General features: G+C 38.3%; 2 protein-coding genes across 2 annotated transcripts in view; both read right to left on the bottom strand.

Moving 5' to 3' along the window:
- The window catches only part of LOC140140449 (histamine H2 receptor-like), a 960-nt gene extending 740 nt beyond the window's left edge, over positions 1–220 (bottom strand). Inside the window, exon 1 of the mRNA XM_072162208.1 lies at positions 1–220. This exon is cut by the window's left edge and continues 740 nt beyond it. Within this exon, the coding sequence (XP_072018309.1) occupies positions 1–220 (220 nt within the window).
- Positions 221–21,462: 21,242 nt separating this feature from the next.
- Positions 21,463–61,244, bottom strand: LOC140141054 (probable U3 small nucleolar RNA-associated protein 11). The gene is made up of 8 exons (XM_072162832.1): positions 61,117–61,244; positions 45,148–45,209; positions 44,104–44,206; positions 42,381–42,494; positions 41,020–41,116; positions 37,847–37,992; positions 36,129–36,239; positions 21,463–26,647 (listed from the first exon to the last, which is right to left on the bottom strand). Exons 1-8 carry the CDS (start codon positions 61,174–61,176, stop codon positions 26,564–26,566), a joined length of 777 nt encoding a protein of 258 aa, XP_072018933.1. The 5' UTR covers positions 61,177–61,244; the 3' UTR covers positions 21,463–26,563.
- Positions 61,245–72,089: the final 10,845 nt, after the last annotated feature.

Below are 72,089 nucleotides of genomic sequence, written 5' to 3'. Positions count from 1 at the left end.
CAAATATAGGGAAGTAATAACCAAGACTACATAGATCTGTTACCGTCATTGATGTTAAGAAAACTCTCGTAATGGGGTTCATATCTCGCATACGATGAAGAATTATGAGGGTTAAAGTATTAAGAATGAGGCTTAAGACGATAATTGTTCCAAGAAAGGTTGCTTTGAAGATGATGATACTTGAAGGAATGTCGTAAAGTTCTGTTATGTTTGTAGACATGTTGTGGTGAATAGAATAGTAACAGTATAATTTAATGAGAGTATAACCTGTTTCATACAAAGGTTTCTTGGTCAAACTGTCGCTTATCTCGCACCAGGAATGTTATTATTGATATCAATAACGATCCGGGCCGAAAGTCTTTTCCAGAGCATACAACTCTTAACTTTGCCGGTGTATCACCTGTCACGACGCGACAACTTTTACCAAAAGACGTAATCCAGTCCATCAAATAACAGGACAAGGGAAAGTGCAACTTTCAGCAGGTTCCGAATCAGTTTAAAGGTGTGATCACGTCTGACAGTTGTCGTTTGTTCGTACCAAAACTAGTGTCGTTGAGACACAGTGTTTGATCTGCTGCCGTAGTCCTCATGGTTTATGTGTCCCATCAGACATCCTATTACTGCGAGTATGAAAGCGTGATCGATGGGCATGATTCGCCTTCCACAATATATTAATCGAGGGCTCAGTGCAACAAAGGCTCAACTGCACTAGCTCCTCTGGGTAATACTATTCATCAGAACAATTACATTTATACACAACATTACACAGGGTAGCTATTGGAGATATGGCTTTGTTGCACTGAGGATCGTTGTAGCACCAATGAAACGACTTTTAATAAGTGTGACGTGTTTCGATGCATCTTTTGTGAAACTACTGAAGTATCCACACGATACTAATAATACTAATAATTCCTAATACTTTTGAGAAGCAGTATTTCTTGGCCACAAAGTAATAGTGGTAATCATTATATTATTATAAACAAATCACAAAAGGTAACTTCTTCCTTTATTGGGGATAATAAGTTAAAATCCATCCATATCCATCAAATTTTCAAACTGCAAAAACAAAAAGAAGCCCAGACTAGAAAACCTGTCACTTAGAACACAATCACAATACAGCATTAACACCATTAATCGTAAATTTAGCAGACTTCCACACATAAAGGTAATGATAAACACGATCCAACGACTGGAGTATGATTCTACAAATATGCATGCCCAATATGAAGCAATATATTTCACTTTAACGCGATTGGAAGAGGTAATGAAAACGGAATTATCTGAATATAACCATTTTTGTCACCAAACCATCATCTTTAGGTCTCCATGGAACTTAAGGGTTTGAAGTCAGTTCCAATCAAAGTTTAAATACAATCTGTGCCGATCATGGTAACACCTTGCCCGGGGATTATGATTTGAACATGGTATTAGACGTACGAATAACCACCAGATTTGACGAATAGTAACTAGATTAGACGAATAGTCACTAGATTAGACAAATAATTACCAGATTGGAAATAATATTGGCGTGATAACTTTGTACCTATATCTTTCTTCATTCATTCATTCATTCATTCATTCATTTATTTTTTTCACTCATCAAATAGCAAATATACATAGGATACATACAAAATCATAATACAAGTGAGAGTGAAGGAATCACAGGAAAGGCCAAGAAGAGGCCTGAAAGTCTGTGATCCCTTGATTGGTTAATTCATCATTAGACATGGCAGCAGATTGTCATTTCAATGAAGAAGCAACAGTAAACTGTCATATCTTGATATGAATTAACCTAAATACATGAAAAATAACAGTAAACAATAGTAAATAAGAAAATGCACAACAATAAGTAATATAAAATATAAATATCCAATGTGGTCACATAAATCAGATACAATAGGAATTAACAGTAACTTTGCATGAGATGTTTTTTAAATACATGGCGGAATTGATTAATCGATGATGAACTTTTAATACTGTTATCAACATTATTCCATAACTTAGTAGCTGCATATTTAATAGATTTGTCACAGAAAGCTCTTTTGATAAATGGAAGCCTCAGACGATCTTTATATCTGGTATTCAAGTCATGGATCTTAGACTGTTTTACAAATAAATCATCAAAAACACTCGGTAAAAGTCCATTATCATGTTTGTACATAAATAAACCAAGTTCAAATGTATACATATCCCTGACACTTAAAGTATTATACCTAATCAGTAAGGGATTTGTGCTACTTCTATAATCACTTGCACTTATAATACGAAGTGCCCTCTTTTGAATTTTAAAAAGATCATTTATGTATGATGAACATGCACATCCCCAAGCTAAGATACCATAATTGATATACGGTAATATCAAAGAGCAATACAATGTATATAACGCCTCATGTGGGAGGAAGTTTTTAATTTATTAATGATACCGACATTTCTTGAACATGTTTTTACAATATTATCAATATGTTCTTTCCAAGTGATATTCTGGTCAATTTGTAGACCTAGAAACTTAGTGCTTGGCACTTTTTCAAGCGGTGTTCTTGAGTGCCTGTCAGAGTCAAGAAACAATTGCAAATTGTACTCAGGTTTTGTGTTCTTCTTGGTACCGAGTAACATATAATTCGTTTTTTTAGCATTGACAGATAATTTATTTACCGGGAACCATCTATTCACATTAATAAGCTCTTTGTTGCAGACCTCCTCAATAACATTAAACTGATTGTGAGAGTAAAATAAATTGGTGTCATCAGCAAATGAAATCACACCAAGTGACTCAGTAATTAAGTGAATATCGTTAACATATATAATGAAAAGTAGTGGACCCAGTATTGAACCTTGAGGCACACCGCAAGTAAGATTTTGCTGTTGAGATGGAACACCATTATAATAAACATATTCACGAATGGACTCTCATTGTATCCAATGCTTCTACATTGGACAATTCAATCCCTGATCAGTGGTAAATACAATCTTTGTCAATCACGGTAAAACCTACCCTGGGCATGGGCATCATAGTTAGGCTATTAGATCAGTGACCAACCGACAGACTGAGAACAATATTATATACTATAATTGTGCATTTTCATATCGAGCGACATTTTCACAGAATATGGTATCTTCAAATGCATCCAATGCTTCTATGTCGGACTCTATCATCCCCGATAGCTTACTCATCATGAAAGCATGCACTCTGACCATACTTTTGGCGGTAGATCTTATCTTGAACTCCTTCAATCTTATTGTTCTATATAAAATGCGAGATATTAACCCTGTCACGAGGGTTTTCTTAACATCTATGACCAGCATCGACTTGCTCGGAATCATATATTGGCTACCTATAATTGCGTCTACAATACATACAAAACAAATGGCCTTTTGGAGAGTTAAGCTGTTCCGTTTTCGCTCACTTAGGATCAATAGTTGGTACATTGTTTGCTCTTAATCTTGCCGCGGTCAACGTAGAGAGATATGTCGCTATTACCCGACCCTACCAATACTCTTCTTGGGTGACGGTATTTAGAGCCCGCTGTTTCGTTATACTCCTCTGGTCTTTTGCGGTCATTATGCAAGTTGGCACAACTGTTCAACCAGCCAGTGTCATTTACTATTCAGCGTATATGCACACTTGCATAGTTGGTGTGGAAGATGGTATTGATTTTGGAGGAACCATGCAATTGATCTTGTTAGCTAAATTGCCAACCCTGATATCTATTATTTTGTTTTGCCGTCTACACAAAATAGGTAAAACCCATGCTGCACAGATAGTGGCTCAAGAACGGGTAGTCCACAAGAAGAATGGCAGAGAATTAGAAAGAATAACCTCTGTGACTTTTAACTAATTACTATTTGCATGATCATCTGTACAGTGCCCTAACTGATCATTTATATTTATGAGAACTTAAGGGGGTACTACACCCCTGCCAAATTTTGTGCCTATTTTTTCTTTTTTTTCAAAAAATATAGCGCATTGGGGACAAGTAAGATATGTATATTATAGGGGCAAGGACTACAACTACTGCTCTGGAAATTTTATTTCAGCACAGACAACAGTTGTGGAGTTACAGTCAAAAATGAGGAAAACCAGTATTTGATCAATAAATCAATAACTACTTGCTTTGAGTTGCTGAATTTTCAGTACAGTAGTTGTAGTCTTTGCCCTATAATATACATATCTTACTTGTCACCAATGTGCTATAATTTTTGAGAAAAATGCAAAAATAGGCACAAAATTGGCCAGGGTGTAGTACCCCTTAACAGGAAAGGACCTGAACGCTTGGTTCATTTGTTTTGCGCAAATGATGACAGTTTCTAATGTGAGTATGAATGTTGTTGTGTATTATTGGAGAACTGCTGCTTTCAGGAAAACAGTGAAAGAGTTACTTCTGACAGTCATCATGAAACAACGAGGGTCGATGTGAAGAGATCATTTAGCTATCATAACGACCATTTCACTACTCTTCGGTCTCTTGAGTGTCGGTATTCAGAGCCCGCTGTTTTTTTTATACTTTCTTGGTCCTTTGGTTATTCTTGGAAGTTGTCAGGGGTGTTCGACCAGCCAATATCATTTACCGGGGTCGCTTACTATTCACAATATATGCACAATTGTAACGATATCAGAGGAACCATACATAATGATGTTGCAAGCTGTGACTGCAACCCTGATATCTATTATTTTGTTTTGCCGTCTACACAAACTAGCGCGAATCCATGCTTCACAAATAGCTCAAGAACGGGTAGTCGGGCTAGTCCACAAGAAGAATTGCAGACAATTAGAGAGAAGAACTTCTGTAACTTTCTTTTTCTTTTTCTTTTCTCATACTTACTTTTTAGCTTTATTTGCACGGTCATCTATACAGTGCCTTCAACTGCTCATTTACATCTAGTAGAACTTATCACGGAAGGACTTGAACGTTTGGTTTATTTGTTTTGCGCAAATAACTGCAAATGATGTCAGTTTCTAATGCGAGTATGAATGCTGTCGTGTATTATTGGAGACAGCTGCGCTGCATTCAGGTAAACAGCGAAAGATTTACTTCTGAAAAATCTTAAACTTTGCGCGGAGTGTCTGCACAGTAGGATCATCATCATAAAACAACGATGGACGATGTGAAGTCTTTGCTGATTTAGAATGTAGCGGGAAGTAATATCGATAATAAAGTCCTGTGCGGGAATTAACTATATATAATTCTCTGCTCTCTTGTTAGATACTAAAGCCATATCTATTACATCATTTTATGCTAATTGTTTATTGTAAGTGTTGTAACTTAAGATTAAGCAAACTTAATATTGAGTCATGTTTTTGTCAGTTAGTGTGATCTATAATACAGGCGAAGGCAATAGGTTATTTAGCAACCTCTTCCAGGTTTTGCAAGTTTAACCGCGGGTTTTTCCAGTTGGTAAACACAGTTTTCGCCGGCAAAGATAGCAATTCATCTAAAAAACATTGAGTCATAAAATAATTTCCTGAGTGTGATCAGGCCAGATTTTTCAATTATAGAAACATATTAAAAAAATTAATGGCATGGGATTTCATTGCTCAAAAATGCAATGCACTGAAATGTATCATATCAAATTCAAATCGCTTTCATTCTAAGGACTTGATGAGAAAAAATATGTTAAATGATTGATTCATTTAAAGTTGTGTGTTACTGTTTATGTGTTTTATGGCATTTTTGCCAGTTTAAACAGACAAAAACTGGCAAAACACATGTTTGCCAGTTGCAAAAACAGAACCCTGACCTCGTCCGATAACATTTATTTGAGGTAAGCGAGATTATAGTTTCCATTCCAAACAAGATCAACCTCCGACCGTTTAACCAGAAGAAAGTGGCGAAGTTCTTCGCTTTACTTCGCTGGCAAAAAATAGTAGTAACCCAATTAAATCTCGTTATCACATATCCACACTTTCTTCATTAGTTTGGAAGATGGCATTTCTGCAAGGAGAGCCATACAAATGATCTTGCTAGATTTGACTCCAACATTTTACTTTGTTTTAGCGTCTACACAAAATAGCTGGAATTCATCTTCACAAATATTGATTCTGAATGAGCTGTACATAATACATACATTGTAGGTCAAATAATTTGGTTGACCTTTGATTTTCACTAAATTTGTGTCCTGGTTTGTTTTTTAATCGTCTTTTGTTTGATTTTTTTTTTAAATGCCCACTTCGATCCAGTGGTGTAGTCAGGGGACTGTGAAACATTTTGCCCCATCCTCTCCATGTGGAATGCTGTCCGTCGAAATATAGGCCTTGTTGACCATTTTGGACGATTTTCGTCAAATGTTTTCCCACCCCTCGTAAAAGTAAAATACATAAAATTATGGACATGAACAGGTTACTTTCAGGCCGGACAGGTTGCGGAGCAGCCAGTCAGGTGGCATAGGAAGCGCGACACGTGACGTACGAGGCTGGCGAAGATACAGGGCTGACAGCCCCATTCAAAATACACGGTTAGCAATTACATATGGAAAATTAACATACTTGCAGTGGGGTACTTTGTAGAACCCCGGCGGTTTTAGAGTAAGATAATTTTGCTTTGACACCACATAACAAATTTAGAATTGTTTGTGAAGATTTCATGATTATGTGTTAATCCAATGACGACCTCAAAATTGGCGATATCGCTTCCATCACCGCCTGCAGCCAGTCGTGCGGACTACACTGGCGTATACACGGTGGAATCACCACAACCGGTACTAGTTCGTCTGTGCTGATACGTACGTTTTGCTAATGTCTGTTTTGTTTCACCTATGTTAATGTACAGTCCAGGCAATCGGTATCCTTACATATTGTATGGCAATATTCCTCTGTTTGTCCTGGGTGGCTTGTCTTTTGGGTGAACCAGCTTCTGTCTCAAAATGTTGGTAGGTTTAAATGAGACGGGGATCAGATGTTGGCCGAAAATTCTCCGAAGTTTTTCAGACAGATAATAAATGACACCTAAGGGATGGTAACGTTCTTCCGTTTGACCGGTATAACGTCGCGTCGCGTGTCGCGAGTGTAGTTTGGAAGTTCGTTTATTTCCAGGAAGAGCTTTGTGGAATGTCCATTTGCGATGTCCGCACACACCCAAAGCCGATTTGAGTGTTTGTGTTCCTCTTCTTTCACGATCTCGTCCAAAGATATGGTACCCGCTCTATGGAGCAGTGTTCGGATAACTCCCACCTAGTGTACCAAGGGTGGTGTGCGTCAAACAATAAGTATTGTTCCGTATGTGTGCTCTTTTTGTCCACTGACATTCCTACTGGAAGTTTGACTCAAAATCAACGATCTAAGGCAACAAAATCTTATCACAGGTTAATGACCAATTGCCGCTAGATCGACAGACGGTCTGAATATGTACATAAGATACAAAAACGTAGGTGCAGTTGAATAGTTTTACGAGTTCATTTTAATATTAAATTATACCTGGATGATTGAGAACCTTCAAAAACGTATACTTTAATTTGATTCATTGACTTCATGTCCACAAAGAGCTATAACGCTTTCTTCCAGTGAATCAAATCTGCCAGCATAACGTCAGAGATGACAGTTTTGCTGAAAGGTACTAAGTAATACTATAGTAACACAAAGACAATCAATTTAGACATTTTCTGTTACACTACGTTCGCACTATTCGCTTCATTTGTGCTAGAATAATATCTCTTGCTGCCTTTCTAAAAGCAGCCGTTCTCCAATAATAGATGATGACATTAATAATTGTGTTCAAGGCTGACATCACCACAGCAATGCTCACAAACCACACGTTTAGTTCTTCTGCTGTTATGTTCTCATAGATATTCACAATGATCTTTGGAGTCATACACACAATAAGAGATACCGTCATTAGAAAGAAAGTTACGGACGTCTTCCTTTCCAATTCCCCACAGCTCCTACCTTGTACCGCATTACGCTGACAACTTCTTACTTGTGCCTCTATTTGTCTGGCGTGATACCTAGCTACAGCATATAATCGAATGAAGAAGTAAACAGATAAACATAGGGGAATAATAGTTAATAGAACTATAAAAATTATTCCAAAGATTTCTGACCCAACCGATCCCACGGTGCAATCATTCAAACGAGGAGAATACGATATGTTGTAAGGCAGAAAAGACCTCGCAATTGCTGAAAAGGCTGCAACGCTCCACAGAATTAACACAGTAGCTCGTGCACGCGATACGGTGAGGCGAGTAGTGTATTGAAATGGGCGGGTCACTGCAATGAAACGCTCAAAGTTAACCAAAGGTAGGTGCAGGTAATACACTGACCCAAGACAGATGCAAATATAGGGAAGTAATAACCAAGACTGCATAGATCTGTTACCGTCATTGATGTTAAGAAAACTCTCGTAATGCGGTTCATATCTCGCATACGATGAAGGATTACGAGGGTTAAAGCATTAAGAATGAAGCTTAAGACGATGATTGTTCCAAGAGAGGTTGCTTTGAAGATGATGACACTTGGAGGAATGTCGTATGCTTCTGTTCTGTTTGTAGACATGTTGCGATGAATAGAATAATTACAGTATAATTTATTGAGAGTAAAACGTACTGTTTCATGCAAACAAAGGTTTCTTGGTCAAACTGCCGCTTATCTTACATCAGGAATATTATTGTTGATCTCAATAACGATCCGGGCGGATATTCTTTCCAGAGCATACAACTCTTAACTTTGTCGGCGTGTCACCTGACTACGGTCACGATGCGACGACTTTTACCAAAAGACGTATGTACAAGGCCATCAAATGATTGGACAAGGGAACGTGTCACTTTCAGCAGGTTCCGAAGGTGAGCAAATGATAATCCCAACTCTGAGAATCAGTTTAAAGTGTTGTCTGTCGTTCGTCCCAAAAGTAGGCCCGTTGTGAGACACAATGTTGGACCTGTTGTCGTAGTCTTGATGGTCTATGTGTGCATAAGACATCCAATCACTGCGAGTATGAAAGCGTGATCGCCGGGTATGATTCTCCTTCCACATTATATTAATCGAGAGTTCAGAGCAACAAAGGCTCAACTTCATTATCGCTCCCCTGAGTAATACTATTCATAAGCACAATTGCATTTATACACAACATTACCGAGGGCAGCTATGAAGATATGGCTTTGTTGCACTGAGTATCGTTATAGCACCAATCAAACGACATTTAAAGTGACATGTTTTGATACATCTTTTGTGAAACTACTGAAGTATCCACACGAACATCAGTTTTTTCTAATACTCTATTGCTTTATTTTTCTGCGACATTGAAATGGTGTTTGTATCGTAGTGGTTAATAATTTTGTACCGTTTCGTAATAAAGCAATATTTTGAGAAGCAGTATTTCTCGATTACAAATTAATACTGATAACATTTATAAACAGATTGAATAAATTTCTTTTGCACAAAACCAGAATTTTACTCACGATTGACGGTTTCGTCTAACATCATAGTGGTCGAAAGTCATCATCAGAATGATGATGGTAGATCCTCACCACTTCCGGTTTGCCGGATCCCGACTGTAGATGGGGTATCAGTCAGGATAAGATCGTATACGTGACTTCAGTAGTGGACCCCCTCGTCCCTATTCATGACGCTGGATCCCCTTTTCCTGATCCAGATGGATTCTCTGATGTGTTTAGACTTTGAATGACACTCCTTACAAAGGATGTTCGCATTATCTCGTTTCTGGACACTCGTTTTTCGTCCAAGGCACACCGACATCGCCTGGCTAATAATTACTTTGTCAGCAGAGATACTTAAATGAATACCCGGGATCGATACACGTGAATTTGCTATGCACGAGTTTGATATGAGAAGAAAATCTTTGGATACCGGTGTAGAAAATGATGAATATCTCCCGTAAATGATTTCGTATAAAGAAACCAGATGTGGTCCCTTGCACATGAATATATATTTTGAACAGATAATGATAGTCGTTAGTTTGCGCTTTGAGACAGCAGCTTGCGTCTTGAGTCAAAAACTGACAATAATTCCGCAATAATTCTGATTTATATGTGCCGAATTATATAGCGCAGTGTATCGGCCAATCGTGAAGGTAGTCTAAAAGAATATGACCTATGGCTACCATGCTCGACTTGAAACAGCGAGGTCAGTCACCGAGGTAATCGGGGCTATTGTCAGTAGCCTTAGTCAGATGTCCTTCGGCCTATTATACAGGTCGATACAAATGGCCATGCGTGGCTGTGGATTCAATCTACCATGGCGATTTCTGCCATGAAGATATCGGGGCGATGACACTGTGCAAGGGTACTTGCTTTTTGTGATGTATTTAGCAACTAATAGTCAAGGAAAACCCGTCACGTAGAACACTATCACAACACAGCATTAACGCCATTAATTGTAAATTAAGCCAAGACTCCCATACACTATATTAGGTATTAATAATGTCACGATGGTTGCTGGCTACAGAAAGACCGTAGGATAAAGCTATGATTAACACGATACGAGGACTACACTCTTAAATATATTTTACTGATCTTGAGTAAAAAGGTCACAACTCAACAAAATGAGTAAAAATTACTCAAATTTAGGAAATAATACCCAACATTGAGCTAAAATATTGATAAATAGTACCCAATACTGAGCGTATTGTTTATCAATATGAGCTCAATGTTGGGTATTATTTACTCAATTTGAGTAATTTTTTTCTCAATTTGTTGAGTTGTGACCTTTTTACGCAAGTTGAGTAAAATATTTTCAAGAGAAGAGAGTACTATATAATACAATTACCATTAATGTTGCATACCCAATAAGCAATATATTTAATTTTCAACGCAACCCGAAGAGGTAATTAAAAACCGAATTAACTGAATTCAACCATTTTGGACATTAAACCATAATATTTATGTCTCAAACAAACAAAGGTTTCGAATGTGCCCTGAGTAATTTAACTTGATTATTTACCTTTGTTTATAATTCAAAGTTATTTCATGAGATCGATGACATTTATGGGTATCCTCTCATGTATAAAGTTGATCAAAACAAATTGAGAACATTGACATCAGAACTTTCAAATCAACAACAAGAAGGCTGCTGGATTAAGTAATAGTTATTCCACGAGTGGCCTTCAGGCGAATAAGTTACTTGTACCAGGGCAGAGTGATACATGGCAAAAAGGAGCACTCTACAAGGACAAAACTCTAGCCAAGTAATCTAGGCCTATGTATTCAAACATAATGTCCTAAAAGTATACACCCACATGGAACCCTTGTTGTGAGGTTACATAATGTTGTCTTTTGAACCCTTATTGAGGTTACTTGGAAATTTTAATTGAAAAAAGATCACTCTCTGGGCACACCTGTTATGAGGATGGTACAAGTAGTCTCCCATGTCACATGTTATGTCTGGAGTAGGACCACTCTTTGGGTGGGTCTGTTTATTTTTAAAGTTTATACTAGAGGGTGGGACAAGTGATCTCCCATGTGACTTGTTATTCTGGAGTGGAACATGGGAATGGTACATGGGTTTTGACTCCACTCTAGAGAGTGGTACTAGGAAGTAAAACCACAGAGGTATGGTACAAGTATCTTTATTTAACACAGTGTAATTGATTGATTCTGACTGATCATATGTATTTATGTTCTCTCACAAGATTATTGATAGATTATACTTATCTTTTGATTTAAAGATTCAGATATTGTTAACTTAATCAAACAGTGTATTATTGTTGTGCATCCGTGTGAATTTGTGTAAAAGGTGACTTTGGCCTTCAGTCATTACGGATCGTAACACAACCAACAGATTGAAAACAATATTGATACTATAACCTCTATTTGTGTGGAGCTTTCTCCACAGATGGAATCTTCTAATGTATCCTTCTACATTGGACACTAAACTCTCTGATCAACTTTTTACAGTGGTAAATACAATTAAAAAGCGACGTCGTTTTTTCCTCGGTGATTTTTATTGATTGATTGAATTGACGCTCTGAAAACGGAAATAAACCCTGTGCATACGCGAGAATCGCTTTTTTGCAAAAGCGACCGAGTATAAATTCAGCTTTAGATGGTTTTTTTTTGGGTGAACCAGTTTTTGTCTCAAACTGTTGGCAGCTTTAAATGCGACGGGGATCTGATGTTGACCGAAAATCCTCCGAAGTTTTCCAGACAGATCTGACACGTAGGGTATAGCAAAGTTCTTACATTTGACCGGTGTGTCGTCGTTCGCGTGTTGCAAAGCACGTTTGTGTTCCGGATGAGCATCCTGGAATGTCCATGTACGATGTCCGCATAGAAACCTAGTAAGAGTGATACATAGACAATCAATTTAAACATTTTCTGTTGCAATAATTCTTACAATAATGCAGTTGTGCCAAAATAATGTCTCTTGCTGCCTTTCTAAAAGCAGCCGTTCTCCAATAATAGATAATGACATTGATAATTGAGTTCAATGCTGCCATCACCACAGCAATGCTCACAAACCACACGTTTAGTTCTTCTGCTGTTATGTTCTCATAGATATTCACAATGATCTTTGGAGTCATACACACAATAAGAGATACCGTCATTAGAAAGAAAGTTACGGACGTCTTTCTTTCCAATTCCCTACGGCTTCCACCTTGTACAGCATTACGATGACAACTTCTTACTTGTGCCTCTATTTGTCTCGTGTGATACCTAGCTACAGCATATAATCGAATGAAGAAGTAAACAGATAAACATAGAGGAATAATAGTTAAAACAACAATATAAATTGTTCCAAAGATATCTGACCCAACTGATCCCACAAGGCAACAGTGAAAATGAGGAAAATACGTTATCTTGTAAGGTAGAAAAGACCTCGCAATTGCTGAAAAGGCTGCAACGCTCCACAAAATTATCACAGTAACGCGTACACGCGTTACGGTGATGCGAGTGGTGTATTGAAATGGGCGGGTCACTGCAATGAAACGCTCAAAGTTAACCAAAGGTAGGTGCAGGTAATACACTGACCCAAGACAGATGGTCAAAAATGCAACAACAGTGCAGTACTGGTCACTATATGGCCACCTGTTGACAACCGCTGATGCAAATATTGGGGCGTAGTAATTAATGCTAATTAGATCTGTTACCGTCATTGATGTTAAGACAATTCTCGTAATAGGGTTCATATCTCGCATACGATGAAGAATTATGAGGGTCAAAGAATTAAAAATGAGGCTTAAGACGATAATTATTCCAAGAGAGGTTGCTTTGAAGATGATGACACTTGGCGGAATGTCGTATGCTTCTGTTCTGTTTGTAGACATGTTGTGATGAATAGAATAATTATAGTATAATTTAATGAGAGTAAAAGCTGTTTCATACAAAGGTTTCTTGGTCAACCTGTCGTTTATCTCACATCAGGAATATTAATATTGATCTCAATAACGATCCGGGCGGAAATTCTTTCCAGAGCATCCGACTCTTAACTTTGTCAGCGTGTCACCTGACTGGGCAAGGAAAGTGTCACTTTCAGCAGGTTCTGATGGTGAGAAAATCCGAGCATTGAGAATCAGATTAAAGATGTGACCACGTCTCACAGTTGTCTTTCGTTCGTTCCAAAACTAGCGCCGTTCGGACACAATGTTTGATCTGCTGTGGTAGCCGCCATCAGACATTCGATCACTGCGAGTATGAAAATATGATCACCGGGCATGATTTGCCGTCCACAATATATAAACGAGGGTTCAATGCAACAAAGACGAGACTTCATTACAGCTCCCCTGGGTAATACTATTCATGAGCACAATTACATTTATACACAACATTACACAGGGCAGCTATTGAAGATAGGCTATGATGTACTAAGCAATCGTTATAGCACCAATCAAAAGACTTTAAATAAATGTGACGTGTCTCGACGTATCTTTTGTGGAACACTGAAGTATCTGCACGAACCTCACTTTCTTTCCAATATTCTAATGTTTTATTTGAAATGATGGAAAAGTCGCAAGATGGGAGTTTTGAGACGTTCCAATTGTTATGTTGATGTTCTTTGCTTGACGACACCTGTACTACCACTTGGATGACCGTTGCACATCGTCATCATCCCTATATCTTCGTGTCAAAAATTGCCGTGATAGTACGCCGAATCGTCTCGTTTTTCAACAGCTACGCGTGGCGATTTTGTTCCAGATAGGCCGAGCGACTCAGGCTAAGCATACCATTGAATTGAATTGAATACATTTTGAGTTTGTACTTTACCACTGACCGATAGGATTCCTTTTCTTGCGTTCGGTGAAATACCAATCGCCCGTCGCTCACCAACGGAGTATGGAGCTGTATGGAATTTTTTTTTATAATAATTAATATAGGGTGTTGACACTGTGCGTTGTAAATGGGGATATAATTGAATACAGAGTACAACATATAATGTCCCCATTCATAAATGACAATACATGTACCACTGACTATACAGGCTTCTTCAAAGAACATTAACCCAACAATGGGAAGGTCTCGAAACCACCAACTTGCGACTTTGTGCTCATTTTGTGGAAACAGGTCACATTTGTCTGCGACAATGAAAGGATGTTTGTACGGTGGAGATATTTTGTACGGAATCGTAGAATAGTAATAGGGCAATTTTGAGAAGCAGTATTTCTCGGCCACAAATTAATACTGGTTAATCATGACATTATTATAAACACATCACAAAAGGCAACTGCCTCCTTTATTGGGGATAATAACTGAGAATCCATCCATCGAATTTTCAAACTGAAAAAAAGAAGTACAGTAGTAATATGTTCTGCATAATTAGGCTTCTTTTTGCTATTTCCGTTTCCCATTTTGTTCCCCTATGTTTGAGTAATTTTTCAAAAGAAAAAAAAAAGAAAGAAAGAAAAAGAGGGATAGTTTCACATAAGCTATTTTTATGAAAAAAAAAAAGGTAGTTGCTTTTTGTGATGTTTAGCAACTAAAGGTTAATATCAAAGGAAAATGTGTCACTTAGAACACAATCACAACACAGCATTAACGCCATTAATCGTAACTTTAGCAAACACTCCCATACACTGTAGAAGTTATTAATAATGTCACGATCGAGGTTTGATGGCTAAAAGTAATGATTAACACGATATAACGACAATGACTATTAATCTTGCCCAAGAGCAAAATATATATTTCGTTTTTAACGCGATCGGAAGAGGTGATGAAAACTGAATTATCTGCATATTTTCAATGATTTTGGTCACCAAACCATCACATTTAAGTCTCCAGCAACGTACGGTTTCGAAGCCAGTTCCGATCAATTTTTACAGTGGTAAATACAATCTGTGTCGACCATGGTAACACCTATCTCATGCGTCATGGTTTGAACAGGACCAACCGGCAGACCGAGAACAATATTGAATACGATCACTGTGTCTTTAGCTTTGTCATCTCGAGCTACATTTTCACAGAATATGGAATCGCGTAATGCATCCAATGCTTCCTCACTGGACTCCACCATCCCCAACAGCTTACTCATCATGAAAGCCTGCACTCTCACCATCCTGCTGGTGGTAGATCTTATCTTTAATTCATTCAATCTTATTGTCCTATATAAAATGCGAGATATTAACCCTGTCACGAGGGTTTTCTTAACATCTATGACCAGCATCGACTTGCTCGGAGTCATATATTGGCTACCCATAATTGCGTCTACAATACAAAACAGATGGCCTTTTGAGAGTTGAGCTGTTCCGTTTTCGCTCACTTAGGATCAATAGTAGGTACTTTGTTTCTACTTAATCTTGCCGCGGTCAACGTAGAGAGATATGTCGCTATTACGCGACCCTACCAATACTCTTCTTGGGTGACGGTATTTAGAGCCCGCTGTTTCGTTATACTTCTGTGGTCCTGTGCGGTTATTATGCAAGTTGGCAGAATGGTTCTACCGGCCTGTGTCACATACTATTCAGCGTATATGCACACTTGCATAGTTGGTGTGGAAGATGGAATCGATATTGGAGGAACCATGCAAATGATCTTGTTAGCTACATTGCCAACCATGATATCTCTTATTTTGTTTTGCCGTCTACACAAAATTGCTCGAACCCATGCTTCACAGATAGTGGCTCAGGAACGGGTAGTCCATAAGAAGAATTGCAGAGAGTTAGAGAGAAGAACTTCTGTGACTTTCTTAATACTTACTATTTGCATGATCATATGTACAGTGCCTCAACTGATCATTTACATCTATGAAAACCTAGCAGGAGAGGACCTGAACGCTTGGTTCATTTGTTTTGCGCAAATGATGACAGTTTCTAATGCGAGTATGAATGTTATTGTGTATTATTGGAGAACTGCTGCTTTCAGGAAGACAGTGAAAGAGTTACTTCTGAAAAATGTTAAACTTTGCGCGGAGTGTCCGAGCAGTAGGTTCATCATGAAACAACGAGGCTCGATGTGAAGACTTTACTGATTTGAAATGTACGGGAAGCAATTTCTCGATAACATAGTTCTGTACGGGAGTTAACCCATTCTCCTGTTACATTTAGGCCATATTTCGTCGTTGTTGCTGATCGTTTATTTTAAGTATTGTAAATTATGATTAAACATACGTAAGCATAATATTGAACCAAGTTGTCTTTTGGTGCGATATACGGGCTATAGGTTATTTATCAACCTCGTCAGATAACACGATATTTAGGATTGATTTGAGGTAAACGAGATTATAGTTTCCATACCAAACAAGATGTCCGCTGACCGTATAACCAGAAGAAAGTGACGATTACCAAACCAGGACCTAAGATTCTAAGCCCATCCTTCATGGTAGGACCAAGTATCCTTCATGGTAGGAGCAAGGAGTGCTTAGCCAATTACAGCCAGGATTTACTTCAGCCAAGCCCAAGCAGCCAATCACACGCTTCAGCGTAGTGCTTGGCGCTACCATGAAGGATGTGCCTTCACGCTTGGACCAAGCAGTCTTCACGCTTGGACCAACCATCCTTCAAGCTTGAAGCAAGTATATTTGAAGATATGTCGTATTTGGCTAGCATGGCCAAATACGACAAAACCCTCTTCACGCTTGGACCAAGCAATCCTACATGGTTGGACCAACCATCCTTCATCCTACCATGAACCAGGCGGCGGATGACATGATCGAGCCGGCAACTCTTGAAACCGCCCGGCCGTATGGCATTTTCCATATACTCGGTTAGTTTTGTGGGGTTCATTATCGAACCCCAACGGTTTTAGCTTATATTTATATTATTTATCAACATAGGCCTATTTGTTTGTGATATTTCAAGCGTTTTAAAATTTCAAAATAATCCCATTCAATTACACGGTTGACGATGAAAATTTACTGAATTTAGGGAATGCATGTCATACACCACCTGCCATGAACCTCCATTTGCATCTGTCTTGTGCGGATTGGGACGCAGTGTATGTGGTCATTCCCGTCCAGGATTTGATGTTTGATTCCCATGATGTACGTGGACGTCCTCTGCCTCGGTTACCTTGTGTTTTTCATTGCAACCGGGTTCTAACGAGATTTCCTGCACTGCCTCTTGCTACATGACCAAAGTACTGTAGCTTGTGTTTTCTCACCGTTGTCAGGAATCTTTCTTTTGGATCAATCTGGGCTAGGACCCATTCATTGGTGTGTTTGTCTTTAGCGTCCCAAATTAATTGAAAATCTCGTTATCACATAATGCACATTTGTATCATCGGTTTGGAAGATGGCATTGATATTGGAGGAACCATGCAAATGATTTTGTTAGCAACGACGCCAACCCTGATATCTAGATTTTGTTTTGCAGCCTACATAAAATAGCTCGAACCCATGCTTCACAAATAGTGGCTCCAGAACGGGTATTCCACAAGAAGAATGGCAGAGAGAAGAACTTTCTTAATACTCACTATTTGCATGATCATCTGTACAGTGCCTCAACTGATCATTTATATTTTGAGAACTTTTAAGTGAAAAAATGAACCAATCATTCAGGTCCTTCACTGTTAAAACAGTGAAGGACCTGAATGATTGGTTCATTTTTTTTTTAAAACTTAACAGTGAAGGACCTGAATGATTGGTTCATTTTTTTTTAAAACTTAACAGTGAAGGACCTGAATGATTGGTTCATTTTTTTAAACTTAACAGTGAAGGACCTGAATGATTGGTTCATTTTTTGTGCGCAAATGATGACAGTTTCTAATGCGAGTATGAATTTCATTGTGTATTATTTGAGAACTGTTTTCAGGAAAACAGTGAAAGATTCACTTTTGAAAAAGGTTAAACTTTGGGGTGGAGTGTCCGATAACTCCGATCAGTAGGATCGTTATGAAACAGATGTTCGATGTGGAGAGATATTACCTGCCCATTCCAATATTCCTCTTGAGTGACGGTATTTGGAGCTCTATGTGACATAATACTCATGTCATGCATGGGGTCCTAGAAGGATATTCTTTAACTTGACAGAGGTTTCATCGTAGCTTGCTATTCAACATAATTATGAATAGTTACATATTAAGGGCTGGGGTATGAACGTTTGGACAGTATTTATTTTGGGACATTAGAGCACATCAGACACATCGAATTGCATTCTGAATACGAAGAATGTCATTCTGATATCAAATAATTTTGATTTTTGAAATTCGCAATTTAATACACATTTTATGGCAAATCATTAAAAATTGATATTTTTGATATTTAACAGTACTTGAAGTAAACTTTATAAATCTGATGATTTATACTTAAAGTGTATGTAGGTGGGATGAAAAGCCGACGATCAATTGAAAAATTTGACCTTTCAGTATTGAAGATATGGATTTTTTTCCCAAAACACCAAAAAAAAAAAATTAGGTCTTTTTGGGAAAAAAATCCATATCTTCAATATGAAAGGTCAAAATTTTCAATTGACCGTCGGCTTTTCCTCCCTGCTACATACACTTTAAGAATATATCATTAGATTTATATAATTTACTTCGAGGACTGTTATATATCAAAATTTGAAAAATATCAAATTTTTATAATTTGTCATAAAATTTGTATTATATTGTGATTTTAAAAAATGAAAATTATTTGATATCAGAAAGACATTCTTCGTATTCAGACTGCAATTCGATACGTCTGAGGTGCTCTCATGTCCCACAAAAAATACTGTCGAAACGCAATAAACGCTCATTTTGGATCCCTTAAGTGGTTTGGAAGATGGAATTGATGTTAGAGGCAGTGGCGTAACTTTGGGTCAGGGTGCCCGGGGGCGAAAGTAGTTCGGGTGCCCCTAACCAAGGGTGTGCATGGTGCAAAGCTAATCACTTTTGGATTACATTTATTTCATCTTTCAATGCAAGCTAATGCAGTTCATGTTAATAAAACAAAATGTTTTCATATTCTCCAATGTCTTTACTTTTGAAGACTCGTCACTAGCTGCAGTGACGTAGCTAGTGATTGTGGCGCCCAGGGGCAAGAATACAAAATACCCCTCTTCCTAAAACAATTGCGTGCGGGCGTGCGAAAATGTGCATAAATACCACTAATTTTGTATTAAATCAAGTTGAATTTAGGTCTTTAAAATGCCAATTTATGTTTCAATGCAGCATGAAGCGCGTGAAAAATTTTCTGTTGAAGGGGCACCCAAATGAAGAGTAATTCTATGCATGGTGGGTAAAGGTTTCCACTTCTTTCCTATAACAAAGTATTATCGTGTCAAAGGCTATCCAGGCTTGGGTGCCCCTTAGCCGGGTGCCCGGGGGCGCGACCCCCCAGAGCCCATAGGAGTTACGCCACTGGTTAGAGGAACCATACGGGTAGCTGTGACACGAACCCGAATATATGTTATTTTGGTTTGCCGTAAATAAAATAGCGCGAGTTCATGCTTCACAAACGTTGTGTATGATTAATATAAATAACTGCTGCTTTTAGAAAAAAAACAGTGAAAGAGATACTCCTGAAAATGTTTTAAGCTTGCGGAGTGCCGATCGGTGTCAATCATCGTTATGAAAGAATGCGAATCAATTACGGGAGCGTAGTCTCCTACTATAGGACACTAAAATGTATTACAGTGGGTGTATAAACTCCTCAAAAAAAAGTTGGAAAGTTTTTTTTAAGCATCTATATCTGAGATTATTTGTGACATGTTCATATTGTGTTGCATATCAATGGACAGACAGTTTATTCCCCTTTACAAAGACGCCACATTTGAAACAATTCCCTTTTGCACGACGTCTTGTGAATGTAGTGGGGTCTCAAACAGAATGTGCCAAATTGTCCATTACTCAAAGAACACTAGTCACTAACCTCAATAGCGGGTGGAAAAACGATACCCAGACACGTTGCTGTAGGATGGCATTCAATTCTTTCAACCAGGATTCATCGCAGATCATTCAGTGTCGTTGCTTTGGCTACCCTGGCACGCACAGTGACGACCAAGCTGGTCCCACAAGTGTCCAATCGGGTTGAGGTTTGGGCTGATGGCAGGCCAATCCAATCTCTCTACTCCTATACTCCTGGCTCTGTGGGGGCGAGCGTCGTCATCTTGGATGATTGCATTTGGTCCCAGATTGCGAAGAATAAGGCTCGCTAACCCTAACCCTTACACTAAACCCTGACCCTTATTCTCTATTCGGACTAGAGAATCTTCGAATTAGCAAACTTAATTTAGTTTTCAGACTAGCTATCCTTCTAACTAGAGAACCTTCGGACTAGCGACCCTTCGGACTAGAGAGAAGTCACAGGAATACCAGCATTAAACGTGTGGGGCTCACATGAAAATCGGACCATTTTGATATTAGGTAAAAGCAAAAACACAAAAAATAGGAAAAAGACCCATAACAACAATCACATTAGATATCCAATCTCCTATGAGATCAGAGATAAACCTTTCTTTTTTTGCCAAATGAAAGATATTTCCATATCACTGGACCTGGCAGGTTTTCTAGTTAAGGAATTCTAAATTTGAAAACATATTTCAAACTCGACTCAATAAGCTCCATAATCAATGGCAAGCACCAGTTGTTGTGGTTCTAAAGGGATATTCCAGTTGAAATCCATACACCCCCTATGGAAGACACAGGCTTAATCTCCCACACAGGTGGTTTACATTTCAAATAATGTCACCCAAGTGTTAATGGATATCAACTGGAACAGCCCATTAGAACCACAACAACTGGTGCTTGCCGTTGATTGTGGAGCTTATTTTGACAAATTGAGTCGAGTTTGAAAATATTTTCAAATTTAAAATTCTTTAGCTAGAAAATCTGCCAGGTCCAGTGACATGGAAATCATTCATTTGGCAAAAAAAGAAAAAGAAAGAAAGATAGTTTTTAAGCTAAACTAGGGTGGTGAAATTGAAAAGAATTAAGTCATTTGTTTGGCTCAAAATTAACAGGAGACATATGTGATAGTGAAAACTAACATTTTGTGGAAGTAAGAATCTATTCTTTATGGAAATCACACATTGCTTTAATTGAAAGCAAATAATAGTTCATTTTCTTCTTGTTTGAATGATTAATGAACTCTAGGGTGGGGAGGGGGAAGGGGAAGCAATTTACTCATTAATGATATTACCAAATAAATCAACATTGCAATTTTTTTATAGGTTTATCATGCTCTTTATTATGATATTCTTTGCCTGTTTGCAAATTACAACTATATATATGCATAATTGAAAATATTAAAAATGTTAGTAAGGATCAAACTATTGGCTGTGGAAAATGATCTTTTCTTATCACCTGGCCTGTTTACACTCATATAGGATGATTGAAATTGCCCGCTTCTATGGAAATAAGGGGTAGTATAAGGGCTTGATGTTTCTGTTCTTTGATCCCAATTTCTCAGCTGCTGCTTAAATGATTATTATGGGAAGGGCTTTGTTCTTTTTTTCATTGTTGCAACACAATGGGCTATTCCAGTTGATATCCATACACACCCCTATGGAAGACATGACCTAATAATCTTTCACACATGGAGTGTGAATTTCAAATGGCATTACCTGAATGGGTGACTCCATTTGAAATTTACACCCCATGTAAATAATGTGTGGGAGATTAAGGTCATGTCTTCCATTTTTGCCATACCGTTTAAAGGAGTATTTCATATGATTCTAGCATCCTCAGTAGATATCCAAGAAAAAAGGTTATTCCCAAAATTTCAGTTGATTCTGATTTTACGTTTGTGAGTTATGCATGATTATGTGTATTATACTGCTCCATAGACAAATACAAATTTCACGATATCTTCGCTAAGCGAATTAATTTGCAAGAAATTTTTTGTACATAAACATTATGTAGCCAGAGGTTTCCAGTGATATAAAAATTTCAACTTTTTTGAGAAAAGTGGGGGGATGATGCTGTGGATCACGAATGCCCTTTTAAACTACCTCAACCTCTTTTCTTCAAATAGCACAGACTCCATCCCCGGAATCCACCACCACTACTATTCGTACGCTGGATACATCACATTGGGGACATGTGCAATCCGGACACAAAATGTCCAACTAAATACTGGCCCTAGTATACTTCATGTTTCACCGTTTTTCACCAATGTTTAAATAGTGACGAACAATGCTGGAACAAAATTGAATCCCTTTCAACAATAAACACCAGCTAAAGATTGTATGTCTAATTCACAGAATTATTTCATGAGGGATACATGTCTATTATAGTCATTGCCACTCAACTTTACACAAAGATTGGTGGTTTCTCTATTGATATCAGCAATAAAATTACAGAATTAGTTAAATGTGTAAAATGTATGTGTGCTTCCGTTCGCATAGTACTGGAAAAGTGTGGATTCACACCGATTAACTACGTTTGGCTCCTGTACAAAGGTATAGGAAAAGTTGTTGAAATAATAATGAACAAGCTTGTTGACACTTCTTTCTAATAACACAGTGTCCACAAGCAATAGACTTGCTACCAAGATGTCAGATCTGCTATTAAAAGCTACTAACATAATTTTTTAAAATAAGCATGTGCCTATTGACGAGTTGCTTGGACGAACTAATTTTTAGGTTAGTTCGTCAAACTTTTTCATTTTTTTCTTTTAATTAACAAATATCGGCAACACAGATATTTGTAAATGAAAAGAATAAAGTGAAAAAGTTTAACAAACTAACCTAAAAATTAGTTCTTGTCCAAGCAACTCGTTGTAAGCACATATCGTCGGCTGTATCACATAGTGACGTATTTGCACGACTTTGTCATTGCAAGGTAAAATTACTATTTTGTCCTTTTCACATAGTGACGTATTTGCACAACTGTTTCACATGTAGTGACATATTTGAACGACATAGTTTTTTTCAATATTGATTTTTTTGCAGAATAAGTTATGCTCTGATAGTGACAAATGAATTTCATTGCAAATATGATATTATTTGCATTGCTTTTAACCAGGTTTTAATCAACAATATGTTTCAATCAAGACTATGCAGCAAATGAATATCCATAACCTTCAAATTTGCTTTTCTCGAAATGCATATTTTGCAAATACGTCAGTGTGTGATACGGCCGACGATATGCTTATTAACGAATTTTTACGGTATTGAATCATCAATTCCCCAAATAGTGTAAGTAACAAGTAAGGGCGCGTTCTCACTATGCCTGTTTGATACCAGGACATGGACTCGATCCTACATCGAGTCCACTTCCAAGCATAGTGAGAACGCGAAATAAGTGGTCTCGATCCTACATCCAGGATGTAGCATCGAGACCACCTCATTGAGGTAGTCTCGTACCTAGGACGTGGTATCAAACAGCATAGTGAGAACGTGTTTACAAGTGGACTCGATCCACTTATACCGGAAATCACAGTATGCACAACCTTGATGGCCGTCGTTATACTATAGGCCTATAATACATGTCTGCATTATATAATTTTCCATAATAAAATTTAAACATATGCATTTTCAACTTAAAAATTCATAGCTGGTATTATAGAACAAATTTATACAGGCTTTATTTCATTGTAATTTACAACATTTATTTTTTATGCGGAAAAGTCGAGGGGATTCGTTCGAGATGCTTGCATGCCGTAGTTTGATGAGCATCATGCTTCTCGTGCAGTGTGAAAACAATGGTATCGCGTCAAGATACAGATTTTATCCAGTTTCAGAATTAAACAAAACGACATTGGGCTTTACAGGATAGTACAAAAAGATATTCAGGTGTAATATTCGTTTTTGAGGTGTACATTTTGCTAGACTGAGTTTATCAAAAATAGTATTTTTGATGGTGATTTAGAGGTTGTGTTGCGTGTGAAATAAACAGAAATAACAACCCGATGTATTTCTCTTGTTTTACGCGTATAGGCCTAATATAAAGTAACAGTTTTTAGAGCTGTTTATTTCAGATCTTTCCAAATACATATATCACAAAATAACATATCCATAGATTGAAGAAATATATCAGGGGTCCTGGAAATAAAACATGATCTTTCAAAATTGATAGTCTATAGTAAAGTTTGATTTGTGCTGTGAGTTCGGCTCAAAACATGCATTGCAACAGAATTTGTGACGTCATGGTCATGCATTGAAGTGCTTGTTATTGTAACATCCGGGTAAGTGGAGTCGATCCTACATCAGCATTTTGGTGTTAGTGAGAACGCGAAATCAATGTGGACTGAGTCCACTTGTATGTGGATTCGGACCTAGGTACGACACCCCATGTCTGTAGTGAGAACACGCCCTAAGAAGTGTGTGTCATTTTAGAACTCATCATGTGATCACTTATAGCACCGGCTGCTTGTTTAATGGTTGATAGGGTAAAATGTACTAATGTTAACATTGTGTCAGTTAATTGAATTTTCTCAACATGGCAACCATGCTCGACTCATGACAACCACAAGTTAACTCATACCCGGGAAAGTCATAATTCATAACAACCTTTGACTAATGGGCTAATAATGTGAAAGTAAATATGGGTGTCTTGTCCAGATTGCATTTTTCTGTATTCAGTGGTTGCGAGTGTGCTAGTTCAAAGTCCACACGATCAACAACATGATACAAATATTAAATGAGTGTAATGGTACTTGACATACATTATAATGAGGGTGTACTGCAACAAAGGCTTATCTGCAATAGCTGCCAGGTGTCCTATGTGTACAATTTAGAATGCAGAAATTGTCAAATTGTCTATAGGGCAGCTATTGCCAATAGGGCTTTGTTGCACTAAACCCTCGATTTTTGACAAGAGTGATATACACTACCAGATTTCCTACTGGGGCTGCCTGCACAGGTACACTGTTGCAAAGGTACTTGGCTGGTACTGTGCAGTACCAGGGGAGTACAGTACCACTGTTGGTATGACAGTGTAGGTATTCTCTGTGTAGAGAGTGCCGAGTAGACTGCTCTGCATTCCCTTTTTAAACAATTCATACAATTGTATCAAAGTTTCCATGCATAAAACACAATACATCCCCAGTGATTGCCCTGCCCAGAGAAAAAAGGGACTGCTCTAATTAATTGGAAAATGACCTTGTGACCCACCATATCTTAACACATAGACTCAACCTCTTTCATCTCCAATCCATTAACCCAACCCACTACCCATGTGGTAGCTCTATATCTGGGTCAGGTAACATAAGCCACAGGGTCTGTGCATAAACAACCAAGGCTGTATTTTAATGAGGTGGCATCATACCTAGTATTAGAGTGCATAGTTCATATTCTAAATATAGTAGACCATTTTTCTCATGGATAGCTAGCTGTTGGATCAGAACAGGATTGGTGGATTTTCCATGGTCAGAGGGATGATAAATTAAAATGGTCTACTATGTAGACTAAGTGGCGCTATAGTTTCAAGCCCCCTTGTTGAAGCAAACAATTCTGATCTATCTTATTAATTCCCAGCTTTAAGAAAATGTTATATAGTTTGATCAGCTTGTAATCGGCGGGATTTGTTAGGCTTTTACCACTGCGACGAAAAGTAGGCCCTTGTTAAGAGTGTTTAAGCTGACTTGCCCGGTCTATATTTTATGTGTTACAGAAAGTAGATAAAGTATAGGACTTAATAAATAATTTGTGATGCTTCTGGCGAGATATCACAAAACAATTCTTGAAATAAAATATATTGATATTAATCTATGATGTTATAAGCCGATTATGAGCTGATCAAACTAAATATGTATTTGAATACATTCAGAAGTCTCATTATAGGCATAAAGTTCTGAATCTGAAGGAATCCCAGAATTGTTACCTTTCCCTAGCAGATTGCCATTTGTATACAGCTGCTGATTTCTTCAGTGTGACGATGGTACATGTACAATTCCTGACTTTTTCGTGTGACAATACTGAACTCAATGAATGACAACTGTACTAGTTATTGCTGGTAAATCGATGATGTTGAAACTGGTCACCAAGACGATATCAAAAAGTCCCATTATAGGCACAACGTTCTGTAGGGACTCTTTTGTGTGTAATAGTGACTTCCATGAATGGCAAATGTACTATTGCTTGTAAACTAATGATGTTTAAACTGATCATTATGATGATATTCAGAAGTCCCACTATAGGCACAAAGTCCTGGAGGAATCCCACTGTTGGTGTTACCTTTTCCTAGCAGGTTGCCATTTGTATATAGCTGCCGACTTGGGTATGTGTCAATAGTGACTTCAATGAATGGCAAATGTACAACTGCTTATAAATCGATGCTGCTGAAACTGGTCACATTCAAAAGTCTCAAAATAGGAATCCCACAGTTTGTGTTACCTTTTCCTTGCAGGTTGCCATTTGTACACAGCTGCTGACTCTTTAGTTTCTCCTTTCACCAACACTTTCTTGCCTTTATCCTGCAGAAAAGAGAGAAAAAATTTGAGAAGATATTTTTGTTAAAATGGAGCTTTTGCAAAAAATTCACATCTGAACACATTTTATTGATGGTCTATTTATAAAATAAATATATTGTAATCATTGAATGAATTATATTAGTCAACAGGCCGGCAATTAAGGGTATACGATGTATTGTTGGTTGAAGCAGCAAAATAATACTCAGTTCACAGCATCTTGCGAATGGTAGTGAGCTTTAGCAAAAATTGCATTGCTCAATTCATAGCGAGCATGTAGAAGAATTCAAATATCACAGATATACTTTTCTAGGTCCTGTGGTTCTTGAGTTATGTTGTAAAGTGGGCTGAAACAACAACACTTTTGTAAAATGTACGTAACTCATTAACAACAATAAGTTCTTAGCAAGTTTTCAAAGTATGCCATTTGTAGAATGAACTTTTGCAAAACACCAAAATGTTATTTTTCAATAATATATTGATTCAGATAATGAAAATCAATTTATTTTTTGGCTGCTTCGACCAACAATACTTTGTATACACTTAATGTACAACATGTTATTGTACAACAATATATTATTCAACAGGCCGGCAATTGATGTAGAACATTTGATTATCAGGTGGGCTTTGAAAGTACTTACTGCTGGCAGCTTCTAATGTAAGGAGCTCTACATTTGGCTTTTAATATGTTTGACACCCAGTAAACACTGGCAGATCCAGAGAATAAATTATCCTGCAAAAATCTGCAAAATTCAAGCATAGTCAGCCTATTCTGGGTTTGGGAAGACTAGAGACTGTTTGCCCTCGGGCATGCATCAGTTTCCCAGGGGTCAATATTGGGCCCACTTTTATTCTCTGTCTTCATTGATAACCTGGGTGATGAGTGTGAAAACCAGCTATACCTCTACGCAAATGATTCCACCTTGTTTTGCGAGATTACATCTCGAGACCCTGAAGCCGTTACTGTTAGCCTAAATAGAGTCCTGGAAAAATTGAGGATCTGGGCAGACAGATGGAAGGTGATCTTTGAGGCATAAAATTTTAGGCAATGACAATATCAAGAAATAGGAATCCAACCAAGCTAGATCTTCTGTTTGGTATCACCAAACTGGCTGAGGAGGAGCTGGAGATCCTGGGAGTCACAGTTGACAGAGGAAGCGATTACAGAGCTGAACATCACATCTCTCCATCAAAGATGTCAAGTTGCTGCAACAACAGTTCTCTACAAAATGCACACCAGCTTGTGCCCACTAGATCTGAAGGCACTGCTACCAAAGCCATTTGTAGTCAGAAGAGCTACCCACTCCAGCTTGTCCATGCCTTGCCATGCTCTCACAGTACCAGTTTCTAGAACAATATCTACTGACAGGACCTTCATCCACACTGCAGTTCACATTTGGAATAGCCTACCAGATGGAGTAGTCGGGAGACGTAACTGACAATGGCGCACCATACTTTTCTAATAAAGAAAAAAAAAGTCAGCCCAACCTGTGTTTATGATCTTGTGATTGCTAAGAAAGTAACATGATAATGTAATTAGCTGGCGCATGTCACACCCAAGTACTCAAGAAAACAAGACAGTCCGAGACATCTTGTCACAGAAATTATAGTCAAAAAACGATTCGAAGTCACCTAGGTTTACTTTTTTTGAATTAGTAATATTGTTATAATCTCAAGACATTACAGAGACGGTTTTCGTTTGTATATTAATTCGAAATGTGAGAGATTTGCCCAAAACATTGTGATATTAAAAGATTGATATTTTGTATTTAGTAGGCATACCACGAGGTAAATAAAAAAGTGCCGTTGGGTCATGTGTGCCCTGTATGTGAAGGGGCAAGTTCCCCCTAGGTCGGACTTAACCCAGACTGTCGGGCAGACTTACCCCAACGTATATTATCACCCAGGTTACATAAGAATAAAATTAAATAAATAATAAAAAACCATGACAAACAGTGGCGGTGCCAGGAATTTTTCGGGGATGGGGGGGGTTAGTGAATTTCAGGGGCCAAATCAACAAATTTTGTGCAAAATAGCTGCAAAAAGTGGAAATTGTCATAATTTGTGGTTTTTACTGGGGTCAACACGGGGAAGGGCGGAAAGAGTTCCCCCCTCCCCCCGTGGCACCGCCACTGATGACAAAACAAGTTAATTGACCAGGCCTATGGTATTTTACACACCAACACTAACATTGATTATTATTGAACAATGCTTGAGCAATTCACAGTTTAGTCTCTAATTCAAAACAGCAAAATTGCAGTTATCTGTTGAACTTTGTCGCAGTGGGCGTCATACAGGCCTGCCATGCATTATTAGACCTACTTTTAATAGATGAAGAGCTATCTGTAGCTGCCTCTCTTTTCCAAGATGCGAGAGTATGTAAGGAAAACAGTTCAGGGTAAGATTGCTCCAGAGAAGGTGAAGGAGGCTATCGACCATTATCTGTCCACTGATGACGGCACATGAAAGACAGCGGCAGAATTTGAAATCCCAAGAACAACATTAAGAGCAAACATACATAAAGTTAACAAACTACCTCAACACAAAATGTCAGCTAGCAACATCAGAGTTGGGTATGCCCCACGGACTGTTTTTACACCAGACCAGGAACTGAAACTAGCAGATTATGTCAAAAAAACCCAGCTAATATTTATTTAGGACTAAGACCAAAAGCTTGCCTCTCGGTGCGCTATTAAGTTCAAAATTGCAACTCCTCCTATTTGGGCTAAAAATGAATGTGCAGATCCTAATTGGTTTGCAGTGTTTTTGAAAAGACACAAATCTTTGTCAATCAGAAGACCTGAAGCAACTAGCATCGGCAGGGCAACAGCCTTCAACAAAACAAATGTAACCGAATTCTTTTCACAACTAAACATTGTACTTGACAAGTACTAATTTGAAGCACTGAATATATGGAACGCAGACGAAACTGGCGTGACAACAGTGAAGAAGCCACAAAAAGTTGTGGCAACCTGCGGGGAAAAAAACAGGTCGGATCTCTGACTTCCGGGAAAAGCAGTGTACTTGTTACATTATGTGCAGCTGGCTCTGCAATTGGTCAAACGATTCTCTTAACGGTGAACGTAACTTTGCCAAAGCAAATGGCATTATTATGCTGTCCTTACCACCCCATTTCTCCCACAAATTGTAGCCACTAGATCTGTCTGTATTTGGGCCATTAAAGGAAAGGGCATCCAGACTACAGAGTAATTGGATGAGAAACAATCAAGGTAAATCAATGACGATTTACGATATCCCTGCTGTAATGTCAGGATTCTGGACAGATGTTGTAACACCTAGAAACATTATTAGTGGGTTCGCGAAGGCAGGCATCATGCCATTCAACCTAGATATCTTTGGAGATTTTGACTTTGCCCTATCTTCTGTCACTGATAAACCACACCCTAGCCAGGTACCTGCATCTACCCCACCTGCAACAATTATGAAAGAAAGGCTAGTGTTACACAGATGCTGCAACGCCTTGAGTGGGACTCCCTAGCTACCAGATGTCTGCTCAACCAGAGTACAATGTTCTTTAAAATACATCATGGGCTGGTAAATATTCCTTTCCCCTTGAGGGTACTACCATCTGTTCGTCAGGGTAGGGCATCCAACATCTTTAGCTATCAGGCCATACAACCTGGGGTCAACACCTACAGTTATTCCTTCTTTGTACTCGTTTGTACTATACCAGTTTGGAACAGATTGCCATCTCCAGTCGTATCTTCACTGACACTGACAGTTAGCCATCTCCAGGCCCTGGCGCTGCCACTTCTCCGGGATATGGCAACCACACCAATCCTTGTAGTCTTCGGGGTGTTTTTACTCGCACTTTGTTGATGTTTTTGAGCACCAACTTTGGCACGTACGCACAGCACAGCTCTCCTAGGAAAAGCCTAGCTCAACAGGAGTTCATCTCTCAAGACTCAAGACATCAAGTAGTGAAGCTCCTTTGGCTGAGGTCAATGAATCCAGTTTTGTGGTCAACAGATCAAATAGTGAAACTCCTTTGGCTGAGGTCAACAGGGCAAGTTCTGCAACAATCAACAGATCAAGTAGTGAAGGCCCTTTGGCTGAGGTCAATGTGTCTAGTTCTGCAATCCCTGCATCTATTCCATCTGCAGCAGTCAAAAGACCAAGCACTGGACATGCTCCCTCAGTGAATGAATCACACACTGATATGTGCGAGGTGATGGACATTATTTACTGCATGCTGCAAGTCAGGCACTAGCAGGGTTGCCAAAAGATTTCAGCCCGAATCGCGGGTCAAATAATCGAAAAGTCATCCAATTTTTCTCTTTACCATTGGTTTCTATGGGGCAGGAAACTATCGGAAGTCGCAGGAGCCAATGTTGAAAAGTCGCCCAAATTTTTTCTTAACCATTGATTTCTATGACAGGAAATTGTCAAAAGTCGCAGGGAAAATCTTCAAAAGTCGCCCAATTGGGCTACCAAATCGCGGGTTTGGCAACCCTGTGCACTAGACTGTACCAAGATGTCATGATGTCAGAAAATGCACTGTCAGATGCCATAGTAAGTGAAGCTGTCTTCAATAAGGATTATTATGGAGATTTTGTACTTGACACCCGGGAGAGTTATGTAAATATATTTTTAATCAAGAGTACAACTCAGATACCTGCCATATCGTCAGCCTGCTACGCTATGAGGATCTTAACATAATAAGTAATTGGCTGAAAAGCAACAAACTTAGTCTTAACACTGATAAATCTGAATTCATGCTCATAGGATCTAGGCAGCGTTTGCAATCTGTTAAAGATGATATTCACGATGTTTCTGTAACTATAAATGGTGCTAATATTAAACAAGTTAATGAATGTAAACATTTAGGTGTCATCATTGATGACACATTGACATGGAATCAGCAAATTGATCAAGTTCGTAAGAAATCTCTCAAAGGTATGTTTATGTTGAAGAAATGTAAATCTAATTTTATTTCTACAGATATTTTGAATATGGTTTATAATGCAATTGTACTTCCTCACCTTGAATATTGTAATGTTGTTTGGGGAAATTGTGGTATGTCTATAGCAAAGAGATTACAAATTATCCAAAACAGAGCTGCTCGCATTATTTGTGGAGCTCCATGGGATACCTCCAGTGCTATTGTCCTAGATCAGCTCAATTGGAAGCCACTTTCTCACAGACATCAGTATAATACCTCAATTTGGATTTATAAAATTTTGAATAACTTAGCACCTCCTTACCTTTCAACTGTTTCCTCATTTTCTAATAATAAATACAATTTTCGCAAAGTAAAAATAATGTTTTCATCCCACAGCCTAAAACTGATTTCAAAAAACGTAGCTTATCATATAGAGGTGCAATCTTATGGAATAGTCTTGATGATAGGGTCACAGATTCACCTAATTTATTTACTTTCAAAAATATGCTGAAAGATGTTTCATTTTAATTCTTTTCAGTTTTTGTTTATAAGTTTATAAATTCTTTCATTTTCCCCTTGTATGTTATAAGTTTTATGATGTTTTGTATCTCTTAACAATTCATTTGATATTTTTATGAAGTATTGCTTGTAAACAGTTTTACAAGGTAACCTAATATAAGTTTATATGATCTTTTGTATCTCTTAACAATTCTTTTGATATTTTGTATAACATATCTCTTGTAAACATGTTTTGTTAAATATTTGTTAGTACTGTAATTTGTATCCACGGCCCCAAGGAAGAACAACCTAGGGTTGAAGTGGGCCCACCGTGGCTAAATAAAGTTGAATCTAAAGTTGAATCTAATTGCCTAAGTCATTTTTACATGTTTCTCATTTGCAATTATGATTTTCTGAGTAATAAACCCATGATTAATCAAATTTCCAGCCGCATTCTTCATTAACTTGTGGAATACGTCAAAAGAGATGTATTCCACAGGTGAATGAAAAATGCGGCTGGAAATTTGATTAATTATGGGTTTATTACTCAGAAGATCAAAATCGCAAATGAGAAACATGTAAAAATGACTTAGGCAATAAGCGTAGCAGGCTGACGATATGCTGATTCCTGTAATGTGTAATGCTTTGCAAATCACCATGAACATTTAAAAGAAACCACAACATAGTGACTGACATTACAATATAACGTATCACCCTCCTGGGTGCCCTGGTGTTACAATATCTGTGGTTCGCACAGGTGAAAATGTATGTTGGATCACACTACGATGTCCTTATTCCAGATGTCCCTGTTCCAAATGTCCCCATTCCAGAACTCCCTCCAGATGTCCCTATGACACACACCCCTGTCCTTGTTGATGTTGACTTTTTACCATAAAGTGTTTGCCCCTTCTCTTCCGCACCTCTACGAAGGCAAGGATCAAAAGGAAGAAAAAAAAAACCGAAATCTCAAAAGAAAAATTGCACCACAAAGACACTGTTTAAAAACATTAAGGGCAATAAACAGAATGAGTAAAAAGTAACAGAAGCAAAAATACCAGTCCTCTTCAGAGTATGACGGTGACATTTGCCTGGTACGTTTGGAATCATGGCCAAACAGCATGTCAGGGGAGCAGTGGGTCCAGTGTGTTTGATGCAAGTTGTGGTCACATGAGGCGTGTACAGCCATTGATTCATCTTCATTTTATGTATGTCACAATTGTGATTCAGATGCTCACTTACTCTAAATCCGTCGACTCTTGCTGTCGGGCATTAATGATGGCTCACCATAACCTCCTGTCCTGCATGCTAATCTCAATTTCAACAGAGGTTGAAATCCAAACCGAGGATGGCAGCTTACTGGAAGAAGTGAAAGACTTCAAGTACTTGGGGTTGTGGGTCAGGAGTACTGAGCATCAAAGTAAGAAAGGCAATGGCATGGAAAACTTGTAACAAGCTCAATAATATTTGGAAATCTTCCTTACCAAGACACCTCAAAATGCAACTGTTCCAAGCCACTGTTGAAAGCATCCTGCTGTATGGTTGTGAAACCTGGACCATCACCAAGAAAACTGGCAAAGCAATGGATGGATGCTATATACTAGAATGCTACGATCAGCACTAAATGTGAGCTGGAAGACGCATATGACCAATGAGAAATTGTATGGGGATATTCCACCTGTAACTTCGAAAATCACCACAAGACGGCTACAGTTTGCAGGACACTGTAAGAGAGCCAAAGGGAAGATTACATCTGATCTGGTTATTTAGAAACCCACACAAGGAAAAGGAACCAAAGGATGTCCCAAGAAGACCTTTGTGGACCTGCTTCAAGTAGGCACAGGATATACGGTGGCAGAAATTGAAATTCAGATGCACACTGAATGAAACCAGTTGTCCAAAACAATTATGCCAGAATTTGATTATCACACCAACAAGAGGTCTCAGCTCCAAAAACAGTAACAAACGCTTAAAAAATGAGTGCATTGTAATCTGACCAAGAGTTGTTGCTCATTCAACTCCTTACAAGAGTGGAAATTTACAAATTTTGGAACATTTCCCATCTTTTGTGTCGTGGTTGTTGCTCTTTTCAGAGTGACTCTCAACTTTTTGAGAGTGGATGTTTCATAAGGGGTACTACACCCTGCCCAATTTGTGCCTATTTTTGCATTTTTCTCAAAAATTATAGCGCATTGGGGACAAGTAAGATATGTACATTATAGGGGCAAGGACTACAACTACTGCGCTGGAAATTTTATTTCAGCACAGACAACAGTTGTGGAGTTACAGTCAAATATGAGGGAAAACCAATATTTGATCAATAAATCAATAACTACTTGCTTTGAGTTGCTAAATTTTCAGCACTGTAGTTGTAGTCTTTGCCCTATAATATACATATCTTACCTGTCACCAATGTGCTATAATTTTTGAGAAAAATGCAAAAATAGGCACAAAATTGGCCAGGGGTGTAGTACCCCCTTAAACAGGAAACCCCGCTTGGCCAGTTCGCCACAGAAGAACTGAATATACACCTGTTACCTTGATGACAGACAGAACAGAGTTTACATGCATAAATTTTAACCTTGACTAATTCCCCAAGGAACTTGAACCAAAAGCGGAGCTTCCACTTTAATCAAATAGAGTATGTAAGTGTGTTTTGCCTTTTGCAAAGTTTTAATAGACTTTTGTTTCATTGGTTATATAATGTGTTAAGCAATGTTCAACTTCTTCTTGAAACAGGGCCAACTTGCCCCACGAGATGCCGTTACTGAAAACCCAATGTTCTTACAAATGTGCTAGTATTTAGCTACAGCAAACGGCAAAGTGAGATTGAAAAAATAGAGCGAACACTCTCTGGTCTCCCCTATTGTGCTATTCCAGTTGAAATTCATACACCCCTTATGGATGATATGACATAAAATTAGAAGTGAACTACTGTGATCATGCTATTCCAGTTGAAATCCATACACCCCCTATGGAAGACATGACCTTCATCTTCCACACAGGGAGTGTGAGTTTCAAGTTGGATTACTTGCATGGGTGACTCCATTTAAAATCCTCCCCATGTGGGAGATTAAGGTTTTGTCTTCCATATAGGGGGTGTATGGATTTCAACTGGCATAACCCATTATCTTGTGACAGATGTCAATTACTATGGCTCACTACTTGTTTTGTCTGGTATCACTGGTACTTGTATTATAATGAAAGACAGAGATAAAAAGACATCATCAAACTCAAAGGGTTTGTTTACAGTGTCGTGATAATGACTAGCTGAACGTGGCGGTATAACCGGGCGCCTTATTGTTAATTTTGCACCTTCAAACATACAAACCATCTCAAAAGTTAGGTCTTTATAGTAGGAAACTTACTTTCCTGAAGGCACCATGTCAACAATGCCTAGAAAAGTTGCTTTTTGCCTTGTAAAAGTATTTTTCTGCTATTCCTTTTCTCTGATCGGCACCAGATAAATAGGCCTCCCTTTTTTTTCGCAATTAACCAATCAAGGATCGTAGGGATTTGATTGACAGTGACGTCAGATGTGATAAAGTCTATTTATCTCTGTCTTTCATTATAAAGTGAATAGATTGAGAGTCTCGACTCTGCCATGTTTGCATGTCCTGGCTACGCCACTATTAACCACTTTGATTAATCTAGGTATCCTTAATCTACATTTTTATCCATTTTACCTCTGTATGATACCCATCAGATACAGCATTCTACAGTGAGTATTCCAAATGAATGAACACAGCCTGCCATTTTAGACGCAGGTAATTACATTCATTTAGTAACCTCCCTGTGGGCGGGCTGTCATGGTTGAGTGGCGAGAATGCATTCATTCGTCAGGCTATTCCAATTGAAATCCATACACCCCCCTATGAAAGACATGCCCTTTATCGCCCACACAGAAGGTGTATAGATTTCAAATGGAATCACCCAATCAGTTAACGCTATTTGAAATTCAAACTCCCTGTGTGGAAGATTAAGGTCATGTCTTCCATAGGGGGTGTATATATTTCAACTGGAATATCCACAGGGGAGGGGGTGTATGTAACACCTGGAATAGCCCAATTCTCACTCCTTGTTACTTACATGTTGGTTGCGTTTGCCCTGCATTTTCTGTGCTATAATGTTGAGTTCTCTTTCTCTGTCGATACGCTGTGTTAACTCCTTGTACTTCTTCCTTCTTAGTTTGGAAAGTTCCTAAAGTAAAAACGGAATCAAATCAGTATCAAACAGTAGCATTCAACAGCCTAAAGGTGGGTGTTTAGATTTTTTCCTATTCTGTTTTCTATCTTACAATAAGGCCTAACATTAAAAAAATAATATGTGACCTGCTACGACGAAATTAGCATAAAGTCGCAAGTTGGTAGTCTTGATACGCCCCGAGCTACTGCGTTGGTGTTCTTTGTTTCACACTCACCTGTTCAAGCCAGTAGTATGTCTGTATGTCCTTTGTAAATAGGGGCACAATGGGCTGTTAAGGAAGGAGATACTATATACTGGCTTGTCCCAGAGTGCGGCAATCAAAGAACATCAACTCAGTCAGCCAGGATGTCTCTAAACTACCAACTTGTGACTTTACGCTCATTTTGTGGTAGCAGGTCACATGTTTCCAAATTTTAAGCTGAATTGCGCTAATGGTTTCGATATGAGAAGCAAAATATGTATAACAACTCCACATAAGAACGTATACATACTTCCGTTGGTGGTTACCATTGTTTACCATGTTTTTGTTCAGATCATCTTTTGATACCAAAATCTCAGTTTTGATGAGGAAAAATAGGGATGAGGCTGCTGATCTGGTCACACACCCCAAGCCAGTTAAGCGAATGCCCTGGTGCCGTGTGTCATTACCGCTCATGCACTGATCAACCACACGATAAAAAGTTCGGGAAGCATCGTAAGAAAACTTGGCAAGTGGTGGCAAGAAAGTTTCGCACCACGTACGTCGAAGTTCACTTTTCAAAGGGCGAACTGTTGTTACGAAAATCAAAACGACTGGTAAACATGTCTACTAAATGACCTCAAAAGGTCAAATCTTCTCATTTCGTCTGTGAAAAATAAAATGACGGAATTGCAACAGTGACAGTCACCCTTACGAGTGAAAATACAGCTTATTTAGCCAGTATCAACATGGTGTCCTCGGTTTGAATATTTTCCTAACATATTGGACTAACTCCACAGCTATATGGTTTTTCACAATTTAACAGTAATGGAAAAAAAACTGAAATTGTTCGTCATTTTTCGGCACAAAATTTTTGGAAAAAAATGGCGTCACGGACATAAACAACAATCTCCTAATTAGCATATGGTCGCCATTCCGCCAGCTAGCTCGTCCTGTGATTGGTCCTTTAGTTATCTAGTTATTATTCTATATCGATGACACACCCATAAAGGGACTATTAGTGATTTGTCAAACCACTAATAGTCCCTTTAAAGGTGTATGACTAGATCAACAGCCTCATCCCCCATTCATTATGAGATGACATCTTCAGTATCTCTCTTTCTCTCATCTCATTCCGTTTCCTCCAATTTTCAAAATTGGTGATCAGTTGTTTGGTTATCAAAACCTATCTACACCCAATGGAATATGGGGAGCTGCACAGAAAATTGGTGGATGTTACAATCTAAGTGCGGATAGTTTTGCGCCGTTATTTGCTGCAACCTGCTTACTGATGCGATCTGATTCTGATGATTCCCCAATGGCAACAAAATTACATGATAGTATGACTATGCTAATATATTGGATCAACATAGTCATATGCTACTAATACGACCATCAGTGTAAACTTTATGCAATTCCATACCTGTAATTCAGTGCCCACGACTTCTTCGTCTACTGCTGTACCAGGGAACGTATGACTTTCAAGCATAGCAGTAGTAGGTCTGTTGTAGGTACGATGTAGTAAAGCTGGGTGTGTGTCTAAATGTTTGGCTGGGTCAAATTCAGCAGCTAAGAAATAAAAAAATTACATAATTTAATCTATAATTTCTGGTATTAATTCAACTAATGAAGTTTTTTAAATAACATTATTAGACACATTTGTGATGTCTTGATTTTTTACTTCCATCCATGCAAATGGCTATTACAGTTGAAATCCATCCTATGGAAGACATGACCTAATTAATCTTCCACAAAGGGAGTGTGAATTTCACATGGGACTACCTGAATGGGTTATTACATTTTAAATACAAAACCGTGCAGTCCGCATTATCTTTCAAGTTCCACGCTGTCACTAGCTAGTCATCACCTCTTAATCTTTAAACTTGTTACACTGGCTTCTAATAGACAAGAGAATTTGCTTCAAAGTGCTACTTTACATTTACAAGACATTGAACATTTTGGCACCACTCTACATCTGGAAGGCTTTCGTTCCAATCAAGATCTTACATGCCTTGTCAGGCCAAAGACCAATAGACTGATAGGCGATGGATCATTCAGTGTCTTTGAACCTACAATCTAACAATCTTCCTTCATCCATTAGGTCATCTGCCACAGTTGCTACTTTCAAACGTAGCCTGAAAACCCAGCTTTTTAACCATTGTTGATGTTGTTGCTTTTGCATGTTTTTGTTTCTTGTAGTTTATTATCGTAGTAGCGTAAGATTTCTGATTGTTAAGTGCAATGTCTTTCATTTCAACTGGAAAAGCCCAATGTGATTGTACACAGTCAACACCACCTCATGCCTAACACAGACATGCCAAGTTTCAAAATCACAAAACTGTATCCTAAGCTTTGAAATCCGTATTTTTTCGAGTAAAACCGTATTTTCCAAATCGGTTATAATAACTCATCATATTGATTCATAACAGTTGATGCAAAAAATAGTGTAAACTACGCATACTATTAAGGAAAATGTGTAGCCTTCAGGCTTGTAAGTGTGGTTTTAAAAAAAAATCGGAAAATTTACCTACCAAACTACAAATTCAATGCTGGCTATTCGTGCATATTTCACCAGAAATAATTGGAGATTATAAGCTTGCATTTCATTGCCTAAATATGAGCGTCAACAAAATGACATTTTATGGTAGCCATGATGTATCATCTCTTAATTCCATATGATTTTTATGAAATCGAATAACACACTTTCGATGGATGGTTTGGATAGAAAAGCTCTTTCGTCCATGCACGCATTATCCCAACAGGCATGACAGGGACCACAGCGCCATTTAACATCATTCCGATGGGTGCAGTTCAAAACATATTACACGATGAGTATACGTACGGATGAGGAATCAACAACATCGCGCTATGATGATGTTATGACCTGCGTTTCATAACCTTTCAAGCATCGTTAATCTCATTTCTCAGTTGTTTTATTGCGATACGTAATGATATCAGAAGTACACGAACACTATTTTGATTTTTGATGTTATAATAAAAAAAAGCGGAAATTGAAAAGACGGTCCGAATCCGTAATGATATCAGAAGTACACGGACACTATTTTGATTTTGATGTTATCATTTTTTTTAAAGCGGAAATTGAAAAGACGGTCCAAATCCGTACTCTGAAGGAAATAAATCGTATTTTTGTATTTGCATGTATTTTCCGTACGAAATAAGGGAAAATCATACTACTTGGCATGTCTACTAACATGAACAGGAGGTAAATATATGATTTCTTCTAAACAAAACCAAAATTTACTCACTAGTTTGACGGTTTCACTTTTCATGGTCAAATATTGATTGATGATCACTTCTTCCGGTTGGACGATTCCTGACCACAGAGGGTGTAGAACTGTCACTCAGTAGAGGATCATATACGTGACTTAGATAGTGTGCCCCCTCGTCCCTATTCATGACGTTGGGTCCTCTTCTACGAATCCAGATTGATTCCTTGATGCGTCTTATATTTGCATTACACTCCTTGCTAAGGATTTTTGAATTGGTTCTGTTGCACTGCATGGTCTGCAATAGCCGATTTTGATTGTTCAGTTTCTGACTGTTTGCGTGTTTGACGCGTGTAGTTTTGCTTTTAGTTTCTTTTTGATGTTCTTTGAGTCACGTTGCAAACTTCCTTCCGGTCTCACCAACATAAGTGTGGTTACAATTGGTACAAGGTATCTCATAGACGCAATCCGTGCTGTTATTGGGGTCAACCTTGTCCTTGGGGTGGACTAGAAGTTTGCGGAGGTTAGTGTTAGGCTTCATGGCTGTGGCTATGCCATGCTTTCTGAATATCCTATTGGCTTTTTCCGCAAGCCCTTCCACGTAGGGAATGACAACTAATCCTTTAGTTTGGATGTCAGTGTCCTTTTTCTTTTTAGGTTTCTTTACCTGTTTCTTATCCATTTTTTCTTTAACTTGCTTTTAAAAGCCCAATTTGGGTGTCCACAGCGGCCGAGGGCCTCTTTGATCTTGGTTTCCTCCAGTTTTTTATCTACGTCCTCAGTTACGATGGAATTCATTCTATCAAATAAGAGTCCTGATCACCCCAAGTTTTTGATGGATAGGGTGGTATATGATCCTCTACTGAGTGACAGTTCTACACCCTCTGTGGTCAGGAATCGTCCAACCGGAAGAAGTGATCATCAATCAATATTCTGATGATGCTTTTCGACCATGAAAAGCGAAACCGTCAAACTAGTGAGTAAATTTTGGTTTTGTTTAGAAGAAATCATATATTTATTTATCTTCAAACCTGATGAATCTATTCAGTGAATGAACAGGAGGTGTTTGAATTATAGCATGCCTAAATGTCGAGTATTTGCATATTCCAAGCAGTGGCTTTCTGACTTGGAGGGCCATGTTGTCCCATCTGGCTTCAAATAACGGGAAACAAGTGACCAAAATTTAACAGTTTATAGCGGGATGATTTTGCAATTTTGATCCCTTAGAAATTTTGCTTGATACGCCACATATCCCAGGAGTGCCAGGCTGATGTTTAAGTAGAGATACAATCAGTTCCATGAACCAAATACCAACATGTTAAAGTTACAAAGACTTGGGTGATAAAATGACCTCACAGTATTTGCTTACCTTCCTTTTTGGTATCCATAAAGAAAATATGTTTGTTCTTTGGTCTCGAATCGCCGCAGTCTGTTAAATGAAGCGTTGATTTCAGTTGCTCAATTTTCTGAAAGGAACCATTAAGAATACATTTTTACTCCATGAATGTTTCTTACAGATCACCAACCACTAAAGGAACAACTTGTGCCACAATAAAAGTAACCCTAAAATTAACTTTTTATTGGCTGATATCATGCATATAAGCTGTGTCAAAGCTGTCAGTGTATTTCAAATCATTTTAAGACCAAGTGCACGTTTACTCATTATTTTGCCATCCGCCTGCAAACTAAACATGATCAACTAATCCATTTTCCCAGGAAGCTGGTTTCCCATTGTAGATGAATCTCTTTTCCAATCTTCAAAAGTGATCCTTATGGATAAGTGACCTCTTCTCTGTTCAAGGTCTTGGTCTCTCCTCTGATTGGGCTATTCCAGTTGAAATCCATACACCCCCTATCAGAGTCTTAGCCAGAAATCAGAAACCACCCGTCCAAGCAGATACCAAAATGTGACCCTCAAATATAAAACAGCTCGTCTATACTCATGGAAGGGTCACTGGGGTCAAATATGTCCTGATTTGGCCTTTACATGTCACTCTGAATTAGTCTCAAGTTCATATAACCTTAAAATCATCTGTTTTAGAGCTATCACATCTGTAAAATCCATTAAATCCACCCGTCTAAAATTAGATTAGCCCGTCTTAAAGACGGGTGGACGCATGGCTGGCTAAGACCTTGCCCCCTATGGAAAACATGATCTTAATCTTCACACATTGCGTGTAGATTTCAAATGAGAGTCACCCATTCAGGTACCCCATTTGAAATTTACACTCTCTGTGTGGAGGATAAAGGTATGTCTTATAGGGTGTATGGATTTTAACTGATAGCCCATAATTACAATTACTTTTCCCAGACGTAACTTTTGTAGCAGCTTATTACATTTTTGTACAAAGTGCCTCTGATTGCTTCGAACACTTTCTGCCAATAACCTTGGAATCAATTCGCTGATCACACTGTCATCTCAAAACGAGGTTCTACCCACAAAGTGTGCGCTGTGTGTATGTACGCCTGTCAAACACATGCTTTAATTAGCATGTACACTTTGCAAAAGCCTTCAGGTGCGTTACTAGAAAGCGCAGGAAACAGCAAAGCACATTTTGCGCAGACGTTTGCAAGGAGAACCTTGTTTTGGTAGCAAGATAGCGGATCTGTGCAAAGGGCGAATTATAACCAACTTCCACCACTAAATCGAACCTATCCAGATAACTCGCTTCCAAAACAGCATTTTTAGCTGTTTCACGATTGATATCACCATACATGTAGGTACAATACCTTAGCTTCTACAGCCAGCTTGTGGTTAACATATCTCATGTCTTGGGTTTCAAGCATCAGTTCCTGCTCTTCTGTCTTGGGGTCGTCTTTCTTCAACCAGCGATGACGACCATCCTGAAAGTAACCAAATATCATATGTATGAGATAGGCCTATTTCCATATGCATTGCAGTTATTGAGTTATGACAAACAATAAGCCAAAGGAAAAGTTTTCACTATTTCCCCTCCCAGGAAAAATCATGCATATGGGGGAAAATAAAACCTATTACAATGAGCCTTGGGATCCCACATTACTATATTGAACCCATACCTTTCACTTGTGAGTGCAGGCTTTATTTTTCTCAATATTTGAGCACACACATATTGCTAGCTCAGACACCGCCTTTTAAATACAAGTTTTTAATGCAGATCAGATCCATTTCTTTTATACAAATCACTTTTTGGACTACAACAAGTAGACCATGATTTGTGTGTACCACAGAGAAAGAAAACAGAGAGCGTACCACCAGTCAAAGTCTCCGCATCATCCGATAATGAGGGCCGATTGTTCCATGAAATGTGACAGGCGAGACTGCTACGCAATTACCGCATATTTTCATGGTCTATCACGTAATCACAAAAGCATGCAGCGCTCTATCGCGTATACGTGAAATTCACACTCCCTGTGTGAAAGATTAAGGTCATGTCTTCCATAGGGGGTGTATGGATTTTGACTGGAGTAACCAATTGTCTGTGCGAACTTGAACTTAAAAATACATAATTTCTTTCTACAAGCTGTTGGCATGGAGCCAAAATACATTTCATTCCTCACTAGTATTTAAGGGGTGGGGTATGAGCGTTTGGACAGTATTTATTGTGGGACATTAGAGCACATCAGACATATCGAATTGCATTCTGAATACGAAGAATGTCCTTCTGATATCAAATAATTTTTGAAATTAGCAATGTAATACACATTTTATGGCAAATGATTAAAATTGATATTTTGATATTTAACAGTACTCAAGTAAACTTTATAAATCTGATGATTTGTACTTTAAAATGTGTATGTAGGTGGGATGAAAAGCCGACGATCATTTGAAAATTTTGACCTTTCATATTGAAGATATGGATTTTTCCCAAAACACCAACAAAAAAGAAGGTCTTTTGGGAAAAAACCCTTAACTTCATTATGAAAGGTCAAAATTTGCAATTGATCGTCGGCTTTTCCTCCCAGCTACATACACTTTAAGAATATGTCATTAGACTTATAAAATTTACTTGAGGACTGTTATATATCAAAATGTGAAAAATATCAAATTTTAATAATTTATCATAAAATTTGTATTATATCGTGAATTTCAAAAAGTGAAAATTATTTGATATCAGAAAGACATTCTACGTATTCAGAATGCAATTCTATATGTCTGATGTGCTCTCATGTCCCACAAAAAATACTGTCGAAACACTCAAAACGCTCATTCCAAATCCCTTAATATTAACAATCACAAATTCACATGAAATATCTTCTATAAGTATGTACCTAGACCTAAAAAAATTGTTGATTTGTGTAACCCGATCTACCCTAAAATTAGGCCCGACCCTAGATTTTGTTTTGTTTGCAAAGAGACTTTATCAAACGCAATTTACAGCTGTAAAATAAAATAAAAAATCACTACCTACATACCCTAATTTTTTTAATGTTACGCCAATCAGACAATTTATTTTATAGGCCTTACATGTACCTGTAATCTTGAGTTGACCATCTTGAAGTAGAACTCATCTGGATTCCTGTTCAGAGCCTTCTGTTTAAGTTTCTTGAGGGTATCTTGCTTCTTGTGATAATCCCTGAACAAAAAGAAAACACAAGCAAGTGTTAAACCAGGGGTATATTTTTTACAAATGTATAATCAGGGGTGTATGATGTTGAAAAAGTTCAAAACCAAACATTTTGAGAAAGGCAGCTTTCCTGGCTAAAATACCAACAGGAACCTGGGAAATTGCCAAGAGCCTCCACCATGCAGCCTTTGAATTAAGGACCTGAAGGGGCACAGTAACTTTTTTAGGGCAAGTTGATAATTGCCTTGTATTTTCACTGAAAAGGCAAGGCAGCACAGCAGTTTGTAATATTCCAAGAGGGCATCATGGCAACTGTTGAAAATTTGAGAAGGGCACCAAGGCAATTTCTCAAAAGTGAAGAAAACACACACAAACACCAACAGCAACTTCATTAGAGGGCTTGGCAAGTGACTGCCTTGGGTAATGGGCATATTTTGAGGGCATTACGGCAGTGGGGATGGGCACCCACAGCAAAATGCCATGGGTGCCGTGGGTTAATTCGAGGGCTGCCACCATGCAAAGGGAAACTTTACAAATGGTAGTGTGACAATACAAATTATAATTAATGGCGATTACAAATTTGCTGGTGAACCATACTGCTGGAACTGGTTACCAAGATACTAGGCCCATCCAACCACCACCTGATTTGTTATAAATTTATAAGTGCCCATGTCTTTCAGTGTGTTTTTCAAATATAAATTATACTTTTATTTCCTAACCGTTTCTACGTTTAAAGGTTGTTTCTTCCTCTCATCTAGTAAAGTTCTTTTTAATAGATACAAAGTTAAAAAAACAAGTAAGTCCTCTCAAAGACATTTTGATATAAAATAAAAACAAGGATCCAATTCCCTTCTTTTCAAGTGAGGAAGTAGGAACACATGATGATAAGTTACTAATTAAATGAGTCAGGTTTTATGCTGCCTTCGACCATGGTGGGGGGGGGGGCTTACTTTGCTCTGAGTCGGTAATCTTTCTTCTTCTCCAACAATCCCAGATGACTGCGAGATGAAAGCTGCAAAAACAAGAAAAATTACACATTGTAAATAAAGCTCTAGTGGAATTTGCCATCAAACAACAAACTTGTAAACTTCTATCACGTACAGCACATTGTTTCAACTAATTCTGAGGGTACTCAGAAATATCCATTTAATGTCCATACTCCCCCTGTGGAAAGTTTTAGAAATATCTTCCACATCAGGGGGAGTATCAATTTCAAATGGAATTAGGCAATAGCCAACACTATTTGAACTCATGTTTAGTAATAAGTGGCAAAAACTACCAAAAACCTGTTTTTGCCCGGTTTAAACTGGCAAAACTGGCAAAAACTCACATAGTCACTCAAACATTAAAAAATAACACAGAAAGCTCATAAACAGTAGCACACAACTTTTAATGAAAAAGTTTTGAATTTGATATAAATATGCCACATTTCGGTTAAATGCACTTAAGCAATGAAAATGCATACCTTTAATTTTCATAATATGTTGTAACATATTATAATTATATAACAAAATTTGGCCTTGTTACACTCAGGAAATTACTAGTATTGTTGTGTCTTAATAATTTGTTTTGAGATGAAAAAACTGAACTATAAATCACTTGCCAAGCGGTTAAGACCGCATTTTTTCCACCTGCAGCAACAACCTGTTAACCCTGGCACTTTTGAGGCTTTAACAGTACTGGTACACATACATGTAGAAAGATCAGTGCCACTCTCAGTCTGCAAACATACATTATCATAATTTGATTTTGATCATAGGCGTAGAGCCACGGGGGATGGGGGGGATAAATCCCCCAATATTTTGCCTGGGGGGATGGTCCATGGCCATGCGTTTTGAGTTGGGCCAGTAAATAGGTGGAGATGTTACATGCGCGCGACATTTTAGGGTTCATATTTTTAATTTTCTCAGTTAATATGCAGCCTATGTAGTTAAATATGGTGTCAAATTAAAGCTTGTGATGAGATCAATACAGTAAACCTTAAAAAAGTTGTAAGAAGTTATTAACATTTGAATAATTTGCATCTAATTAGCATAATGTGCGGGGTGGAGGAGGATCAGGAGGAGGAGGATCAGGAGGAGCAAATTTAATAAAAGTGACCCCCAGGGGTCATATGATGCTAGAGGTCCATTTCTTTTTTCACAATTTTACAATTCACTTTAAACTGCATACTATAACACCATACAATCTTATTCCAGGTAATTTAATTTGCTTTGAGAAGCAATTTTGCATATTTTATTTTCTGTTCGGGTTACACATTGAAGTCAATGGGAAAATATGCCTTGGAAGAGGCTGGCGCAAAATCATTTTAATTTTATTGAACCCTATGATGTTATATATGAAATTAAAGCTCTGACTGAGAGGAATTCAAATATGGAACTTTTAAATATGTGGGGTGAAGCTACCTTTTTTTTTGAACTTGTCAAATTTTACATTTTTTCCCTAAAATATTTGGTATTTTCAGTTTCATAACTCCTTAGTGTTACACCCTATGTCATTTTAAAGTGCATTTTTGGATTCCTTGGTTCATTTGCAGCCAGAAAATGTATACTTTTATATATGTTGGGTATAATATGTTAAAGATATTCATATCTAAACGACAAACATGCAATTTTCATCTCGCGAAAACATGTAACGCATTACCGGCCCAACTCAAAACGCATGGCCCCATACAATCATCCCCCAATGTTGACATCTGTGTATAGGTTTCTGACCAAATTAACCTCATATTTGGCCATTTTAGCCCCAAAATTGCAAGTTTTTCTGTGCTTCGCACGAATTTATTCCACTTTTGCACAATATTAATATTTCATCAGTTTAGCTTCAATATGGCAATTTTTTTCACACGCATTTGTACCATAAACTTACTCTGTCGCCAAAAGGTGATGGATTTACTATACTTCAAGAAATATTTTCCAACCCCATCCCCACTGATTTTGATGCATTGCTGGCAGTACAATCATACTGCGTCTGTGCAACAACCTCATTAATCATTGGCAGCTTCTGATCAAGTATGGTTGGACTCGCAAAAAAAATTCATTCATAGCATTTCCATGCATCAAATGAAACTACAATAAATGACAAATTTATATATGCAGACTGAGCTGGGCACTGATCTTTTGGTGTGCATCAATGCTTAGGGGTTGTGCAATAATTATGTGTTACCCCGGAGTCGTGAAATTCTCAAAGTGGTCTGCCAAAATTGCTTGACCCCCTTTGGCCGTGCAAAAAATCTTTGCCCCCCCTTTGAAGTGCCAAAACCCTTTGCGGGAGTTTGCCCCCCCCCTTTCAAAAAGAAATATATGCCACTGATTTTGATGCATTGCTGGCAGTACAATCATACTGCGTCTGTGCAACAACCTCATTAGTAATTGGCAGCTTCTGATCAAGTATGGTTGGACTCGCAAAAAAACCATCTCATTCATAGCGTTACCAGGGCTGTCGATTTTCGGTACCGTAAATTTACTATCAATAATTTTCTGGAGGAAATGGCGTCATGCACCATGAACCATCAATTGCATCAGCATGACCTCATATTTAACATAAATTATTAAAAATGGCCATCACATACCAAGAAAACTATGCAAATTGATTGAGTTTTTGCACCTTTCTCTGACCACATTTCATAGCGACTGTAGTCTGCTGGCCAGATAGCGATGCATCAAATGAAATTACAATAAATGACAAATGCAGACTGAGCTGGGAACTGATCTTTTGGTGTGCATCAATGCTTCTAAAGAGGTTGTGCAATAATTATGTGTTACCCCGAAGTGGTGAATTCTAAAAAAAAACCCTTAAATTGTCTTATCATATAAAGTAGCGTGAAAGTCGATTCGAGTTTATCGTCCCCGCCAGCGTCACTTTTTGGACACCAAAAACACCGCGTCAAATTGTCAAAAATGCCAAAATAATTCATTATTTTCATAGTATCAGTGTTTTCACCAGTTTTAGTAATTGGAAACATATATTTTTGTTTGTAAAACATATAAATTTATAACTTGGAATCAAAACCAGGCTCTTTTCTAACTTTTCTAGTCCCTACCCATATAAAAACATGTTTATAAATAACATGTATGAGTGTGGCTTTAAATCAACACGCACTTTAGGTCAATAATGAAATCTGATGAAATAATGAAAAATGAAAAAGTCACCTCACCAACCTGGGAAAAAAAAGGGACGATAAACTCGGAATCGACTTTCATGGGCCTAATGCAAGCCCAGCGAGCACAGAATTTTGCATTATATTTAAATGTGTTCCTATGTTTTCAAATTCCTACACCTTTTTATTTTGGGGCATAATATATAGAAATGGTGCCCAAAATATATGTGCCAAAAATTGCTTGCCCTGCCCTCCGCCCCCTTTCGACCTGCCAAAAATTGCTTGACCCCCCTCTTTTGACCTGCCAAAAATGCTTACCCCCCTTTTTGGCCTGCCAAAAAATCTTTTTCCCCCTATAATTCACCACCCAGGGGTACACATAATTATTGCACCATGCCACAGCTTACATGTAGGGTCAAGAGGATGACTGATCAGTGATCACCCTCTGATGACTGTTGAGGGCTAGGCTAATAATAATAAAAATCATCTTAGAAGTTAGAAGCATTTGACATGTCTCCATGTCAAAAGGAGACACTTTTGGGCAGGTAATATCAATTTTGAGGTTTTTACATATGGGCCTAAATATAGAGATATTTTGCTCCACAACACCATTTTCCCAATCGGACATTCCTAAGCGAAGATATTGAGTTCGTAAGTTATGGTATTATAAAATTGGAAATTGAGACATTGGATTTAAAATTACTATTGACAATATTGAGAGTCGGAATTACCTTGAAAAATGTCGGGAAAAATGTCTCAAAAAATACAAGATGCCAGTCTGAAACTAGTATCAGACAATATCATGATATATTTTAAACATTAACAATTGATTTCATCACAAATTCGCAACAAACCCAAATTGTGAACAAAATCACTCCTGGGCAGATTTTTGGCTATTTCTCCATTTACCGATTTTACGATCCTGCCCAAAAGTGTCTCCTTTTTAGTACGAGGAACCCATACCGAAGTAGCTCTGCACAACGGTATGGGACGAAGTGTACCGGTATACAAAAAGCTAGTGCAACGCAATTGCATGGTTTCAATTAGAGTTTGCACTAAAAAATACAAGGCTCCTGTAGCTTAAATAGTTGCATGTTTGTCATAATATTAATTACACAGAGCTCTTGTACTTCTTACCGTACCTAAACTTCTATGCTTGAAATTGTAATAAATACTCCATTATTTTATCCAGAATAAATAAAAATTCATTAGCACATGATCCAAGTCGGAGCACCAAAACTGAGATGGCACTTCAGTGCAAACTTAGATAGGGCGTCACCAATAACGAAGATGTCATACCGATAAATGATGTGTCTGTTTGCCCGTTTTTCTAAGTTTGCGTTGCGAACTAGTCTCCTTTTGACATGGCACATCACATAATTTGCTCGAGAAATCTAGCCAAGAATTTGTTCACCGATAGCTTCACATTCTAGGTTAGAGACCGCCCGTAGCATTCAAAATGTATTTGCAGATTCGCTGAAGCATGACACCATCATTTCATTTTCATTTCATTCGGCTGCGAAGCAGGCGACTACAAAGTTTCTCCATGTACTACGATCTGAAGCCAAAGTGGCAATGGCATCTGGCAGTAAAAAGTTGTGTCACAGTTTTTGCACATAAAGTAGGATGTTCTTTGCCTTCCAGGTCTTCTTTTACCATGTAATGGGGTGTAGAGAGCATATCTTCTGCATGGATCATCTTCCTGCATCCTCAGGATATGTCCCAGGAATCGTAGTTGTCGTGATCTGACAGAGTTGATAAGAGGCACAGTGTTGGTGATGGTATAGACCCTTTCATTACTAACATGGTCGGTGCGCTTGATGTTCAGCATTATTCTGTAACATGATGTACCAAAAGCGTTGATCTTATTTTCCATATCAGTAGATATCACCCAGGACTCACAGCCATAGAGCAATACTGTAACACAAGTGGTGTTAAACAGCTTGACTTTTGTTGCAACAGTGATTGTTGGACTTCTCCACAGATGCTCCAGTTTCCAAAATGCATACCAAGCAAGCGCCTTCCGTCGGGAGAGGTCACTGGTGCTAGAGCCCATCATGGAACCAAGATATTTAAAATCAGTGACATACTTGATGGGTTCTCCGTATACTTGGAGTGGTGGCTGAGGATTGCAGTTGATGGTCATGTACTCAGTTTTGGGAACACTGATGATGAGACCTAGGCTTTCTGCTGCAGCCGCTGTTCTGGTCAGCTGTGCCTGTGCCAGCGGGATGGAAGATTCAAGCAAGGCAATATCATCAGCGAAATCCAAGTCGTTCAAAACCTTGGCAGGATAACGCCTGGAGCGACGCGGTGTGTTTCAACACCGCTGTTATTCCCTCGGTAGCCATCGTCATCAAATAGTCGATTAGAACAATGAATAGGAATGGGGCCAGAACATCCCCCTGCAATACTCCAGTAGTCACAAGGAAGGGATCCGAGATGTTGCCATCTACCAATACGGCACTTTGCGAATTAGTATACAGTACACGTATTGCCTTTACGATGCTCTCAGGGATACCATAGTGCCGCAAAACAGAGAACATCATCTTCCTGTTGATTGAATCAAAGGCTTTCTTGAAGTCAATGAATGTTATAGTTAGTGGAAGTTGGTAACTATGGAAAGCCTCCATGATTCTCACGGAGGATATGCGTTTGCTGTGCACAGCTTCTGCCTGGTCTAAATCCGGCCTGGTTACTTCTTATTACAGGATCAACATGGTCCCTAATTCTATTCAGTAGGATCCTATTGTACACCTTAGCTGCAACTGACATCAGTGTGATTCCTCTATAGTTGTTCATGAGGCTGAGGTCTCCTTTCTTTGGAAGGGGAACAATAACATTGGTAATCCACTGTTCTGGTGGCGTAAGCTTTGTAAAAACTTCTACGCAGAATTTATGGATGATGTCTACCATAGCTTCACCACCACCCTGGAGTGCCTCAGCGGTAATCGCACAGTCCAGTCCAGCAGCTTTGTTTGTTTGTTACTTGCAGGTCTTCCATCTGCCTGTGTATAGAGGCAAGTTCATCAGCCCTATACGACTCATTGAGCTGGGTGTTGAGCTTTCTCCACACTTCTCTGGCATGGTGAGTTCTAACAAGTAGATATCTCTTCTTGGCTGCATCTCTTTCTGATCTTAACTTGAGGGTCTTGTCTGTCACCCAGCTTGGCATTCCACAAGGGCTACATTTTCCAACAACCTCTTCCATGACTTCTTCGACTACTTTCTCAAACATTTCATACCTCTCAGAAATTGGTGACTGGTCGTTGTCATCACACTGGAGGACCTGGAATCTGTTTGAAAGTTCAATCTGAAACGGTTCTTAGTAGGAGCATGAAGCAGCTTCTTCCAGTTATACTTAGGCCTCTTACAAGGTTTACCTTTGGTGGTTCGGAGACTGGTGTGCAGTCGTATGCTGAGTATTCGATGGTCAGCTCTACAGAGTTATAAGCTCTGCAATTGCGCAGGGAATTAACCCACTTGCTGTTGACAAGGATGTGGTCCAGTTGGTGTTTCGAGCCCGTTGGGTGCATCCATGTCCAGAGACGACTTTTGGGTTGGGGAAATCTTGGTTGTGAAGGACGGAGCTTGAATTCCTGGCATAAATTCACTAGTCTCTCTCCATTGTCATTTGTTGTGTCGTAAAAACAATGAGGACCAACCACAGCTGGATGAGATACATGGCTATCTTGGCCAATTCTGGCATTGAAATCACCAATGACGAGGTGGATGTTGTGCCTCTTCACCTTTTCAAGATGGTCTTCTAGTGGATTATAGAAACTGTCCTTTTCTCCTGAGGTTGCTGATTCAGTTGGGGCATAAATAATTGTAACCGTAAGCTGGGGGTTCCCATTAAATGAAGCTGTTAGTATTCTTTGATTGATGGTCTGCACGCTCTGAAGACACCTATGGATGTGCCTTGACATTAGAAGTCCAACACCTCCCTGCCTCTGGTCTGTGGCAGAACTGTAAATAAGTACCCAGTTCTTGTCGTCTGACCATAACTCGTCAGTGGGGGATGATGTAATAAGACGGTGCTCTTGCACACCGACAATGTCGACGCCTGCATCGCTACAACCCGTAAATAGTTGATGGGTTTTTCCTTGTTGGTGTAGTGTACGCACATTGTAGGTGGATACTACAAGTGGTTTGGAGGTAGGTAGACGAGACATATCGGGACCAACAGTCTGTGATGGTGTGCCAGGTTCCCGCTGGCCCGTCATAGAGTCAGAAGAAGACGTCTGCCCAGCTACCTTCGATCTAGTATTTGGATATTTGTTTGTAGTTTTCAGTAATCATTAGTTTGCCAGACTTATTTTAGTCCGTGTCTGGCAACTGAGCGGGTGATCAGCCCTGAACAGCATATTTCGGAGGCAACAGCAGCCGAAATCCACATATTTATAGTGGCACGCCCTGGCCCGGAACACGTTGGCCAGGGAAGTTATTTGACCTATGGTGACATGTTCAACACCATCCTGTTGACCGTTGGAATGACATAATCATTCTCATCCGCTCTTTAGCCGTTGAGAGTTGTACTCTTCATCCGCCATTGGAATAGGTGGTTCCAAACTATTTGAACCATAGCTGGATTAGATGAAGGATACTGAATGGACACTGAATGGATAAAGGCTATAGTAAAGTGAGACATGGCAGAACACCTTGGAACTAAGACTAAACCTACCAGAATACAACACATGGTCTAACCGCACTGTTCTCCAGCAGTTTAAGGAACAAGTCCAGCCGCACATAACTCACAAGGTGCTCTTGAGAGACCAGTATTAACCCTAACCTATCAAAGCCATGAAACACTTCCTATACTCTTTATACAATATTCAGCACTAAACATGTATCCTCCTGGGAGCACCCAAAGGGAAATCCAACACCAGAAACATCACTGATTCTTTGCAACCGGGGTTGCAGGTGTTGGCAAAGGTAATTTTCAGCTCCCCCGACACTGCAGCAGTGTCTCCCTTTAAGCATGACAGTGATGACACCATCACTGTGTAAAGCAAGCACAATGGAAGTTCAGAAGTAAACACGACATGTAATTGATTGCATAAAAACTGTTGCTAAAATTACACTTCAGCAAAATTTTAGACTGCCCAAAATAGGCAAATCTTGCTCAAAAGATACAGTTGACTCATCGACATACCGATAATTACGGAGGCTTTGGTAACTTTCATCCAAATTTGAACATAATTATAAGGCCACATAAAATTAATTATTCGTTTCGCGTCCACCGCCCGCCTGGGTTTTGGGCCCCACATGGATTTATTTTTATTTTTTATTTTGTTTCTAAAAGTACGATAAAACACTGAAAAATACGAAAACAAACATAAATCAAAGTGCCGGCAGTCCGCATGCATAGAATTAAACAATTAGCACTAAGTGATGACTGGTTCAGGCTGAGAACTTAAAATGTATTTAGATGTAGGCCTATCAATGATTTGCAGTATTAGTATTTTGTAGTAGGCCTATACCGATAAATGTATTGAGCAAAAGAAGCGGAAAGTAAGGCCGCTGGCCGTATTCTTTTGAGGACAGAACTCAGCAGCTAGGTGTATGATTATTGCTGTGTTTTGTTCGTAGTTCGTTCATAAAAAAAAACCTTTACTATAAATATAATATTTTGGCTATCATCCGAAAAAGACATGATTCAACTTGAAAGGAAAAAAACCAAAAAACCCTCCCTCCGCCTCACTTTTCAAAAACCAGGTGGATGCGAAAGCTAATTTATTTTTTTATATGGCCTAAACAGAATAAATGTGACCATCCACATCGAAACGCTCGTAAAGTCGGCCCCTGGTCAATTCTGTTTTCTTGCGTATTTAGAAAATATATATCATAAGCTTTACAATGATATATCATTTAACTTCAAACAATATCCAGAAGCGGGGTTATGGCTTGTTAAACTTTGCTACTTCAGTAAAAAGGTACATTTTGGTGCTACTAATATATCTCTTTTCTACATTGCTGGTATTAAATATCAAATGGTCATAATTGGCGGTCACTCAATCAATTCTGGACTTCCCACCTCTTGTTTCAGGTGCACCGCTTTATGCGTGAATGTCACTGGTAACTCCACAGACGAAAACACCACACTGTCACAATAGAATATAAAACACTCAAAGCAAGCCAAGCTATATGTATTATGTACATGCTCAGGTACTAGATTATGGTGTGAGTTCAAAATAGCATTTGAGCTGATGTTGAGAAGTTATGAGTTTTAAATGTAATGCATGCATGTAGGTGATGCACAAATATATTAGGTTCTGGCAATAGCAGGTATTTAACACTGGCTTAGACCTTGCAACTAGCACAAATACATAAGGTGGCTAAAATACAAATTGTGCCACTTCAGATACAAAAAACAATTAATCAAAAAATATACAATGAAAAATAGCTGCAACAGCATTATTAAATACATATCCGCAATGTCGGCTAATGCGAGAAGTGCCGAACATGTCAATTAATAAAGCATGGACTGTAGCTATTTTGTTTCTACAGTCCATGATTATATAAAAACAAGAGGGATGCGGACACACAAATGAGGCCAAGAAACTATTAAAATGTGGTTTCAGACCACAACAACAGGCTATGTTGTAGAAATCCTAGCAATCAGAGCACTCCGGTGGACATGTAAAGCGTAGCACCAGCTCCTTGTGATGGCTTCGATTTCAGCTGTAGAATCAGGTGTCAAGCATATGTGGACAGCTATATCTGAGTGTGAAGAATCTAGTAGTAGTTGAAGAATCAGCTTCCTGTTGCGCATAATTTCATTCACCTTGCACTCAGGATAGTTCTCGAGAGAAATCTCTCAAGCCTTCGGCGTAGAACTTTCTTGGTTGTTCTAGTTCTTCACAGGTCAGCAGAAAATGATGTTTAGTTTCCTCTTCTGACTTACACAGCAGACATGTACCTTCAACTTTATGCTGGTTGAATTTTGCACGGTTGCTTTGTAGAACATAGGTGTCAGTAAGTAGTCTTGCTTTGATGCTGGCTCTCTCAACATCTCTTGGGTTAGTTGGTAAGGATGCCCATACTTGATGAGGTCGTCCTATCTGGAGATTAGACGTGTTGAGATGCTTTAAGGAAGATTTAATTTTAGCATCATTAATCAGCTCTTCATTCCAATAACTCTTGATTGCCTTGTCAACAGCTGTCTTCCACTCCACTTTCGAGGGTGGGTTGCTGATAACATCAAAGATGGAAGGAAGGTTGTACTTGTTGAGGACTTCTCTGACTTTCATAAACCAGGAATTGCTCTTGAAGGGCTTAACAGCCAGCTGTCTGATTGCTATTCGTGTTCGGCACTATCCGTATCACGTGAGATACTACCAAAGAGAGATATGATTGCAGAATCAATCTGGGCTTCAACAGGCTTGGCACCAAGGAGACCATAAACTGCAGCATTGGCTGGTGCAGGCGATGAAGGAAGAAATTGAAGTTGACGGAGAATTTTCCTTTGAAACTTCTCCATCTTATCAATGTCGCACGCTTGAATGTGGTTGCTTCAATGCCATAAAGCATTCTAGGCAGTACATAGGTGGTCCAAATGTGAAAAGCAATGTGAGGTGGGAGGCCATTTCTCCCATGTAGACCTGCACCCATTAGCGCATATGCAGCTCTTCTCGCACGTTGTATTCGTTCATCAGTATCGAGAGAGTTGTTGGCTTTCCTAGATATACCCAGGTGGACAGCTTCCTCACAATATGGCATTTCTTCATTTGCTATAGTCAATGCTGTGTGAACAGAAGACTGGTACGGAATTGTGGCACTTTTTGAAGCGTTGATTTTATATTTGTGGTTGATGGAATAGTTCTCAACTATATTGAGAGCTAGTTGGGTTTCCACTTGGGTGTTTGATAAGATAGCCATGTCGTCAGCGCATGTTGGAGCTGGGACATTAATTGTACCAATGCGATGACCGGTGTGGTGGCCACTAAGTTGATCAAGAAGTCTATTTGTGTACGCTTTGTAGATGGGTGCTGAGGTAACTCCACCTTGTCGGACTCCTTGCTTTACTGTGAATTCTTCAGAGAGGAAGCCATTCCATTTGATAGCAGTACTGGGTTGTGATACAGCTGTTTGAAGACAAGCCAGAGGTCACCCTCTATGCCAGCTCGATATAGTTAAGTCAAACAGGATGGCGTGATTCACTACATCAAAGGCTTTGCTGACGTCAAGCAAGGTTACATAGATGGGCTTCTTGTTTTCAGAAGCTTCATTGATAGATTCTGTAACAAGTAAGGCTGCATTGGAGGGTGAGGTACATTTCGTAAATACTCTTTGCATTGGATTCTGCATATTAGATAAAATTGGGTCTGCTTTCAGGAGCCAGGCTTTCTCAAGAAGCGTTCCTAGCACGGAGGTCACAGTCATACACGCTGTAGTTGTCAGGACAGGTCTTGTCTTTCTTCTTTTTAAGGATTGGAGTAAGGATTCCCTTCATCAGTGCATCCGGAATGTATGAGGTAGCCATCATGTAGTTGACGATATCAGTCAGCAGATGCAGAGTGTTTTCACCAGCATATTTCAGATGTTCAGCGCTGAGGTTGTGGGGATCCTGGGCTTTCCCATTTTTGAAGGAAGAGATGAGTTTCTTGGTCTCGTCACTGGTGACTGGAATGATGTTATTTGTATTAGCATGACAGAGTTTCTCAATAATTGGGTTTCGGAAGCCTAAGCCGCCACTTGGGTAGTCCATAGACGCTGACTCACTGCTTTTATCAGCCAGTCTACTGAAATGGTCTTTGAAACCGTTACAAATCTCACTTGGGTCTATCAGCTTCTTGTCGTCCGCAATCAGCACATCAGTAAAGTTGGTTGTTTCAGACCGTTGAGCTTTGATAAGCTTGTGAAAGAGCTTGGTGTCATTGCTGTGTGCTTCGCTGATCTCAGTAAGCTTCTGGTCATTAATATCTCTTACTGATCTTCTAATTGCAGATCTAAGGTTCCTTTTGGAACTTTTCCTCTTGATATTTGCGGGATGCTGAAGATCATTAGGTCTGCCGGCTTCTTTCCAATTGAAGTATGCAGCCTTATTGACTTTCACCAGTTTGCTAATTGTTGGGTTCCAAATATCAAGCCCCCTGTTAGACCTTTTGGCCTTCCTCTCAGGTTTCAAGAGACATTCCTTGGAAGTTGTTAACATCAGAGTAGTGAGGTCATTGATGACCTTATCCAGATCTTTGTTGCTATCAATTACACCAGGATTGATCCGCTCGTCAAGAAGCCTGTTATATTTGTATCTGTCTAGCTTGCTCCAGTCAACTTTGGGATTTTGGTGGCTTTTAATAGGGGAGTTACTTTTGTTCCTCCTGTTCTCCCTCTTGCTTGGTAGCGAGATTGTCCCGAAGACAGGTACATGGTCAGATACGTTTTGAGTTAATATATCAGGGTGTGAAGTCTCTTCAGGTGTTTTAACATCCTTCTCGAATTTCTTGGTAGTCAGGATGTAATCAATCTGGGAGACATCTCTGCCATTACTATGGTAGAAGGTAATTACCTCTGGAACATCAGTAGAGATCTCTTTTCCACTGCAGAAGGTCTTGAACGCTTTGTCTCTGGCAAGGGGATTCTTACGATTTAATGAGGCATTAAAATCACCCAACAAGATGATGTTATGAGAAGTATCATATTTCTCCATGATTTCATTGATTTCATCAAGGACATCGTAGAATTCCACTTCAGCTTCAGGAAGGCCTCTGGAAGGCATGTACACATTGACAATGCATAACTTTATAATGCGGTGTTGATTTCTATACAGCGATCCTGTTACCTCCATCTGGGAGTATCTTGATTCTCTCATCAAGTTCCTTTCGCCAGAAGAGGGCGACACCACCATATCCTCTAGGACGTTGAAAGGGGCTAAGAGGGTTGTCATCATCCACAGACTTTGCAGAATAGTTGAAAGCCTTATTAATCTGGTCAAGTTTGCACTGCTCGAAGTTGAAAAGCCAATGTTCTTGTACTGCAAGCACATCAACAAAATCAAGAGTCTTCTGAATGGCTAGGAGGTTGGCATTGACATTTTTAACATTGTAGGTGGCTATCTTAATTTCCATGCATTGTAGGTGGCTATCTTAATTTCCATGCATTCACTTCAAATCATCCCCAAGTCAACGAGGTTCAGGAATGTCCTCTCATTGTTAATTGTTGGTTAACTCACCACTTGAACAGGATTTAGCCAAAGCAAACAAAGACTAAAGCTGTTTACTATAAGTATAAGCTTATTAACCTCTTCAACAATAGGATTAAAGATTGGTATTTGACTGGACTGAAATGAGGAACTTGTAGGACAATTATTAGGTACATTATGAATACAAGCTTTATGCACATTTTGGACTGTAACTCGAAATACAATTTGCCGACTTTACGAGCGGTTTGAGATGGATGGTCACAAATAACCTCCGGCTCCGGTGCAAAAAAATGCACCCCTGTCTAGACTCGCTGAGGCTCATGGACGCCGTTCCTATGTCCATCAGAGCCTCGTATTTCCCATTTTGTGTGTAAATTTGATTTACACGCTATCTCTATGGAGAAATACGCTTTTAGACTTTGCGCCGCTATAAAAATAAAAAAAATTTCTTTGAAATTTGGACTATGCATATATAACTGTACTCATACTGGGATCTAACCATTGGAGGTATTCTTACCTACTTCTTGAAACGCATAATATCATTTGAATTTCGCGAATAAAGATGATTTCTGACGCCGTCTCTCTCACCATGCCCCACAAAAATGATCACGAACTGAAATCAGTGAAATGTAACAAATGCTATTGCGCATGCGCTGTAGCCTGCATTTACCAGTCGCACTAATTGGTAAGCATTGAGGTCAGCGCTCAAAATGGTGAGATAAACTAGCAACACTTCATAATTCAGTGGGTGGCATAGGGAGTGAGACAACAATAAGGAATATCCAGGGTTGCCAAATGCAACAATAAATAAGCCCAAAATGCCAGCAATAAGTACAGATTTGAGCGACTGGTAATTAGATTAACAACAAGGTCACGCGTGAAAATATAAACGCTAAAATTGATGGCCACCTAATTTTCACATATCGAAAACACACCAATATCATTATTAATCAGTGTACCACCAAAAATATCAATAATATTATTATAATTAAATAAAATCTTTTATCATTACTATTTCTATATCTCCTAGATTGCAAGTCACTTGGCTAATTCATGTCATTGTTGACATACTTGTGTCACGAAAATAGCATCATGGATAGCATATGCGGATATGCCAGCATCAACGATATCGTAACCATAGGGGAAAAATACAAAACAGATATACACATTTCAGAGATATAAAGTGTTGTCAGATTCCTTTAAGAATAATTTATACAGTTCTGTATTTCTTTATATATACATATGCACATAGCACATTAAAAAATAAGCCATCTTTGCGAAACACAACAATATAAATCTGTCTCCCCTACGCATAATAGAACATTCCCATAAATTAAGTACACCGGAAGTTCCTCTCATCTTACGTAATTCTTACCGACGGCGTCTAAACAAATGCGACGGAGAACGGCACAAGGGATTTTGTCCTGAAAATTGTTTCATCGTGACGATCAGAAGCGCCAAAAATTTCTTTTTACTACGCTGCATATTCTACTGGAATCAAAGTACATGTAGGGATCACATTTGAAGGTAAATAGGCCAAATATTCCAAGAAAATCTACTCACTAGGACTTTAGGGAGTCCGCATTGAGTGCACGGCTATACCTATAGTAGACATGATCACATTTTGAACATGTGAGGGCGGGCTTCATTAAGCTTACTTGTGCACCAAGATCCTGTCTTAACTGTGTAATCCAATAGGAAAATGAAGAAAATATGGATTTTGACCCTCAAAACTCCAATGTAGCATGATTTTTAGAAAATCTGCATTTGAATAATATTTAATACTATCAAGTAATGAAAGCCACATTTCATGAAACATTTGCGAAAGTTTTGTAAAATGGCCCTTCGTGCTCAAAAATTTAGCCATAAAATACATACACACATGTTATGACATAGGAAGCCATTGATAATGCTGGGACACACAATTTGGCCCATTTTGGGACATTCAGGCGAGCATACTTTTCCTCATAACATTGCCAATTATAGGCCTACATACATGATTGACCCCTCATTTTTTAAGTTAAATGATTCTCTTTTGAATGAAAGCAATTTTAGATGAATTTATTAAATTTCAAAATTTTATGAACATGCCTACCTATAGGAAAAACCGATAACAGTGACTACCCTAGTCCGAATAATCAGACCCAGAACAAAATATTAATTTCTGACATGATCGTGTACTGGGTCTGAACTGTTTCCATATGAAATCTTGATGGCAAATTGGACAATAGAAGCACATGGTTCTACGTGACAGCTTTTTAATCCCTATTCATGTTACGTGAATCACGCTATTGTGGACCATCCTTCTGATACTTGAGTGTTTGGACAAGCGGAACGGTCTTTTGTCTACCTCTCTGTTTGTAAACAAACCAGGAGGTCGAAATCAATCCTCCTCGCCGAATCACGAAAGTCAGCGTAATATACGGCACTATGACTACCCCTGTCCAAGTTCACCGAAAAACCATAGCAAAGCACTCTAGCTTCGAATGCGTAACTATCGTGTGCAAATTCGAAGCTACATGTATTGTAGAGTTCTCGAGTAACACATAATTATTATTAAACCGAGGAGAGTGCCGAATTCGACACCCTTCATGCCTTTCCGAGTTAAGCTTACACTCTATTCTTATTCATTCCCGACTCATCATTGATATATATTTCTTTCTCGATTTTACATACCTGAGATCTTTCACGATGATTTTTCTGAGCTGTTTTGGCAGCTTTTTTAAACGAAGACATGGTGAAAATTCTGTATTTCACTCACAAAATCTGGCACTGATCAATTTTGATGATCACACGCGTTTGGATATCAGGATGTCAGCCTCGAGTCGCCTGGATGGAAGTGCCCAAAGCCTTTTAAAAAAATCCCTTAAAAAAGTCGTCCCTAGACAGAACCAAAAATCGTTGGTCCGGCGGGACACACGCTTGGTGCCTGCACTGCCTGATGGGACAAGTCTCGAGAAAAATGCTCAAACCAAGCTGAAAAACAACTTTTGTGCAAAATGTTAGTTATTTTGAGTTTTTACTGTGGGCATGACAGTAGTGTAGCCAGGGGACAAATGGAGCCAACTGTCCCCTGTGAGAAAGTTACTTACCCCCTCCCCTCAGAAAACTCCTGAAGTATGCCACTGAATATATACTATAGATCACATATTTGATATTTCACTCCCGGTCCTATCCTGTCACTGCAAATCACCCATATATCTATCTTTTTTTTACAACAAATTCACAGACACCATAATAAAAATTCCTTTAAAAAAGGAATGTGGCGCCCAATGTGAACTTGGACGTGATATGGTGAATTCCATGGTGTGTAGATTTGGTATTATAATGATTTTTCTAGGGAAGAGTAGAAGATGATCAAATGCAAGAGAAATGTGTTTGATTGGGGAAGGTGTTCTGACAATCCAAATATAAACTTAGTCCACCTCAAATGACCTGTAACAATTTGTGATTGACATTACTTAATTCACCTCGGATGACTTTGATATGACATTCAACATTTTCGCGCTTACACCAATCATATATCCATAACAATTTAACTCTTACAACTTCCTGTCAACTCTCTAATTTAAAACTTTAAATTTCAGTCTGTTTGCCTTTTCTGTCTTGTGCCATTTAGTACACTACAGTTTGTTACAATAATTAAGATAAGCAAACATTGCTGGATAGATAACAGGATTTAGTTATTTACTTAATCCAATCATGGAGTAACCGCTATATAGATTCTATGGTAATTAGCAAACAAAAGCCATCAGTTTAAGAAAGCTCGTTAATTGATCTTAACACTATGGACCATAAGAGTCTCATCCCAATGGCATAGTCCAATAACCTCAATTACATAATCATAGTGCAAAATTTGACCTCAAGTTGCAGAGTATGAGTTTGTGTACAAAGGATGAATGTACAAATGTATTAGGGTTTAAGAACTGTTCCCATGATAGATGAGCATGTTGTGGATCCTAGTGTGTGGTCAAATGTCACCGTCTATCGGGTTCTAAGGCACACGGTAAACTAGTTGAACGCATACAAAGGTCAGGATTTATTTGGTGTTTTTATAAATCCTAATTTTGTATTTTAAACAAAGAATATACGCTCACCATTTTATCCCGTGCATATCAGAAAACAATAATAAAATAAAATCCAAGCAAATTGTGGTTTTATTTCTGAGCTGGGCATAATTTTAGCAAAACAATTGCGAAGGCAATCTAGCAAGAGTGAAATTAGAAGCCGTTCACAACTTCATGCCTATATTGTGGCCCCTCCGTAGAGGGCGCCACAAAAAGGGAATTGAATTACACAATTTGAACTTTGTATATCCTTTACTAATGGCATTCACTGTACTCACATGATTTTTGTTGGAAAAACTTAAGGCAGGGTAAATTAAAATGATATCACACAAAACATTTTTTTGGCCCCAAAGATTTTGCAAAAGACAGAGCTAACACAAAATGTTTTACTTACAGAAAAACTTAAATGTTGGTTTATATAAAGGGTATGAAATGCTTTATAATAACATTCAGAAAACATTTTTTTAAACATTCTCTATAACGATGCTATAATAAGTGTTGGTAAAGTTTGTTAAAAAACATTTTACAATAACATTAGGATATTTAAAAAAAAATGTTGATGTAGTAATTTTTTCATAAAAATGTTTTCATGACATAAATTTGTATAACCCAACATTTCAAACATTTTTTGACCAAAACCAAAACATGTTTATAATGTTTTTACAAACATTAAGCTGTGTTTGTGCTCACAAGCAGTGTCTCTTTTCTTTTATGAAAAGATCGAAACATAAGCCTATAGTAACAATGAGATTTAATTAACATGACACATTATAAACAAACAAAATGTACAAAAGAAATCATGTAAAAGTTAATCTTTATTGAAGAAATGAAAGACAACACTCCAAAATACTGTAAGATTGTGCTGTTCTAGTTGAAATACAAACACCCTATGGAAGACATGACCTTAATCTTCTACACAGGGAATGTAAATTTCAAATGGGATTTCTTAAATGGATAACTCTATCCTTGCAAATGTACCTGTGTGGAAGATTAAAGCATCTTCCATAGGGGGCATATGTATTTCAATTGAGATAGCCCATTTAAACATTCTTTACAAGTCATTACTTAATATGTGACTGTCCACGGCGAATGAGCCGTAAATTCCTCCCCCGGTCAATTTTGTTTTATTTCGTGTTTAAAAAATAAACATCATAAACTTAAAAATGGTATATCATTTGACTTCAAACGATATCCAGAAGCGGGGATATGGTTTGTTAAACTTTGCTCCTTCAACAAAATTATAGCTTTTACGTTTTTTTACATGTGTCTCTTTTTCCACATTGCTGCCAATATATATCAAACAGTCATAATTGGCGGTCATTTCAAATCATCCCCAAGTCAACGAGGTTTAAGAAAGTTCTCTCATTGTTAATTGTTGGTTATGCATACCTGTACAAAATACAATGCCTGGTAACCCACCACTTGAACAGGATTTAGCAAAAGCAAACAAAGACCAGAGCTATTAAAAGTTCTATAGCCGGCCATCTAAGGTAGAAGCTTATTATCCACTTCAACAATAGGATTATTGATTAGTTTTTGACTATCAAAATAAGATGGATGTCGGGCCAGCTTAAGTTATCGATGAATACAACCTTCATAGACATTTTAAATCGTAACACAGAATACAATTTAGGGAATTTACGGCTCGTTTGTGTTGCCGGGTCACATATAAGGTGACAAAAAACAAACAAGTTTACCCAATCCTGTTTTATGGGCCTGACCGACCCAAATTTTGCGTTCACGTTCTAGTAGATTTGTTTTTAAAATTTTGTTAAAATCTTGAAAAGCCACCATTTTTTTGCCAAAATTGATTGATTTTGACTCTAGAAAAAAACCCAGACCGATCATACTTTAAAATTCAGTCTGACTCTGTCTGTTAGGGAGTGTTCATAAATACTTTGGTGGGGGGGGGGTGGTCAAAGCTGGAACCTCGGACATCAAAAAATTTGATACCCCCCTTCATGTCCTAAAAAAGAAACAAAAAATATACATATTAACAGTGGCATAGATTTCTTTTTGACATTGGGGTTGGAGAAAATTTCTTGAAGTCCAGTGAATCCAGCAAATGACCAAATATGGGGTTAATTTTGGTTAGAAACCCATATACAGGCGTCAACATTGGGGGGATGACTGTATGGACCATCCCCCTTATCAAAATATTGGAGGATATCCCCCCCCCCCCCCAGGATCTACCCCTATGGTCATTAACTCATTAGCTAAAAATTATTGTTTGGAGTATTTACTCATTGGAGTCATAGTGTTACACCCAAATTGTCATTGTCATTTTGTTGATTTGTAGCTTGAGATTACAAAATTGAATACTGTTTTGATATTTTTGGAATGTACATGCTTTCTCGTACATTTTACCCGGAATTTTACCCTCAAATTTTTTTGATCCCCCCTATTAAGGACTGAATTTTTTTTGATCCCCCTTTTTAGGACCCAAAATTTTTTTTTTGATCCCCCCATATTTTCCAATCCCCTCACTAAAGTATTTATGAACACTCCCTTAGTGGCATTTTTTTGTTTCCTAATATAGATTGGTCGCATTCCCATCTCATTATTTTGAGTCGAGAACAAAATTGACTGCTCAGTGCCAAAGTGGGTAAGTGTAATAGCTGCCATGTGTAGATGAGTACAATTATACTGTGTAAATTGCCAAATGTTCACAGGGTAGCTATTGTACTTGCCCACTTCTGGCACCGAGCAGTCGAAATCACCATCAGTGAGACCATTGTAATCAACTTCACTGATATTTTGCAGGTACAAAAAAACTACAATATGACTTGTATACCCTACCACTCAAGGGTGGTGCAATAATTATGTGCGTGTTGTTTGGAAAGATTGTTTTGAAAGTCTTAGAAGCCTTTCTTGGCAAGGTGAAATTGGGGGGGGCAGCAGGTGATTTGAGAGCGCTTTTTTAATTACCGGTAATCATTTTACATTTTGGGTTCCCCAAAATGTGGCTTGAGTCCAGACAAATATTTTTTGGCATTTCAAAAGAGATGCGGCAAATATTTTTTTGGACACTACAAAGGAGCAAGCATTTTTTGACAGACTATTTTGAGAATAAACCTCTAGGTATATACCATGGAGCCCCATATAAACTTTTATTAAGCTCCACGGTATATACCGCACTGACGCGAGTATAGTCCCACCTTCGAGTATAAAGACCCACTCCCAAATTGTCGAAAAATTTCAGAAATTAAAAAAAAAACTAGAATTACGCGGTTCGTAATTAAGGTGGCCCCCACAAAACTATACACCACATACTAGATTACAATATCAAGTTTGAAGTTGATCGGTGATTGCGTTTAAGCTGGAGAGTGGATTAATGGAAATGAAGACAAAATATGCAAATGAGCTTATTAATATTCATAAACATGCAAATAAAATGACACAAAACTATTCAGCACATCAGGCCACCATATCCTATCACCGTACCAAGTTTGAAGTTGTCGGTGATTGCGTTAAAGCTGCAGAGTGGATTAATGACAATGTAGGCCAAATATGCAAATGAGCTCATCAATATTCATAAATATGCACATAACATGACACAAAAGAATACAGCACATGAGGCCACCAATAAATATGCAAATAATGCGACACAAAAGAATACAGCCAATGAGGCAACCATATACATTGCAATCACCGTACCAAGTTTGAAATTGATCGGTGATTGCGTTTGTGCTGCAGAGTGGATTAATGACAATGTAGGCAAAATATGCTAATGAGCTCATTAATATTCATAAATATGCAAATAATGCAACACAAAACTATACAGCACATGAGGCCACCATACCCTATCTCCGTACCAAGTTTGATATAATATTGGATGGCTGAGCATGATACCATAACATATCGGATGAGTCATAAAAATATCGGACGAGCCAGCGGCGAGTTCGATATTTGTATGACGAATCCGATATGTTATGGTATCATGCGAAATAAGCCATCCAATATTATCATTATTAGGTTTTCTTAACTCCTAATAACCCTTAAAACATAATAATGAAGTTGATCGGTGATAGCGTTTAAGCTGGAGAGTGGATTAATGGATTTGCTTCCGCCTGGACAAACAAACAAACAAACAAACAAACAAAGCAACAAAGAAAGAAACAAACAGGGGAACAAACAACCATCTGGATGAGGGGCCAAAAATTGAAAAAAATGCATTGAATTTGTATGTATTTTGAAATCATTAATAGAGTATGACATGAGTACAAATTTATTCAAAACACATAGGCCTTTTTATTTATTATTTTTTTAAAAATCAACTACGAATGATCCTAGCATTTAGGTCTAGGTCCAGGGACACTCGAGTATAGTCCCACCCCCCAATTTTGAAAAATGTTCACCCAAAAACGGGGTGGGACTATACTCGCGTCAGTATGGTACATTGTACATAATTATTGCAAAAACAACACTACCATACCATAATACAATGTACTATACATGTACTACTATCAGTTTTATATACTAAAAGTACACTTTTAAAATTTCTTTTTTCCATGATATTTATGCAATATACTAACATTAAATTTTACTATTTTCTTAAATATACATTACAGATTTGACTAGTTGGGGCCAGAGAAGGTATCTCATGCTTCCCATAATACATTCTTCCATTACATTCTTTTGAATTGATTTGCTATACTGATATGCAACATGGCTCGATAATGTACCTCAATGAACAGAGCATATCGGAACATGCAAAATAATTTTAATTCTTGACTATCGCCTCATGTTTAGCTATCTGTCAAATGTATTACAAAGTAATCGGAGTGTCACGTGATGAAATGAGGTGATGTATCATGCTGCAAAGGATTCTGGGAAGGGTGCTGGACAAAGGTGAAGTGCACATCAAACCACTAACATTATTTTATATATTTTAATATTTTTTTTTATAATGATTTAGTTCAGTTAAAAAGATTGCATATTCATGGTTCATTGAATTTTATGGAGCAAATATTCACAAAATATGTTAATAATATACATGTACACAAGCATCTTATAATATTGTGTATCAAAATGTGTTTGTACCAGGTAAAATACAGTGGCAGCACCAGGATTTTTTTTTTCTGAGAGGGGCAATGGGGGGGGGGGGGGTTGAAAGTGAAATCTGTGGGGACAAATTGTTTTCGATTTACACCCAAACAAATTGCTAAAAATAGAAAGTGTTACTATACCTCATAAATATTTATTAGGTAATCCAGACATCTAATTGGTTAATAACGCCAGCGTCTGAGTACGGTATTTTGACTACTTCACCGCGCCTGTGCAATTACGGCGCGCGAGAAGTAGTAAAACTCCGCACCCTACTACCACCACGGTGTCTCGACCCATGAGTAACCGTTCCTTCAGGCGTAACATTATCTACACAGCGGCGATTCTGCGAACACGTTTATCGTGAAAATGGCGTCTGCTGCAGTTATTTTGCTGAGATTACCGATGGATAATAACACGCGAATTTGACATTTTATGAAACAAAATGCTATTTATTTAATATACGTCAAAATGTAAATTAATTGAACAAAAATCCTCCAATAAAATCAGGTATAAAGCAACATATTAAGCTTAGGCCTATTTACCATGCTGGCCGGCACGTTGACTGGTGTGTTGTTGACTTTTGTTTGAACGATTTTACCGTGATAGTGAAAATATTTATGAGGTATAGTAAAACAAATACAACATGTTCCATTTCGAAGTATTCAAAACTACTGGTCCTCGGTGTTGGATGATTTGACTACTTCCCTCCGCTGACGCGTCGGGAAGTAGTCAAATCATCCAACACCGAGGGACCAGTAGTTTTGACTACTTCCCCTCAAAACATGTTGTATTTGTATACTATTTGAGTTCCAAGTATTAACAGGCATGAGAATGACCTTTCATGGAAAAACCTGAAACTAATAGAATAAAAATTCCTTTAAAAAAGGAATGGGGCGCCCAATGTGAGCTTGGTCGTGATGTGGTGAATTTCATGGTGTTTACATTTGGTATTATTATCTCTTGCAAACCCGGTGACACCTCATTATAGAAATCAGACCTGTTGATAGGTTGTAAGAGGGGATAGCCTTTTCCAGGCACAAATTGCACCATATATAAAGAAAGTTTTGCTACTTTGCAACACAATAAAAACTTAAATGCAAAATGAGATCCTGTAGGTGGCTCCCGATGGGGCTTAAAAAACTAAATGCAAAATGAGGTTTAAAAAAAATATTGTTTTGCAGAGTCAAGACGCAGGTATCATTATTAAGCCTCGTATCACTTATTTATTGTCGAATAAGTGCAGAGTAGGTTAGATATGAATATTAAATGTTAGACCAAAGTAGCTCAAAGCACATGTACTATACACCTGATCCGTGAACTTGTCTTTTTAAAGACAAATTCTTGTTTAAAGGTAGTTCTTGTTTCTGTTGAAAAGACAATATTGATGTCTAAGATCTTAATTATATCATTCATAGCATTTAAATTCAGGATATAATATTATCTATAAGACTTCCCCTATGGACAATGGATCTATTCCCTGATCCAGCCCCGGGGATCCAGCATGTCTGCAAAATGTATATCATTAGAATTAACACCTGATAACGACTGTTGACTAGTATTATAAAACTTGAACATATTTCATATCTGCCTAAATTCTTCTGGTAGAATAAACAACCTTATCTCTGTTTCTGATAGCCAATTTATCTTGAAGGTCATCACAAAAATAATGCATACGTAGTGGTGATGATTTCTTGTTGGTAAGAAGAAAAGCCCAGCATTATTTCAAAAGAAAATATCACATTTTTATCCAAATGTACCAACTTTTAATGTGTTTGGTATCAATCTGGACTGAAATTGAATCATTCGCCTGATTCCATTGATTACAGCAAAATTCATCCACAAATAAAAATCATATTATTGGGTCACCATATTGTAAGTTTGGCAACTGTAGTTTGACAATAACCACTATATGGATTTTATGGTAATTAACAAACAAAGGCCATCGGTTTAACCCCAATACATTTGTACATTCATTGAATGACTTTGAAACTTTGGGTACAAAAACTCATACTCTGCAACTTAGGTCAAATTTTGCACTATGATTGTTTAATTGAGGTTATTGGACTATGCCATTGAGATTAGGCTATTGTGGTCCATGGTGTTGGTCACCGTCTATCGGGTTCTAAGAGGCGGTAAACTGGTTTTTAAACCAGTTTAAAAGCCTTACAAAGGTACAAAGGTCACGGATTATTTGGTGTTTTTACAAATCCATTAATATTGTGTTTTCAACAAAGAATATACGCACACCATTTTATCCTGTGCATAACAGAAAACAATAATAAAATAAAATCCAAACATATTGTGGTTTTATTTCTGAGCAAGGGCATAATTTTAGCAAAACAATTATGGAGTAAATCTAGTAAGAGTGAAATTAGAAGCTACTCACAAACTCATGCCTATATTGTGGGACGCCTCCGTAGAGGGCGCCCCAAAAACCTGTAAATGCATGTGAAATTGAGTAAAAACACCCCAAAATGGCCTAAAAATATATGAAATATGCGTAGTCTTAGATCTGGTACCCCCCCCCCCCCGAATTCAGGTTTTAACCTGAAAATTCTCATGCCTAGCTGTATACCTAGAAAATTGATTTGCCTTATTTATCTTTAGGCCCAAAAATACTTCTTTAATGGGCCTGTTAAGAGTCTTTTTTGGCATTCCATTTACAAGTATCAGAACCCAAGGCAAATTGAACGAGTGTGCACAAAATGAGGTGGGTACTCGGGACAAAAGGCCAATTCACAGCAGTGGCGTAGCATGGGTAATCCCATTGGGGCCACCGACCATGATTGGGGGGGGGGGCACCAGGTCTGATCGGGGCATTTTAGTCATTTTTTGGCACTTTTCCTATGGGATTTAAAAAAATTTCAAATCGATTCGGGGGCACATGCCCCGTTCTCTATGCCACTGCACTGCAGGTATTATGTTGATTTGAAAGTCTGAAGTCTTATTACAGGAAGTGTCACAAAATGTGGACCAGTGTAACATAGTTTGAGTTTGAAAATTGACGAGGATCTGTAGACTGCAGTGGCGTAGCGTCATAGTGGCAAAAGGGGGGGGGAGGGCACATGCACCCCAATCGATTGCAAAATTTTGAAAATGCAATTGGAAAATTGCTAAAAACAGCTTGTGCCCCCCCCCCCCATCAGATCCAGTTCCCCCAAATCATGGTCGGTGCCCCCAAAATGATGACACACGCTATGTCACTGGTAGACTTCTTGTATGGCCCTTTAAGAAGTTGGCTTATTTCAAGCACTAAATATATACCTTACGGTAATTGTCTGAATTTGTCTCAGATGAGAAGCCAAAAGATTCAAGACCCCCCCCCGGTTTGGATTTCAATTCGCCAGCAAAGTGTTACGTGTAATCCGATTATCACCATGTCAACTGGATCACGCTTTTGAGTTTTGTACCACGATCGAAATGATCGCAACACAAAGTCTATAATAGCATGTACTAATAATTCCAAAAGGTGCGTGATCCAGTTACCAAGGTAAAAAGAGTTATGTAACCACTTCGCTGGCGAATTCCTTTTACAAGATTTACAGTAAATACAATGAAAATAAATTTGTTGGTAGTGGACCCCTTTAAATTTTGCCTGCCAATCCATGTAGCACTACCACTGTATAAGTACCTAGAACCATGTATTTTCAAATTTGAACTAGAACTCCATTGGTTATCACTACATACCGGTACATAGTACAGATATCTATTTCATATTTCATGGGTCCCACAGTTATAATCAAAGACACAATTAAAAAGATTAGTTTGCGTCTGACGTCATCTGTCATTATTATGTTTTGATGAATCCAAGTGTTGAAATTATTGGATCCAAAACATAATAATGGATTGTCTCGTCCAATATTTTAAAACTTGTAGTTTGACCAATAAATATGGGCTCAATCGATCCAATTTCATATCAATCTCAAACCTGTTTGTTTACAGTAGAGTTGTGATGATAAGTTGCTGAATGAGGCGGTAAAACCAGGCACCTTATTGTTAATTTTGCACCTTCAAATATACAAACCATTTCAAAAGTTAGGTCTTAATTAGTAATCTTTCTTCCCAAAGGCACCATGTCAACAATGCCTAGAAAAGTTCCTTTTTGCCTTGAAGTACGTAATTTTCAACATTATGCAATTCGTTTTCTCCGATTGGCACCAGACGAATCAACCTTATACATGGCAAAATTAACCAATCAAAGGTCGTATGGAGTTTGATTGACACTGACGTCAGACCCAAATTAGTCTTTTTAATTATGTCTTTAATTATATTACTCATTGTATTGGTATTTCTACCACCTCATTCTGCTTGGCATGAATTTTTCTGTGTTTACTTAAGCTACTACTTGGCGACACGCTTCCCACAATGTTCACATTTATAAGGCGTCTCTCCTGTATGCGTCCTCACGTGAGCGTGGAAAGACGAACTAATACGAAACTGTTTCTGACAATAATTGCACTGATACGGTGTCTCCATTGTGTGTATTCGCATATGAGTACTTAAGTTAGAACTCGTGGTATACGCTTTCCCACA

This window comes from Amphiura filiformis, chromosome 19 (genome assembly GCF_039555335.1).
Source record: "Amphiura filiformis chromosome 19, Afil_fr2py, whole genome shotgun sequence".
In the NCBI taxonomy this organism is placed as follows: Eukaryota; Metazoa; Echinodermata; class Ophiuroidea; order Amphilepidida; family Amphiuridae; genus Amphiura; species Amphiura filiformis.
The sequence above is the reverse complement of the archived record's forward strand: the minus strand, read 5'-3'. Positions and strand labels throughout refer to the sequence as shown.

Coding starts and splice junctions, on each gene's coding strand:
- LOC140141054 (XM_072162832.1), bottom strand. CDS start 61,176: ATGTCTTCGTTTAAAAAAGCTGCCAAAACAGCTCAGAAAAATCATCGT. Junction 44,207..45,147: donor GATTACCGACTCAGAGCAAA/GTAAGCCCCCCC, acceptor CTTTTTGTTCAG/GGATTATCACAAGAAGCAAG. Junction 26,648..36,128: donor AGGGCAAACGCAACCAACAT/GTAAGTAACAAG, acceptor TCTTTTCTGCAG/GATAAAGGCAAGAAAGTGTT.